Genomic DNA, 72089 nt, shown 5'->3' with positions numbered 1-72089 from the left:
TATATAACACCTCCCCTTGACTTAAAAAACGGCACACAACACAAAGTACTTGTCACGAACCGGCTCATAGCCCGTAACAAAAAGGGAGACAACGTGGAGATCAAGGAATAACAAAACATATTTATTAACTGAAGTAAACAATAAACAAGTAACAATGGTGTGTGTAGTGTAAGTGAGTGGTTGCATGCATGTATTAATGAGGGGTGTTGAAAGGTGCCAAAGCAAACAAACAAAACAGCCACAAAAAAATGCCACAACCAAAATCCAACAGCGTGTCTGCAGGGAGAGAGTCTCCTCAATGAATGGGGGAAGGTGTATTTATCCCCAGGGCACACCCGAGCCCAGGTGTGTCCCATTCCCCTGATGACCCGTCCAGCTCCGCCCACGGAAATCCTATTAAGGAAAACAAGAGTAAAGAGAAAGACTTCAGCACATTGGGAGGGTCGTCACAGTACTGTACACACACATCCACGTGCACATACAGAGTTTTTGTAAGGGGGCTGTATATCCTGTTGTCACAGAGGTCCTCAGAGTACAGTAGGACACAGCAGAGTCAGATAGCTGCAACCTCTTAATCGTCAAGGGGACTGATTGTGTCTTGGTATTTAGACTTACGTTGAATCCTTTCTTGAACCAGGCAGCATTTTCTCCAGATCCAAAAGAATAACATCTCAACATATGTGTAGGGAAGTCATTTGCTTCTTGTTTGTACCAATATAGATATGCATTAGTAGCAGTGGTTTTATATTGACAACTCAGTGTTACCAGTCCTCCTTCTATAACAATCACACCTCCTGGTTGCTGTTGAACATGGTCTCCTGTACACTCTGGAAGACAAACAAAGATAAAGTGAGTGATAACGAAATATTTAAAAATGAGATAGATGATGATTATATAAACCAATGAGAGAAAAGGTTCCGTCATACCAAAGCAGAATACATCAAGAACCAGCCAGATGATCAGACAAGAGTACCATGGTTATACAGAACACACTGAGAGTGACTGTGAGTTACAGTAAGAGGTAGAGATCCTCTCTCTCTCTTCCATGTCCATCTCAGCCTGTGTATCACCATCAACTGACATAAATCACGAAGGAGCCTGTTCAGAGACAGGGAAGATTGTAAAGAAATGTATGAGTCAATATTACCTCATCAGTATTAGATATAAGCACTCTTTGCAGTACATTAGCCAAAGTGAAAAGCTTATGTCTAGCTCACATAAAATTAAAAGCCTAGAGCAATTTTCAATTACATGAATGTTCCATGAAGTGAGTATGATAAACTTATTTTCTTGGTTTGTTGTGAAAACGTACACATATTATAATTAATGTATAAACACTTGTGTAGCCTACAGAGTATCTTATTCAGGTTTACTTCTGTACACAAAGTATATTGAAATACATATTGTGCTTTTGTCCCAACTTTTCAGTGGTACTGTATGTTTCTATGGAAACATGTGAAACCTATAGTTTCTGTAAGGGGGCTGTATATCATGTTGTCTCAGTGGGCCTCAGAGCACAGTAGTACACAGCAGAGTCAGACAGATGCACCCTCTGGATCGTCAAGGGGACTGACTTTGCTGTGACATTCAGACGGGCATTAAATCTGTCCTTGAACTCAGTAGCGGTTTCCCCAACTCCAAACGTATCCCTTCTCAGCATTAACATGGGCTTGCCATTTGCTAGTTGTTTGTACCAGAACAGATATGGTGATTGAGAAGTTGTATCAAATAGACAAGTGAGTGTTGTTGGTTGTTCTTCTACGACCATTACATCTTCTGTTGGCTGTGTTACATTCTCTTCTGCTCTGCACCCTGAAAAGAAAGATAAATAAATCTTCACAAAATGTAATAATAATGTATATAAAGAAAATGAACAAATGCACAGAAAGAGACAGGTGAACAGAGTGATGTTATACCAAAGCAGCATGCAGCCAGAACATGCAGGATCAGCCAATTTCTCATGACTAGTCAGTCAGTTTGAAGTGGAAAAGGTAAGGAGCAGAACAATGCTGATCTCTCTATCACAGAGCTTTGACACCCTCTGTCCTACTGTTGATGCTTCATGTTGTTCTGTATTACATGCAGTAGTAGACCATGGGGCGGTGTCTGTCTGTATGGCATCCTCTGATTCAGGGGTGTGTGTGCTTTGTTAGGTTGCCCCCTTCAGGTTGACTTTCATGCTTCACAACCAAGCAGTGTGAATTGTGAGGAGTGGAAACTATAAGCAATAACATTGTTACACTGTCATATTCCCAAGTGCTTTTCCAACCGCTATAAAACTATCTAAGTGGAATTGAAGACTGTTGATTGAAGAGTTAGGAATACATCTTTCTCACAGTGCATTATATAGGAGACAGCGAAACACTAGATTGCACACAGACCAGGTGTGACCACAATTCTGTGATCTTAACTTCCTCGGGATCGGTGCTGTCATACTACACCACCAAGCCAGTGTGAATTGTGAGGAGGGCCAACAATAAATAATAATATTGCACAGGTGTGACCACAATTCTCTGATCTCAATGTCTGCCTAAGTGCTTTTCCAACCAATATCAAAATACCTGTCTAAGTGGCATTGAAGACAACTGAAGAGTGAATAATATATCTTTCTCACAGCTCATTGAATATGAAGACAGAGAATCACTAGACCACCTGGTGATTGCAAAGGTGTGACCACATTTCTCTGATCTAAACCTCTGCCATTATGATATCAAATTGTGTTTGATGTTTAATTATGTTCCCCACCGCAACAAAGCATTTTTGGTGTGCATGTTTTTGTACAGCATCTTATAGACTTTGTATCACTGGGTATAATCCCTGAGAGCACAGTAGTAGAGAGCTGTGTCTGCCAGGGTTAGGCTTGTTATGACCAGTTCAGTTGATGTCGAGGATGTTGTGGATTTATATCTCTTATCAGGGATATGTTCTTCAGAGCTCCATGATCCAGCACCTTTATACAGTAGAAACTGAGGAGCCTGGTTAGAATAATGCCGGTACCAGTAAAGGTAAATATAATTGCTTCTTGTTTTATATGTACAGCTCAGAGTCACTGATGATCCCTCAGTGGGGGTGTACTCCTCCTTGTCAGGAGTCACACTATCTCCAGATACCATTCCTGCATAGAAAAAAATAGATAATGAAGTTGATTAAAACACATGCTTTTTCCACTTTTTCACAATAACTTTACTTCATCAAAAGTTGTTTTACTACCAATACCATAATTGAATAATCTGATTATGAGGATGCAAGGAGTTCAAATGTTTAGGTATTGTTTACCTGTACTCATAATCAGAATGATCAATACACTGATTGATTTCTCCATCTTCAGACTGATGTTTCTCATTCACTCTCGTCTGAAATGTTCTTCTGTGTGTCACTGTGTGAGGTGTACAGCCCTGCTAACATCACACCCACCACAGAACTACGGCTTGCATATTTTCTTCACTAGTGCCAAAGATGCACTAGTTTTTGTAGGTGGGCTGTATATCCTGTTGTCACAGTGGGCCTCAGAGCACAGTGGTACACAGCAGTCAGACAACTGCAACCTCTGGATGGTCAAGGGGACTGATTTGGTGATGGAATTTAGATGGGCATCAAATCTACCCTTGATTTTATCATATCCCTGGTCCAATGACATCCTTCCACAAAACATATTCAGGGTAATAATTTCTGGATTGAATGTACCAGAAGAGAGATGGAGCTGATAAACTGGTGTTATATTCACAGTTGAGAGACACGTCTTCTCCTTCCTTCATAAGCAGTCACTTCTCTTTTTGACTGAGTTACACCGTCTGCTCCTCTGCACTCTGGAAACAAAGAAGAATAACTTTGTGAAAAATGTCAGGATTCCAGTAACATCAGGGTATTGAGAAAAAGATCATGAGAGCCATATCCTACCACAGATAAGTGCAGCAAGAATAACAGAGGCCCACAGCCAATGTCCCATAATTATCATAGGATAAAACGAGCAAGTCAAACTGATATTACAATATAGAAACTGGTGTGCTCTCTTGGTTTCTGTCTTTGTAGCAGCACAGGCGTGACCATGCAGCACAGCATAGACGGAATGTTCAAATACTGTAAACAAGTCATTTTAGAGTAGATAGCAAAACTTACTTGGTAATGTGGCCTCCTTGTGCTGGCTTTTCCATTATCCTGTTCACGATACTGAGTATAGTTTTTTAAAATTAGTAACACTTCTAAATTCATATAAGTAACAACTCTAAAAATAAAACAATGGTATATTTTCTAATCCGTGAGATAATGTAATGAAATTTTAATGTCTCTTACCATTTATATTTAACTAGGCAAGTCAAATAAGAACAATTTAATTTACAATGGCAGCCTATGAACACTGGGTTAACTGCCTTGCTCAGGGGCAGAATGACAGATTTTTACCTTGGCAGCTCGGGGATTCAATCCAGCAACCTTTTGGTTACTGGCCCAACGCTCTAACCACTAACCTGCCACCCCGTAAATCTACGTCTACATTTACAACCTCGTCTCAGAGAATTTCGTATTATCCTGTAAGTAAATTCTAACCATTCCATTTAGTATTGTATGTTACAATTTTGTATGCTATGTACTAATTTGTGGATGTCAATCATCCATTTTGAAGATATGCTAATAATTACATTTCATATATTATGCTACGAATTTGAAAACGTAAAATATGCCAAGAATTTGCAAAATATACAATATGTTATGAATTTGTAAATGTATGTTATGTTAAGAAATCCAATTTGTTGTGGCAGTTGTTAGCTACAGTAGGTGACTAGGTGACTAACACCAACGTTAGCTAGCTGACTAACATTAGCTAGATTAGGGGTTAGGGTTAGGAGTTAGGTTAAAGGGTTAAGGTTAGGATTAGGGGAAGGGTTAGCTAAAAGGTTAAGGATTTGCTTAACCTCTCTGGGCTAGTTGGGACGTGACCGTCCCACTCTATTCAACAACCAGTGGAACAGCGTGGCGCGAAATACAAAAACCTCAAAAATGCATATGACTATTTTACACCATTTTAAAGATAAGACTCTCGTTAATCTAACCACATTGTCCGATTTAAAAAAGGCTTTACAGCGAAAGCAAAACATTAGATTATGTTAGGAGAGTACATAGCCAAAAATAATCACACAGCCATTTTCCAAGCTAGCATATAATGTCACAAAAGCCCAAAACACATCTAAATTGTCACGTCCTGACCAGGATAAGGGTTATTTGTTATTGTAGTTTGGTCAGGACGTGGCAGAGGGTATTTGTTTTATGTGGTTCGGGGTGGTGTTTTTGGAGAAGGGTATTTGATTTATGTATTCCGGGGTTTTTGGGCACTGTTCCTTGTTTATGTATTTCTATGTTTAGTATAGTTGGTTGTATTTCTATGTTTAGGTTAATGGGGGGTTGGACTCTCAATTGGAGGCAGGTGCTTTCTCGTTGCCTCTGATTGAGAGTCCTATATATGGGTAATTGTTTGGTTTACTGTTGGTGGGAGATTGTCTCTTGTTTTGCGTGTGTGAGCCTTACAAGACTGTTTGGTTGTTTGTGAGTTCTTCGTCGTTTTGTTATTTTGTGTTCTCTTTATTTAAAATAAAATACAAGATGAGCATCCACATTCCTGCTGCGTTTTGGTCCTCCATTCCCAACGACAACCGTGACATAAATGAAGCACTAACCTTTGATGATCTTCATCAGATGACACTCCTAGGACATTATGTTATACAATACATGCATGTTTTGTTCAATCAAGTTCATATTTATATCAAAAAACAGCTTTTTACATTGGCGTGTGATGTTCAGAAAATGTATTCCCACCAAAAACTTCCGGTGAATTTACTAAATTACTCATCATAATCATTGACAAAATACATAACAATTATTTTAAGAATTATAGATACAGAACTCCTTTATGCAATCGCTATGTCAGATTTTAAAATAGCTTTTCGGCGAAAGCACATTTTGCAATATTCTGCGTACATAGCTCAGCCATCACGGCGAGCTATTTCGACACCCGCCAAGTTCAGGCCATACTAAACTCAGAATTAGTATTAGAAAAATTGTATTATCTTCACTGATCTTCGTCAGAATGCACTCCCAGGACTGCTACTTCAAATCAAATCAAAACAAATGTATTTATATAGCCCTTCTTACAACAGCTGATATCTCAAAGTGCTGTACAGAAACCCAGCCTAAAACCCCAAACAGCAAGCAATGCAGGTGTAGAAGCACGGTGGCTAGGAAAAACTCCCTAGAAAGGCCAAAACCTAGGAAGAAACCTAGAGAGGAACCAGGCTATGAGGGGTGGCCAGTCCTCTTCTGGCTGTGCCGGGTGGAGATTATAACAGCACATGGCCTAGATGTTCAAATGTTCATAAATGACCAGCATTGTCAAATAATAATAATAATCATAGTAGTTGTCGAGAGTGCAACAAGTCAGTAAGACAAGAGTAAGTGTCAGTTGGCTTTTCATAGCCGATCTTTGAGAGTATCTCTACCGCTCCAGCTGTCTCTAGAGAGTTGAAAACAGCAGGTCTGGGACAGGTAGCACGTCCGGTGAATAGGTCAGGGTTCCAGCAGGTCTGGGACAACAGGTCTGGGACAGGTAGCACGTCCGGTGAACAGGTCAGGGTTCCATAGCTGCAGGCAGAACAGTTGGAACTGGAGCAGCAGCACGGCCAGGTGAACTGGGGACAGCAAGGAGTCATCAAGCCAGGTAGTCCTGAGGCATGGTCCTAGGGCTCAGGTCCTCCAAGAGAGAGAAAGAAAGAAAGAAAGAAAGAAATAAAGAAAGAAAGAAAGAAAGAAAGAAAGAAAGAAAGAAAGAAAGAAAGAAAGAAAGAAAGAAAGAAAGAGAAAGAGAGAATTAGAGAGAGCATATTTAAATTCACACAGGACACCGGAAAAGACAAGAGAAATACTCCAGATGTGACAGACTGACCCTAGCCGCCCGACACATAAACTACTGCAGCATAAATACTGGAGGCTGAGACAGGAGGGGTCTCATTACATTACTTCCACAAGAAATGTTGTTTTTGTTCCAAATAATCCATAGTTATGTCCAAATACCTCCGTTTTGTTCGTGCGTTCAGGTCACTATCCAAAGGGTAACGCGCGAGCGAATTTCGAGACAAAAAAAATCTAAATGTTCCATTACCGTACTTAGAAGCATGTCAAACGCTGTTTAAAATCAATAGTGTATTCATTCAAAGAGGAAAAGAAAAAACAGCATGGTCGCGTGAACGCACATATCCAATCTCTTTGTCACCAGGCAGACCACTGAGAAACTGAGCTGCTATACTCTGCCCAGAGACAGGAGATGCCTCAATCCACTTTCTGAAGGCTTTAGAGAGCCAATGGAAGCCTTAAAGTGCAACGTGACCCCACAGATACTGTAGTTTCGATAGAGAATCAAAAGAAGAACTACAAATTCTCAGACAGGCCACTTCCTGCTTGGAATTTTCTCAGGTTTTTGCCTGCCATATGAGTTCTGTTATACTCACCGACACTGTCTAAGTGGAATTGAAGACTGTTGATTGAAGAGTAAAGAATACATCTTTCTCACAGTGCATTATATAGCAAGACAGAGACACACTCGATTGCACACAGACCAGGTGTGACCACAATTCTGTGATGTTAATACATCAAGACGTTCCGCTAGCGGAACACCTGCTCCAATATCCAATGATTGGCGTGGCGCGAAATACAAACTCCTCGAAAATCCGAAAACTTCCATTTTTCAAACATATGACTATTTTACACTATTTTAAAGACAGACTCTCCTTTATCTAACCACACTGTCCGATTTCAAAAAGGATTTACAGCGAAAGCAAAACATTAGATTATGTCAGCAGAGTACCCAGCCAGAAATAATCAGACACCCATTTTTCCAGCTAGCATATAATGTCACAAAAAACAAAACCACAGCTAAATGCAGCACTAACCGTTGATGATCTTCATCAGATGACACTCCTAGGACATTATGCTAAACAATACATGCATGTTTTGTTCAATCAAGTTCATATTTATATCAAAAAACAGCTTTTTACATTAGCATGTGACATTCAGAACTAGCATTCGCCCCCGAACACTTCCGGTGAATTTGCTAAATTACTCACGATAAACGTTCACAAAAAACATAACAATGATTTTAAGAATTATAGATACAGAACTCCTTTATGCAATCGCGGTGTCCGATTTTAAAATAGCTTTTCGGTGAAAGCACATTTTGCAATATTCTGAGTAGATAGCCCGGCCATCATGGCTAGCTATTTTGACACCCAGCAAGTTTGGTACTCACCAAACTCAGATTTACTATAAGAAAAATTGGATTACCTTTGCTGTTCTTCGTCAGAATGCACTCCCAGGACTTCTACTTCATCACCCAATGTTGTTTTGGTTCCAAATAATCCATAGTTATATCCAAATAGCGGCATTTTGTTCATGCGTTCAAGACACTATCCGAAGGGTAACGAAGGGTGACGCGCCCGGCGCGTATCGTGACAAAAAAATTCAAAATATTCCATTACCGTACTTCGAAGCATGTCAAACGCTGTTTAACCTCTATGGGCTAGGTGGGACGCTTGCGTCCCAGCTACTCAACAGCCAGTTGAATCCTGTGGCGCGTTATTCAAATCCTTAGATATGCTATTACTTCAATTTTTCAAAAATATAACTATTTTACACCATTTTAAAGATAAGACTCTCGTTAATCTAACCACACTGTCCGATTTCAAAAAGTCTTTACAACGAAAGCAAAACATTAGATTATGTCAGCAGACTACCCAGCCAGAAATAATCAGACACCCATTTTTCAAGCTAGCATATAATGTCACATAAACCCAAACCACAGCTAAATGTAGCACTAACCTTTGATGATCTTCATCAGATGACAACCCTAGGACATTATGTTACACAATACATGCATGTTCTGTTCAATCAAGTTCATATTTATATCAAAAACCAGCTTTTTACATTAGCATGTGACTAGCATGTGACTAGCATTCCCACCGAACACTGCCGGTGAATTTACTAAATTACTCACGATAAACGTTCACAAAAAGCAGAACAATTATTTTAAGAATTATAGATACAGAACTCCTCTATGCACTCGATATGTCCGATTTTAAAATAGCTTTTCGGTGAAAGCACATTTTGCAATATTCTCAGTAGATAGCCCGGCATCACAGGGCTAGCTATTTAGAAAGCCAGCAGGTTTAGCACTCATCAAAGTCAGATTTACTATAAGAAAAATGTTCTTACCTTTGTTGTCTTCGTCAGAATGCACTCCCAGGACTTCTACTTCAATAACAAATGTTGGTTTGGTCCAAAATAATCCATCGTTATATCCAAACAGCGGCGTTTTGTTCGTGCGTTCTAGACACTGTCCTAAAGGCTAAAAAAGGGTGACGAGCATGGCGCAATTCGTGACAAAAGAATTCTAAATGTTCCATTACCGTACTTCGAAGCATGTCAACCGCTGTTTAAAATCAATTTTTATGCAATTTTTCTCATAAAAAAGCGATAATATTCCGACCGGGAATCTGCGTTTAGATAAACAGACAAAGGAAAACAAAGCATTCGGTCGAAGCGGGCACGCGCCTAAGCCCATAGTACTCTGAGTGGCCACTTGCCAAAAGCGATAAAGTGTTTCAGCCAGAGCCTGCCTCGATATCGTTCAACGTTTTCCCGGGCTCTGAGACCCTATGGAAGACGTAGGAAGTGTCACGTTATTGCACAGATCCTGAGTCTTCAATAAAAAGAGCCAAGATGAAACACTACTTCTCAGACAGGCCACTTCCTGCTTGAAATCTTCTCAGGTTTTGGCCTGCCATAGGAGTTCTGTTATACTCACAGACACCATTCAAACAGTTTTAGAAACTTTAGGGTGGTTTCTATCCAAAGCCAATTATTATATGCATATTCTAGTTACTGGGCAGGTGTAGTAACCAGATTAAATCGGGTACGTTTTTTTATCCAGCCGTGCAAATACTGCCCCCTATCCCCAACAGGTTAAAATCAATTTTTATGCGATTTTTCTCATAAAAAAGCGATAATATTCCGACTGGGAGTCGTTGTTTTCGTTCAAAGACTGAAAATGTAAACATGGAGTCGTCTCGTGCACGCGCACCCCCGTCTCATTGTTCTCAGATCGACCACTTACCAAATGCGCTACTGTTTTTCAGCCAGAGACTGCAAAGTCATCATTCAACGTTCTTGCGCCTTCTGAGAGCCTATGGGAGCGTTAGAAAATGTCACGTTACAGCAGAGATCCCCTGTTTTGGATAGAGATGATCAAGAAGGCCAAGAAATGGTCAGAGAGGGCGCTTCCTGTTTGGAATCTTCTCAGGTTTTGGCCTGCCAAATGAGTTCTGTTATACTCACAGACACCATTCAAACAGTTTTAGAACTTTGGAGTGTTTTCTATCCAACGCTAATAATTATATGCATATTCTAGTTTCTGGGCAGGAGTAATAATCAGATTCAATCGGGTACGTTTTTTATCCGGCCGTGAAAATACTGCCCCCTATCCATAACAAGTTAATGAGCTGTTGTATCTACAGGAGAGTTTAACACTACTACCCTCCATAATATCCACTACATCTCTGTCTGGAGTAATTATGTCTTCAACACTTGTACCTGTAAAAAAGAAAACATGGATTACTGAGTCAATGTAGACAGTGTACAGTATATCCACACTTGGTGTTTCAAAGTGTATTACCACTTCATATTGATAATACCATATTGTAATGAATACTGAACAGTGTACATTCTGTCTGTCAACTATTTTACACCATTTGAAAGATAAACATCTCCTTAATCCAACCACATTGTCCGATTTCAAAGAGGCTTTATAAAAGCATAAAGTTAGATTATGTTAGGAGAGTACATAGACAAAAAATTACACACAGCCATTTTCAATGCAAGGACAGGCGTCACCAAAAGCAGAAAACCAGCTAGAATTATGCACTAACCTTTGACAATCTTCATCAGATGATACTCCTAGGACATTATGTTAGACAATACATGCATTTTTTGTTCTATCAAGTTCATATTTATATCCAAAAACAGCATTTTACATCGGGGCGTGACGTTCAGAAAATACATCTCCCCAAAACTTCCGGTGAATTTACAAAAATACTAATTATAAACGTTGATAAAATATTAAACTGTTATTCAAAGAATTATAGATTAACATCTCCTGAATGCAACCGCATTGACAGATTTCAAAATAACTTTACTGAGAAAGCACACTTAGCAATAATCTGAGTACTGCGCTCAGAAAAATACACTAGGCAATACAGATAGCCGCCATTTTGGAGTCATCTAAATGCATAAATAACATTAGAAATATTCACTTACCTTTAATAATCTTCATCAGAAGGCACTTACAGGCATCCCAGGTCCACAACAAATGTTGTTTTGTTCGATAAAGTTCATAATTTATGTCCAAATAACTCCATGTTGTTAGCGCATTCAGTAAGCTACTCAAAATGTAGGATGCGCGAACGAATTTATTTACGTTCGTTCAAACATGTCAAACGTTGTATAGCATCAATCTTTAGGGCCATTTTAACGTGAAACTTCAGTAATATTTCAACCGGACCATTCCTGTGTCTTGAAAAACGTTTTGGAACACAGGTCCCTTCTCACATGAATGCGCGCCAATGAAGTGATGTCATTCCCTGGGTTACCAAATTTCCAGCCTTCTCATTCGGTCTCTGTTCATCATAGATGCCTCATACAACTTTCTAAAGACTGTTGACATCTAGTGGAAGCCTTAGGAAGTGCAAAATGAATCCTTCGTCACTGTGTGTTCCATTGGCAATGACTTGAAAAAAGTACAGCCACAAGATTTTCATTTCCTGCTTGTATTTTTCTCAGGTTTTTGCCTGCCATATGAGTTCTGTTATACTTACAGACACCATTCAAACAGTTCTATCCAAATCTACTAATAATATGCATATTCTAGTTTCTGGGTCAGAGTAGTAACCTGTTCAAATTGGGTGCGTTTTTCATCCGGCTGTGAAAATACTGCCCCCTAGCCCCAAAAGGTTTTAATGAGAGGGAATTCTTACCAACAAGTGCACAAAAACAGGACTGATTAGAGCAGCATCATAGCGACTGGGTGTTAGACAGAGACTTCTCTAATGATCTTCTCTTGGAACATTCACTCTCTGGTTGAATCAGTTCCACTCATTACATGGTATGAATAACACTATTCTCCTCCTCTTGACATAATATAATGGGTTCATGTTGACGCCACTTGATGGAACTACTGTCAAATAAAACCTGGAACTACAGAGTAGAAATACTCTCTCAGACGATGTTAGGTTTTTGTACAGTGTTTCTGGGTTTCCTGTCACTGTGGGCCTCAGAGCACAGTAGTACAGAGCAGAGTCTGTCACTTCAGCAGAGGAGATCTCCAGATCCACACGGGTCTTCTCTTTGTTCAGTTTACCAGAGAAGCGAGAGTCAAGAGAGTCATCTCTATATTCAGTCCCAGTGGAGTGCGGGATGAGCAGAAGATATTGGGGAGCTGATCCTGGAGACTGTTTATACCATAGTAGATTGTACGCTGAGGAGTAGTTGCAGGAAAGAAGAATATTACTACCCACTTCTGCATACACTTCATGTTGGTTTGGCTCGATAGTCTGCTCATAACTGCCTCCTGCAAATGGGAAGAGATGGATATTGAGTCATTTTTTTATATATTTTTTTATTTATCGTTGTAATTTTCTAAGCAGAAAACATGACACTACTTTGAAAGCCATAACTTACCTATTACTGAGAACATAATAAGTGACCAGATGAACAACATGGCTGGGGTTGGAAGTCAAACTGACTAATAGCACAACAGAACCTGAATACTCCAAACCAACTTCATCTGCAAGTTTTACAATTGAAAATTTCTGCTTAGTTTACCTACAAGCTCCACCCCAAAGTACAGTTGCTATAAAGATGCTCAATGTCTCCTCTTCTCTTCTTCTCTCCACTTCTCTCCTGCCCTCTCCTCTCATTTGTCCTCTCTTCAGTGATACTGCATCTCTCATTCCCTCCACTGGGTAGTGTAGGAGGTAGATTCCCTCCATTTTATTGTATGAATCCCATATGAAAGGATTTTGTACAGTGAATCTGGGATTCCTGTCACTGTGGCCGTCAGGGCGTAGTTCTATAGTACAGAGCAGAGTCTGTCACTTCAGCAGAGGAGATCTCCAGATCCACACATGTTCTCTCTTCATTCAGATTAACAGACAGTCGAGGGTCTTCAGGCTTTAACTCTAAATACAGAGGGGTCAGAGGTGTAGTGAAGAGGACGAATTGCGGTGATGATCTGGGATATTGATGATACCATGGAAGATAGTCTACTGAGCCAGAGTAGTTACAAGACAGTGTAACACTGTTTCCCTCCATGCCATGTTCTGTCTCTGAAGTTGGTTTTATGTCACTTTCATAACTGCCACCTGTAATGAAGTTAGGATCAAATTAACATTTTCAGTTCATGGGAAATTATTACATACTATGTGTCATATTCAATACAAGTGAAAAGATAATCAGTCATTTACATTTTTTGGAGGAAGTGCTATTTTCAAATGACACTTGACAGTTACCTTGAATAAACTAAAAGTATGTAATGTAAGATTAATACTCACCAACAAGTGCAGAGAGGAGAAACACTGGGTAGAGAAACAAGGTGATGGGTGTAACAGTGTTCCAAGTTTAACCCAGCATCTAACATAGGACTTTATTGCAGTCAGGTTTTTGTGGTGTTTCTGGGTTTCCTGTCACTGTGGGCCTCAGAGCACAGTAGTACAGAGCAGAGTCTGTCACTTCAGCAGAGGAGATCTCCAGATCCACATGGGTTCTCTCTTCATTCAGATTAACAGACAGTCTGTCACGTCCTGACCATAGTAAGAGGTTATTTTCTATGGTAGAGTAGGTCAGGGCGTGACAGGGGATGTTTTGTGTTTTTCTATGTTTTCTATTTCTTGTTGTTCTAGTTGTTCTATTTCTATGTTGTTGTTTTTTGGGTTGATCTACAATTGGAGGCAGCTGGTCCTCGTTGCCTCTAATTGGAGATCATATTTAAGTAGGGGTTTTTCTTCCTGGGTTTTGTGGTTGATTATATTTTGAGTAGTGTTTGTTTCTCTCTGCGTTTGTTGTTTTGTAAATTCAGTTATTTATGTTTTGCAAAGTTTCACGCATTTAATAAAATGTGGAACTACACCCACGCTGCACTTTGGTCCGATCATTTCGACAGCCGTGACACAGTCTAAAGTCTTGTGGATCACCTCTCACTTAATATGGATTATTGGTAGCTGTGACCAGGTAAAGGAATTAGAGACCTGATCCAGAGTACTGTCTGTACCACAGCAGAGTATCTGCCTTCACTGTATAGTTACAGGAGAGCTTAAGCAGTCACTTCTCTCTTCGACTGAGTGACACTGTCTGCTGCTCTGCATTCTGGAAACAAAGAAGAATGCCTTGGGACTTCAAGGTTCAACACTGTCAGAAGTCTTAAAGTAAATGATGTTGTCACATGGTTGTTCAGTGATGATAGTAATTTGCCTGATGATCATAATACATTTCCTAATGTATTTGATGAGGTGTTACTACTCTATCTCGGTCAAATAGTATTATATTATTTATGTATTCAAATAGCTACAGTTTTCTTAACTTGTATAATTCAGAAGTGTCAGATAGAACCAAGATTGACATTTCTGAGACTTAAGGTTCTATCTGTAATTGCAACACCCTAAACAAACTGACTTACAAATGTCTCAGGATTTTGATACTCTGCACTTTAGGTATCTTTAAGGTGATAACATTAATGGATGTGAAAGAACAATTAATTGCAAAACAGTTCTGAGATCTCGAATGTGAAAACTTTGATGCTCAATTACTTTGCTTTGCTCAGATAAAATCTTAAAGTCCCATGGTCACAAAATGTCAGGATTCGAGTAACATCAGGGTATTGAGAAAAAGATAGTGAGAGCCATATCCTACTGAAGATAAGTGCAGCAAGAACAACAGAGGTCCACAGCCAATGTCCCATAATTACCATAGTATACAAAGAACAAGACACACTGATGTGTGTTACAATATAGAAACCGGTGTGCTAGCTTGATTCCTGTCTTAGTGGCAGCACAGGCCTAGACCATGCAGCACAGCACAGAGGGTGATGTGCAAATACTGTAAACAAGTCATTTTAGAGTAGAAAGCAACACTAACTTGGTAATGTGGCCTCCTTGTGGTTGATGCTGGTTTTTCCATTATTCTGTACACAATACTGAGTATTGCTTTTTCTAAATTCATCTAAGTAACACTACAAGGCCAACTCTAAAAATAAAACAATGGTCTATTTTCTAATCTATGACATATTGTAATGGCATTTTAATGTCTCTTATGTCTACATCTACAACCTGGTGTCAGAGCATTTCGTATTATCCTGTAAGTAAATCCGAACCAGTCCATTTAGTATGATATGTTACATTTCAAATGCTATGTACTAATTTGTGGATGTCAATTTGAAAACATACAATATCTTATTAATTTGCAAATTGTACAATATGTTATGAATTTGCAAAATGTATGATATGTTATGAATTCCAATGTGTTGTGGCTGATGTTAGCTACAGTAGGTGACTAGGTGGCTGACACCAATGTTAGCTAGCTGGCTAATGTTAGCTAGATTAGGGTTTAGGAGTTAGGCTAAAGGGTTAAGGTTAGGATTAGGGGAGTGGTTAGCTGAAAGGTTTAAGGATTTGCCTTAAGTAACTTTCTGTCTTAAGTAAACATAACAAACATAACATTTCATGCTAATTTGAGTGTCCCGGATTTACATTTATTGTGTTACTATACTGTACAAGTGCATTGTCATTGTGTAGCTCAGTATGTTTTTGTAAAGGGGTTGTATATCCTGTTGTCACAGTGGGCTTCAGAGCACAGTAGTACACAGCAGAGTCAGACAGCTGTAAACCTCTGGATCGTCAAGGGGACTGATTTGGAGTTGGCATCTAGATCAGCATGAAATCTCTCCTTGAACTCAGTAGCATTGTCCCCAGTTTCAAAATTGATCCGCATAAGCATATACTTTGGGTAGTAGTTTGCTCCCTGTTTGTACCAGAATAGATATGGACTTGCATCATCTGTTTCATAAAGACAGGCAAGTGTAATTTGTCCTCCTTCGGTAGCCGTCTCAACTCCTTTTGGCTGTAACACTCTGTCTCCTCTGCATTCTGGAGAGAAATTATATACGTTGAAAAAAGAATGTGTGTTTGATGATTTATACCCATTAAATTATTGGGAGCATATAGAGTGAGCAACTTCCTCGATTTTTCAGGACAACATAAAGGGATAATTAAAGCAATGGCAGTAAGCAAATCCCCAAAATGTATCATACCCCAACAAAATGCAGAAAGAATCAGAATATTCTTCAGCCAAGATTCCATGTCTACTGTGAGATGGGTAGGTAAGGAGAGAGCAAACACACTTGTATGTGCCAAAGGCTTTTGAAACCACTTCTTTAACTCTGCCTTAGGAAGCATTGAGGAGGAGCTTCAACTAGGCTCTCTGAGAGTCTTACATCACACTATCAAATAGTTTTTGTAATGAGGCTGTATCTCCTGTTGTCACAGTGGGCCTCAGAGCACAGTAGTACACAGCAGAGTCAGACAGCTGCACCCTCTGGATCTTCAAGGGGACTGACTTGGAGTCTGCATCGAGATGGGCATCAAATCTATCCTTGAACTCAGTGGCATTTTTACTTCCAAAAGGAAAACGGCCCAACATGAACTTTGGGAAGCCATTTAATTCATGCTTGTACCAGAACAGGTTCAGATTTCTAGTATCATCTGCATCAAATTGACAGTCCAGTGTGACCTGTTCTCCCTCAGTAGCAATAACATCTCCTGATGGCTGAATGACTGTGTCTTCTCCTCTACATTCTGGAAAATAATGTAATACACATTTGTATTAGGGAGAAAATAATCAAGCAACATGATTGAGTGAATTAGAAAGTGTGAACCTAATACTGGTAGTATTGTACTGAAAAATATGTTTGGGAAAAAAGAAAGGCAGTAAACAAATTAGGAAAATAATATTATAATACCATAACAACATGCAGCAAGAATCAGTAAATTACTCAGCCAGGGTCCCATGTCTGCTACTGTGAGATCAATGGGAGAAGAGTAAAACCACTCTGATGTAGCTAGGCCATGATGACACCATGAAGTCCTTCTCTCCTCCTCTTTTTGCACATTGTCAAACATTGAGAATCCTGTGACAAACAGTCTACAAAATTCAGCCTGGAATGAAACCTCCACTGGATCTCATCAGTATTGCTCCCTTCTGAATAAATATCTCTTCTCAGGACATACTGAGGAGAGTCCCTAGTTAACTGGATGTACCAGAAGATATCAGGAGATGTACTACTGGGAGTGTAGTTACAGCTGTGTTACCAGTCCTTCTTCAAGGGCAGTAACATGTCCACTCTGCTGGTCAACAGCCTCTTCACCTTTACAATCTGAAAAATATATATTTGGGGGTTTTATAATACATAATATGCTAAGGTTCATAGAATGAGAGTGTAGAAAGGAGAAGCACTATACTGTATCAAAATAGCATGCATCCAGGATAAGTAAAGTATTCCTATGCAAATGTGCCATTATGAATCATGTGTAGAGGAAGAATAGACTGTTATAGACTTTATGTTCCATCCACTGTAGGAGCTCTGCAGTAGAGGAGAAGCTTATTGAATATTCAATTATTTAGTAAAACAGCAAGAGGGATTCCTTGTTAAATTTGAAATATTTGGAACCATGAAATATCTCGTTTACATAATGTTGTCTTCTTATACAAGTCATTTGAAAATTATAATTAATACATTTTCTGTTCAGGCCAAATTGAGCTCATCTGAAAAATATAATAAAATCTTATATCCACTGAGGATTTGCAACAAAATCAGAAAGAATGGCACAGTCCACAGTACCCTATTGATCAGTCCAATATAGACCTGGGCTATGCTGCCCAATGCCACAAGAAGTTATCCTTAATATGCAATAATACCCTCGACAGTCTAAGCCCTTGTCACGTCCTGACCAGTAAAGGGGTTATTTGTTCTTATAGTTTGGTCAGGACGTGGCAGGGGGTATTTGTTTTATGTGGTTCAGGGTGTGTTTGTGTATGTGTTCATGTAGAGGTGGTATTTGGTTTATATGGTTCGGGGTGGTTGTGTATGTAGAGGGGTATTTGATTTATTAGTCCAGGGTTTTGGTTATTGTTCTATGTTAGTTTATTTCTATGTTCAGTCTAGTCGTTTCTATTTCTATGTTTAGCTAATTGGTGTTGGGGCCTTCAGTTGGAGGCAGCTGTCTATCATTGCCTCTGATTGAAGGTCCTATAAATAGGAATGTGTTTGTCATGGAATTTTGTGGGAGATTGTTCTTAGCATAGCTGTGTGTTGCCTGCAAGACTGGTGGTCGTCCGTTTATTGTTTTTGTGTTTTGTTATGGTGAATAAAAATGAGCATTCACATACCTGCTGCGCCTTGGTCGAATTCATACGACGGCCGTGACAGCCCTGTCTTATCTGAGGGAGGGGGGTTGTACTAAGCTACACGGAATTGTTTTAAGAAGGTCATACAAAGCAATATTTAGCTATTTGATTTTGAATTTTAAGATACCTTGAAGTATTAAACAAATATAAGACAAAAACATTTTGATAAGAGGTTTTCTTTGGTCTTGCTGCAAATAGCCCATACAAAAGCATTGCATAACACTACATGGAACAAAATATACAGGAGTCTGTCAAATAAATCAAAAGGAAGCTTGTTCTGAACTGTCTGTCCTATATCTGAGACATATAAGAAAGATCAGGATTCATGTTTTTTTTTAATGTATTTTTTTGGCTCTAAAAAGTGTCCATATATACTGTACTTCTATTTATTTTCAACTGGTACCGTGGGACCTTCAGACGAGGCTTGAGGCCTGTGGGCATCCTAGACCAAAACAACCGACATATACGTTTTCGTGAGTTTCACATTTGTTCATGAGTCTCACCTTTCCACAAGGGGTTATATTAGTGTGTAGCCCAAAATGTTCTGACGCTACAGACAGAAGTTGGCAGATAGGCTGTACCAACTTCAGACAAGTCCCAAGACGCTTGTGTGGGCCATAGAGAAAAATGGACAACACCAGTGTGTTCTTCAGAGTCTCATCTGTCCATTGAGGGCTCATACTAGTTTGTAGGCCGTTCGGACGCTACAGATGATTTCGTGAGAAGACCGATTATTGGGATGTCTCATGGTCTGACAAACATCGTTCTAGCTCTGTCACCTTTCACTGCAGACACATCCAATGCACCACAGATGCATCCAATGCAAAAAGATAGATATCACTAGCTTAAACTGACAGATTTTCATGGGGATTTTTTAATTTTTCTCATTAGATTTTCGTGGGGGCGCAGACATCAAATATAGAGTTTTTTAAAACATTATTCAAGTCAACTGATGATTGGTTTTATGATTGAAACCAATGACTGACCCTACAACTGACCCTACAAACGCTAGAAACCCCCCTAGTCACGCTCTGACCTATACACCATAGAGAACCCAGAGGGCTAACCCAGATGGTTAGGGCTTGACAACTTAAGTCATTTTTGGGGGCTCTCGGTACTATATAATTTCTATTTTTGACAACTTTTACTTCACTACATTCCTAAAGAAATTAATGTACTTTTAAATCCATACATTTTCCCTGACACCAAAAAGTACTTGTTACATTTTGAAGGCTTAACAGGACAGGAAAACGATCCAATTCACACACATCCGTGATCATCCCTACTGCCTCGGATCTGGCGGACTCACAAATGCTTTGTTTGTACATTATGTATGTGTGTTGGAGTGTGCCCCTGGCTATCTGTAAATGTAAAATAATAATAATAATAATTGTGCCGTCTGCTTTTCTTAATATAAGGAATCTGAAATTATTAATACTTTTTTTAAACTTTTGATACTGAAAGTAAATATAAAACCAAATACTTTAGACTTTTACTCAAGTAGTATTTTACTGGGGGATTTTCACTTGAGTCTTTTCTATTAAGGTCTTTACTTTCTATTAAGGTCTTTACTATCTTACTTTTACACAAGAATGACAATTGGGTATTTTTTCCACCACTGTCACCATGTGCCATGCAGTCTCTCGATTTGGTCCATAAAATATACACTACCATTCAAAAGTTTGGGGTCACTTAGAAATGTCCTTGTTTTTAAAAGAAAATACTTTTTTTTGTCCATTAAAATAACATCAAATTGATCGGAAATACAATGTAGACATTCTTAGTGTTGTAAATGACTATTGTAGCTGGAAACGGCAGATTTTTTATGACATATCTACATAGGTGTACAGAGGCCCATTGTCAGCAGCAATCACTCCTGTGTTCCAATCGCAAACTGGCTCTAACCAGAATAGAAAGAGGAGTGGGAGGCACCGGTGCACAACTGAGCAAGAGGACAAGTACATTAGAGTGCCTGGTTTGAGAAACAGACGCATCACAAGTCCTTACCTGGCAGCTTCATTAAATAGTACCCACAAAACACCAGTCTCAACGTTAACAGTGAAGAGGCGACTCCAGGATGCTGGCCTTCTAGGCAGAGTTCCTCTGTCCAGTGTCTGTGTTCTTTTTCCCATCTTAATCTTTTCTTTTTATTGGCCAGTCTGAGATATGGCTTTTTCTTTGCAACTCTGCCTGGAGTTAATCAAGTAGAAAATGGTCTGCCTCATAATCCTGCTTCTTCTAATGTGTTTCATTATTTGTGCCAACTGAAGCTAGGGTTAGGGTTAATACCAGGGTTATGTTCAATTCAGTAGGTAGACAAGAATCCCGGTTTCAACTGACTAATTTCCTTATATGAACTGTAACTCAGTAAAAGCTTTGGAATTGTTGAATGTTGCATTTATATTTTTGTCCAGTGTATAAATTAATTGCAAATTGTGAATACAAGAAGCACAAACAGAATATGCAATTGTGACAAGAAAGGGTTAACACCTAATGAATGTATATTCTGTTTGGTGGGGAAATTCTACAACACAGACACCTGTAGTGTTGGCATGGCGCATGCGTCATTTAAAGGAACCGGAGCAATTTGATGATTATTTATTGACACCTATTGACTCTCACTAGTAACTTACCCTTGAAAATACAAGAATTGTCAAGTTTTCACATTGTTGGGCAGAATGTTGAACACAAGATGGAACTATTGTGTCATTTTTAGATATACATTTGCTTTTGAGTGTTCAGAGATAAAAATACTATAGTTCTTCTGACTGGCATGGAAGTGAATAGAGTCTTCATAGCTGTAAGGATACTTAGGAGTATGAAACTAGGGTATTTGACGCAGTGGTACACCATTCATGTTATACTTCATTATGAAGAAAATAGTTTGAAATGAATATCTGATCTTGACATGAAGTTAGTGTTATGGTTAGTATAGAGGTGTTTAGATTGTAGGACATTCATTCTACTGCCTGTTGATAACTTTCTCCCTGTAATCAGATGTTATAGGTTTTTGTACAGTGTCTCTGAGTTTCCTGTCACAGTGGGCTTCAGAGCACAGTAGTACACAGCAGAGTCAGACAGCTGCAACCTCTGGATCGTCAAGGGGACTGATTTTGATGCTGATTTAAATGTAGTTAAATTGAGATGGGCATCGAATCTCCTCTGGAATTCAATGGCATTATCTGATCCGAAAGTCGCTCTCCTCAGCATATACTTTGGGAAGTCATTAGCTCCCTGCTTGTACCAGAACAGGTATGGACTTGTATCTAGAGTATCAAATTGACAGTCCAGTGTGACCTGTTCTCCATCAGTAGCAATCACATCTCCTGGTGGCTGAGTGACTGAGTCTTCTCCTCTGCATTCTGGAAAATAATGTAATACACAATTGTATTAGGAGGAAAATAATCAAGCAACATGATTGAGGAAATAAAAAGTTTGAACTTAACACTGGCTGTATTGTAGTGAGAAATATATGTTTGATAAAAGAAAGGAATGAGAGCAAAGGCAGAAAACAAATCATTAAAATAATATTATAATACCATAACAAAATGCAGCAAGAATCAGTAAATTACTCAGCCAGGGTTCCATGTCTGCTACTGTGAGATCAGTTGGAGAAAGAGTAATACCACTCTGATGTAACTAGGCAATGATGAGATTATGAAATCCTTGTCTCCTCCTCTTTCTGTGTATCGTCAGTTTTTGTACAGTGTCTGAATCTCTTGTTGTCACATTGGGCGTCAGAGCACAGTAGTACACAGCAGAGTCAGACAGCTGCAACCTCTGGATCGTCAAGGGGACAGAGCTAGATGTGAAATTCAGCCTGGAATCCAACCTCTCTTTGAACGTATCACTATTGCTCGCAGTAACATGTCCACTGCTGGTCAACAGGCTCTTCACCTTTGCAATCTGAAAAAGTAGTTATATTAGTTTACTTATAATTTTTGTATAAAAAATGAATAGGCTAAGATTCAGACAAAGTCAATAGGAACTGTATGTCATGCCCTCCAGTTGTCGCCCATCTTCCCCACTTATCCTCTGGGTATTTATACCTGTGTTTTCTGTCAGTCTGTGCCAGTTTGTCTTGTTTGTCAAGCTTACCAGCGTTGTCCTGTCAGCTCCTGTCTTTTCCCAGCCTCTCTTTTTCTTGTCCTCCTGGTTTTTGACCCTTGCCTTTCCTGACCCTGTACCCGCCAGCCTGACCACTCTGCCTGCCCCTGCCCCTGAGCCTGCCTGCCGTCCTGTACCTTGCTCCTACTCTGGATTATTGACCCCTGCCTGCCTTGACCTGTCGTTTGCCTGCCCCTGTTGTTACAATAAACATTGTTACTTCACACGGTCTGCACTTAGGTCTCAACTTGATCCCTGATACTATACCGTACCAAAATAGCATAGAACCAGGATAAGTAAAGTATTGCTAAGCCAATCTACCATTATGATTAATGTATACAGTAAGAATATACTGACCACGTTTACTCCACACACAAAGCTCTCCCTCGCCCTCCATTAGGCAAATCTGACCACAATTATATCCTCCTGATTCCTGCTTACAAGCAAAAACTAAAACAGGAAGTACTCAGTGACTCAGTCAATAAAAAAGTCGTCAGATGAAGCAGATGCTAAGCTGCAGGACTGTTCTTCCGATGGCATTGAGGAGCACACCACATCACTCACTGGCTTCATCAATAAAGACGTCGTTGACGTCTTCCCCACAGTGACCGTACGTACATACCCAAAGCAGAAGCCATGGATTACAGGCAACATCCACACTGAGCTAAAGGGTAGAGCTGCCACTTTCAAGGAGCGGGACTAACCCGGAAGCTTATAAGAAATCCCGCAATGCCCTCTGATGAATTGCCAAACAGGCAAAGCATCAATACAGGACTAAGATTGAATCGTACTATACCGGCTCCGACGCTCGTTGGATGTGGCAGGACTTGCAAACTTTTACAGACTACAAAGGGAAGCACAGCCGCGAGTTGCCCAGTGACACGAGCCTGCCAGACAAGCTAAATTACTTCTATGCTCACTTCGAGGCAAGTTACACTGAAACATGCATGAGAGCATCAGCTGTTCCGGATGACTGTGTGATCACACTCTCCGTAGCTGATGTGAGAAAGACCTTTTTAAACAGGTCAACATTCACAAGGCGGCAGGTTCAGACGGATTACCAGGACGTGTACTCCGAGCATGCGCTGACCAAATGGCAAGTGTCTTCACGGACATTATGAACCTGTCCCTGACTGAGTCTGTAATAACAACATGTTTCAAGTAGACCACCATAGTCCCTGTGCCCAAGAACACAAAGGATATCTGCCTATGCAGAAGACATATTTCAGTTGAATACATTCAGTTGGACAACTGACTAGGAATCCCCCTTTCCCTTTCCCTTTCCCTTAAATGACTACCGAACCATATCAATCAATCAATCAATCAAATTTATTTATAAAGCCCTTTTTACATCAGCCGATATCTCAAAGTGCTGTACAGAAACCCAGCCTAAAACCCCCCAAAACAGCAAGCAATGCAGGTGTAGAAGCACGGTGGCTAGGAAAAACTCCCTAGAAAGGCCAGAACCTAGGAAGAAACCTAGAGAGGAACCAGGCTATGAGGGGTGGTTAGTCCTCTTCTGGCTGTGCCGGGTGGAGATTATAACAGCACATGGCCAAGATGTTCAAATGTTCATAGATGACCAGCAGGGTCAGATAATAATAATCACAGTGGTTATAGAGGGATGCAACAGGTCAGCACCTCAGGAGTAAATGTCAGTTGGCTTTTCATAGCTATCTAGAGGGCTCCGAACACCTGTGTGTAAACCCAACTGGGGAGTTCATGTAGTTTGTCAACTGGAGGCACATTCAGCTTGTGGATATGTGTAAAACTGCTCTAAAAACGTTAAAAACACAGCGTCGGAATTGTAGTTGACATGGAGCCAAATGTGGGACGAATGTAACCGCTGAAAACACCACATAACAGAGTAGGGTTTTCGATAACTAATATCCCTTTACCACATCCTCAGAGACACTAAATACATGGGTAGAAAATGGGAAAGATAAGCACATTAATGAATATATGATAGGCCTATATGTAATAAATATCTACGAGTACGTACACACTGAGCGTTATTTTGACAATACAATCCTTGATATTTAAATACATGAGGCAGATTAAGTCACCATGTGAGTGTTACATTGACCATAGGTTTTCACAGCTGAATGCCGACCTAACATGTTTTCATTGCACGATGGAGGCTTTGAGTCTGAGCAGTTATTTACTGCCATAACACAAAAAAAATGGTTGATGTTTTTCAAAAAGGTTCTATCACAGGATGGATAGCTACAGCAAACATTATAACATTCATGTTTATATCAGTCATTGCAGTATCAACAACCAACACTGGCAAAGATCCAGATTGTAACGTTTGCTGATTACATTGTGCGAGGAGTATAACGTTAGCTTGCCAGTTAGCCCACCAGAATATGTACGTTAGGTATGCTTAATCCAATAAAGACTTTAGCTCAGCTAAATAAACATATTTGACTATATAGGTAGCTAAAAAGCGTTTTTGGCAATGCTCGCCAACTAGTTTTACAACTACGCTAACGTTACACATTATACCAATGTTAGCTAACGTTGTTTACTTACCGGGTTTGTGAATCCTCCGTTTGACAGATGAAAAGCAAATTTGTGAAAATCCCAAATCGGAGGGCAAACAGGACAGACCCCTGCCTACTGTGCCCGAACCGAAATAACCTTAGCTAGCTAACGCGTTAGCAGATAACTTGTAGCCTGTGTGACTGCATTTTAGCTAGCTAACGTTGACTTAAATCGGTGTAGTTAATGTTCGCTACAAGTCAACATAGCTAACCATAGCACACACATCTGTAGCCATGGTGCTTTGAAATGATGGTCATGTCTCACATCAACAGCATTATCGCAGAAACTCTAGACCCACTCCAATTTGCATAATGCCCCAACAGATCCACAGATGATACAATCTCTATTGCACTCAACACTGCCCTTTCCCACCTGGACGAAAGAAACACCAATGTGAGAATGCTATTCATTGATTACAGCTCAGCGTTCAACACCATAGTGCCCTCAAAGCTAGTCACTAAGCTAAGGACCCTGGGACAAAACACCTCCCTCTGCAACTGGATCCTGGACTTTCTGAAGGGCCGTCCCCAGGTAGTTCGGGTAGGTAACAACACACCCGCCATGCTGATCCTCAACACGGGGGCCCCTCAGGGGTGTATGCTCAGTCCCCTCTTGTACTCCCTGTTCACTCATGACTGCATGGCCAGGCAAGACTCCTACACCATCATCAAATTTGCCGATGACACAACAGTGGTAGGCCTGATTACCGACAACGATGAGAAAGCCTACAGGGAGGAGGTCAGGGACCTGGCCATGTGGTGCCAGGACACCAACCTCTCCCACAACAAAATCAAGACAAAGGAGATGATTGTGGACTACAGGAAAAGGAGGACCGAGCACGCCCCCATTTTCATTGACGGCCTCCAACCGCAAGGCACTACAGAGGGTAATACGTACGGCTCAGTACATAGCTGGGGCCAACCTTGCTGCCATCCAGGACGTCTATACCAGGTGGTGTCAGAGAAAGGCCCTAAAAATTTTCATAATTAGTCATGGACTTATTTTCCTACCTCATGATGCCATCTATTTTGTGAAGTGCACCAGTCCATCCTGCAGCAAAGCATCCCCACAACATGATGCTGACACCCCCGTGCTTTACGGTTGGGATTGTGTTCTTCGGCTTGCAAGCCTCCCCCTTTTTTCCTCCTAACATAGCGATGGTCATTATGGCCAAACTGTTCTACACTGCTAAAAAAAATAAAGGGAACACTTAACCTCTATGGGCTAGGTGGGACGCTATTTGCACGGCCGGATAAAAAATGTACCCAATTTAATCTGGTTACTACTCCTTCCCAGTAACTAGAATATGCATATAATTGTTTGATTTGGATAGAAAACACTCTAAAGTTTCTAAAACTGTTTGAATGGTGTCTGTGAGTATAACAGAACTCATTTGGCAGGCCAAAACCTGAGAAGATTCCAAACAGGAAGCGCCCTGTCTGACAATTTGTTGTCCTTCTGTTGCATCTCTATCGAAAATACAGCATCTGTGCTGTAACGTGACATTTTCTAAGGCTTCCATTGGCTCTCTAAAGCCGCCAGAAAGTGGAATGGGGTGTCTGCTGTCTCTGGGCAAAGAACAGCAGGAGAGTTTGTAAGTGGTCATCCTGGGGACAGTGAGACTGAGATGCGCGTGCACGAGACTACTCCATTTTTTTCTTTCAGCCTTTGAATGAATACAACGTTGCCCGGTTGGAATATTATCGCTATTTTAAGAGAAAAATAGCATAAAATTGTTTTTAAACAGCGTTTGGCATGCTTCTAAGTACGGTAATGGAATATTTTGAAATTATTTGTCACGAAAAGCGCTCGCGTGTTACCCTTCGGATAGGGACCTGAACGCACTAACAAAAAAAGGTATTTGGATATAACTATGGATTATTTGGAACCAAAACAACATTTGTTGTTGAAGTAGAAGTAATGGGAGTGCATTATGACAAAGAACAGCAAAGGTAATCCAATTTTTCTAATAGTAATTCTGAGTTTAGTGAGCCCCAATCTTGGTGGGTGTCAAAATAGCTTGCCGTGATGGCTGAGCTCAGGGGCGAAAATCTGATATCAACTTTGGAGGGGACAATTACATGAAATTTTCTCAAGAGCAATTCCTGAGGGGGACACCAAAAGTAGTGCTGTAACACATAGCCTACATTGTAATATGGTAAATGTATATTGAGGAACCAAAGAAATAAGGTGTTTGCCGTACTCCTAACTACCGGTACCCAAAACTACACAACAGCAATACCATTGCCTTTAACAAATCTTAGTTCAGTCACCAGTTTAAGTTGAGAGTGGGGGTATCCATGGCATTTTCCAATTATGTTCCTATTTTACAAGTCAAAAAAATTTAGAACCTTTCATAATGTTGCCAAACAAAGACTCAACAAACTTACCTGAGACTCCCTGTCTCTGCCAGTCTGTCCCTGCATATCTGTCCCCAACTCTGCTGTCTGTGTGCCATCTGTTGCCTGCTCTGCCTAATGACATCATTGTGAAACATTTCCATTAGAATTTCATTTCTTTCTTATGAACATTTTATCAACTAGTCTTTGAGATATTAGGCTACTAGGGTTCTTACTATGCGTTTTGGTGTACTGAAAAATACTCTGTCTTTTATTTTTCTGCCATTTTTCTACCTGGCTGGCTGGCTACACACACACACACAGTGTGTAGGTTATTTACAGTAGGAGATGGGCTTCTATCATCTTATGTTTTATCATTCTATTTGGGCTTCGATCTAAAAGGTAGCTAGCAAATGTGAAACGGATTAAAATGACAAGAGTTGACAGCTGTATGAGTTCACCATTTACACAACATATGCTGCAACCTTTTGTAATTTTAATAGTTTGTTTCATATTGGCTGGCTTCCAACAATAGCTGAATTTGCAAAGCTAGCGAGCACCAATTCCGTTTCAGTGGTGTTTGCTATAATCTTTGCTATCCGGGTTAAATAAAGGTGAAATTAAATAAATAAAGTTCACTTGCGACAATTTAGCTTTTGCAACGAGACCATTAAATATATTTAAGATAATGGTAGAAGAGAGTGTAGTTCTGTTCAGTTTGGATTTCAGTTTATCGCTAACCTTATCACAGGGACTTTGAAGCACTAACTTACATCATCTGCATGCTGATTCCATCTTTGACGACGCCACATAAATGGAATAGGTACTAGCTAGCTTAATAGTTAATATTTGCGCGCTAGCTCTGCATATTCAGCTAGTGTGTGTGCGCGATTGACTGGATTAACCTCACGCCAGTTACGTGCATTGAGTGCCTTTCAGACAGTAGATACGACCTCTCTGTTACCTAGCAAGCTAAGGAACTGGCAGTGGATCAAACCATTGTGAGGCAAAGAGTGGGGGGGTTGCACTCTTTTGAAACTTAACCTGTTTAGGATAGGGGACAGTATTGACACGGCTGGATAAAAAACATACCCGATTTAATCTGGTTACCACTCCTACCCAGTAACTAGAATATGCATATACTTATTACATATGGATAGAAAACACCCTAAATTTTCTAAAACTGTTTGAATGGTGTCTGTGAGTATAACAGAACTCAAATGGCAGGTCAGAACCTGAGAGATTCCTTTACAGGAAGTGGCCTGTCTGACCATTTCTTGAACTTCTTTTCCATCTCTATCATTTACTAAGGATCTCTGCTCTAACGTGACACTTCCCACGTCGTCCATAGGCGCTCAGAGCCCGGGAAAAAACAGAATGTCGTCATTCCAGCCCCAGGCTGAAACACATTATCGCCTTTCTCAAGTGGCCGATCAAGGGACACTGGGCTTATGCGCGTGACCCCGACCGCCCCCGCCTTTGGGATTTTTTCCTCTGTTTGCCGAAAAGGAGATTCCCTGTCGGAATATTATCGCTTTTCTACGAGAAAAATGTCGTAAAAATTGATTTTAAACAGCGGTTGACATGCTTCGAAGTACGGTAATGGAATACTTAGAATTTTATTGTCACGAATTGCGCCATGCGCGCGACACTTCTTTACTATTTCGGATAGTGTCTGGAACGCATCGAACAAAACGCCGCTATTCGGATATAACGATGGATTATTTGGACCAAACCAACATTTGTTATTGAAGTAGCAGTCCTGGGTGTGCATTCTGACGAAGACAACAAAAGGTAATCAAACTTTTATAATAGTAAATATGATTATGGTGAGTGCTAAACTTGCCGGGTGTCTAAATAGCGAGCCCGTGATGCCTGGGCTATGTACTTAGAATATTGCAAAATGTGCTTTCACCAAAAAGCTATTTTAAAATCGGACATATCGAGTGCATAGAGGAGGTCTGTATCTATAATTCTTAAAATAATTGTTATGCTTTTTGTGAACGTTTATCGTGAGTAATTTAGTAAAATGTTAGCGAATTCCCCGGAAGTTTGCGGGTGTAGTTCTGAACGTCACATGCTAATGTAAAAAGCTGTTTTTTGATATAAATATGAACTTGATTGAACAAAACATGCATGTATTCTATAACATAATGTCCTAGGGTTGTCATCTGATGAAGATCATCAAAGGTGAGTGCTGCATTTAGCTGTCTTCTGGGTTTTGGTGACATTATATGCTGGCTTGAAAAATGGGTGTCTGATTATTTCTGGCTTGGTACTCTGCTGACATAATCTAATGTTTTGCTTTCGTTGTAAAGCCTTTTTGAAATCGGACAGTGTGGTTAGATTAACGAGAGTCTTGTCTTTAAATGGCTGTAAAATAGTCATATGTTTGAGAAATTGAAGTAATAGGATTTTTAAGGTTTTGAAAATCGCGCCACAGGCTGGCAGTGGCTGTTACGTAGGTGGGACAAATTCGTCCCGCCTAGCCTAGAGAGGTTAAAAACGCGCTATTAAGTGTCTATAATCAGCACAATTGCTTTCATTGCGTATTATTAATATTATTTAAATTACATAGTTATGTTTCAGTGATATATTGGGGGGGACAAATCATATTTTTCCCAGGATGGGGGGGTCGTGTCCCCCCCGGGATTTCCGCCCCTGGCTGAGCTATGTACTCAGAATATTGCAAAATGTGCTTTCGCCAAAAAGCTATTTTAAAATCTGACATAGCATTTGCATAAAGGAGTTCTGTATCTATAATTCTTAAAATAATTGTTATGTACTCTACTTATACTCTACTTACACTTTGATGACCGCATTTAAATGTTGAGGAAGTTCTGAGAAGAAAGCCACTAAATCCTCACATGAATAATGAATTATTATACTAATTATTACTAATTACTAATTATACTAACTATATTATACGAATATTATACATGTGCCAACTTTAATTACTTTTCTTATCTAGTCATCCAGATCAACAAAGGTCTTCTCTTCATTCAGTCTACCAGTGTGTCGTGGAGTTGTGATGGATGTATTCTGTACATACATCCTGGCTGCTTTACAGGATCAAAAGAAGACATTCTGGTCTGGATCCGGGGTATTGACGGTACCGTTGGAGATTATTAACGTTGCCCTTGTAGTTGCAGGAGAGAGTGATGTCTGTTCCTTGGAGAGCATTGACTTCAGGCTTCACTGGAGTTTTTGTTTCCTGCTCCATTCTATCAGCTGCAACAACATAAGTATTTTCATTGTGTTAATGTTAATCCCAAATGAAGTTGAATGGTCAATGGAAATATCTGGATTAGATACCCCTATCATGTAAAGACATGTTACGAGTAAGAATATAAACTTTTAAGTATTACTGCCAATTTGTTCTGAAAATGTTATTTGGTTTAATATGAGAATTCAGCACAGTAATATGAGTGACATCCTGATACAGACTAGATAAACCAACTGAGAGATAAGACAGTGAGAGAGCTGAGTAGTTCCTCTACAGAGACATCCTCATGGTTGCAGGTATACCCAGCCTATACCAGTGTTTGACAACTCAATATGTAATTGTTCTTCTGTGGTTTGTGGTTAGGGGTTTTCAGTTCCTATTGGCCTCCTCCTTAGATTATTGTAGACTTAATTTCTATATGGAAATGTCTAGGGAATGCTATTGTTTGTTTGTTATTTGTATTTATTTTTTGTTGTTGTAATAGATCCACAATAATATGTAATGCTATACCATATGTACAATCTGCAAATAAACCTTTCAATACGAATTGTATAATATTTTATCACACTTGATGAGGATAAAGTTAATTCTGAGCAAAAAGCCTTCATCCCACATCTGCGTGTCAGACTGGCTTCTTTTTGTATACAGAAACCGAGCCTAAAACCCCAGAGAGCGAGCAATGCAGATGTAGAGGCACGGTTGCAAGGAAAAACTCCCTAGAAAGGCAGGAACCTAGGAAGACATCTAAAAAGGAACCTGGCTCTGAACAGCTCAGGGTTCTATAGCCACAGGCAGAACGGCAGCAACTTTGTCAGCAGCACAACAAGGTATCAAGTCCAGTGAACAGGTTTGGGTTCCATAGTCGCAGACAGGACAGCATAAACTGGGTTAGCAGCATGACCAGGTGGACTAGGGACGAGGACAGCCAGGAGTCATCAGACCATGTAGTCCTGAGGCATGGTCCTAGGGCTCAGGTCCTCCGGGAGGGGGGAGAGAGATGGGAGAAATGGAGGGAGCATATCTAAGATCACACAGGGCACCAGATAAGACAGGAGAATTACACTGGATATAACAAACTGACCCTAGCCCCCTGACACTACAGGAGAATGAGACTGGGGGGGTCAGGGGAAAGTTACCCCTGGACAGGGACAACTGGGAAGGATAAAACCCCACCCACTTTTACAAAGCACAGTCCCCACACCACCAAGGGATATCAACAGGCCACTAACTTACTAACCTGAGACAAGGCCAAGTATAGCCCACGAAGATCTCCTCACCGCATGAGCCAGAAGACAGGAAGCATGGAAGAGAGAGAGCAAGCCAGTGACTGAGCCTCCATAATAGGGTCAGAGGCAGAGAATCCCAGTGGAGCTAGGGGAGCCGGCTGGGCAAAGCAAGGGTAGTTCGTCACTCCAGTGCCTTGCTGTTCGCCTTCTCACCTCTGGGCCAGACTACACTCAATCATAGGACCTACTGAAGAAATTAGGGTTCAGTAAAGACTTATAGGTTGAGACCAAGTCTGAGTCTCTCACATTTGTTTTGTTTTTTCACCTTCATTTATCCAGGTAGGCCAGATGAGAACAAGTTCTCATTTACAACTGCGACCTGGCCAAGATAAAGCAAAGCAGTGCGACAAAAACAACAACACAGAGTTACACATAAACAAACGTACAGTCAATAACACAATAGAAAATTCTATGTACAGTGTGCAAATGTAGAAGAGTAGGGAGGTAAGGCAATAAATAGGCCATAGAGGTTTAGCATTAACACTGGAATGATAGATATGCAGATGATGATGTGCAAGTAGAGATACTGGGGTGCAAAAGAGCAAGAAGATAAATAACAATATGGGGATGAGGTAGTTGTTTGTGCTATTTACAGATTGGCACATGGATTGGCAGACCATTCCATACAAATTGATCTCTTTAGGAGAAAGCCCTGCCTCAAGCTGTTTGCTTGGAAATTCTAGAAACAATAAGGAGTCCTGCATCTTATGAATGTAGCATACGTGTAGGTATTTACGGAAGAAGCAAATCGGCGAGATAGGTAGGAGCAAGTCCATGTAATGCTTTGTGGGTTAGCAATAAAACCTTGAAATCAGCCCTAGCCTTAACAGGAAGCCACTGTAGGGAGGCTAGCATTGAGGTAATATGATACTTTTTGGGGGTTCTAGTCAAGATTATAGTGCCTTATCCGGGTAGCCATAGAGGAGAGCATTGCAGTAGTCTATTGTTGAAGTGACGAAAGCGTAGAATAACTTTTCTGCATCAAATTTGGATAAAAAGTTTCCGATTTGTGCAATGTTTTGAAAATGAAAAAAGGCTGCTCTTGAAATATTTTTTCTGTGTGTTGAAGGAGAGCTCAAGGTACAGAGTAACGCAGAGGTCCTTCACAATTTTATTTGAGAAGACTGTACAGCCATCGAGATTCATTTTCAGATCTGACAGCAGATCTCTTTGTTTCCTGGGATCTAGAACTAGCATCTGATGATCTTCATCAGATGACAACCCTAGGACATTATGTTATACAATACATGCATGTTTTGTTCAATCAAGTTCATATTTATATCAAAAACCAGCTTTTTACATTTGCATGTGACGTTCAGAACTAGTATAACCCCGCAAACCTCCGGTGAATTTACTAAATTACTCACGATAAACGTTCACAAAAAACATAACAATTATTTTAAGAATTATACATACAGAACTCCTTTGTGCAATCGAGGTGTCCGATTTTAAAATAGCTTTTCGGTGAAAGCACATTTTGCAATATTCTCAGTAGATAGCCCAGCCATCACGGCTAGCTATTTAGACACCCACCAAGTTTAGCCCTGACCAAAGTCAGATTTACTATTACAAAAGTTTGATTACCTTTGATGTTCTTCGTTAGAATGCACTCCCAGGACTGCTACTTCAATAACAAATGTTGGTTTGGTCCAAAATAATCCATCGTTATATCCAAATAGCGGCGTTTTGTTCGTGCGTTCCAAGACACTATCCGAAGTGTAAATAAGGGTCACGAGCATGGCGCAATTCGTGACAAAAAAATTCTAAATATTCCATTACCGTACTTTGAAGCATGTCAACAGCTGTTTAAAATCCATTTTTATGCCATTTTTCTCGTAAAAAAGCGACAATATTCCGACCGGGAATCTGCGTTTAGGTAAACAGAGGAAAGAAAACAAAGCATTCGGTCGACGCGGGCACGCGCCTGAGTCTCACAGTACTGTAACCAGCCACTACCGAAACGCGCTACTTTTTTTCAACAAGAGCCTGCAAAGCCACGATTCAGCTTTTTGCCGCCTTCTGAGAGCCTATGGGAGCCGTAAGAAGTGTCACGTTATAGCAGAGATCCTCAGTCTTCAATAAACAGAGGCAAGAAGAACGACACCTTGTCAGACAGGCCACTTCCTGCATGAAATCTTCTCAGGTTTTTGCCTGCCATATGAGTTCTGTTATACTCACAGACACCATTCAAACAGTTTTAGAAACTTTAGGGTGTTTTCTATCCAAAGCCAATAATTATATGCATATTCTAGTTACTGGGCAGGAGTAGCGATTAAGCTAGCTAAGCCATTGCTAGCATTTTGTGCGTGTTCATAATGTGTTCATTGTGTTAGACAGAGACTTCTCTGTTAAATGATCTTCTCTTGGAACATTCACTCAGTTCCTCTCATGACATGTTATTTGTGAAACTAAGCTCCTCCTCTTGACACAATAGAATGGGTGCATGTTGACTCCACTTGATGGCAATATTGTCAAATGAAACCTGTAACTATAGTGTAGAAGTACTCTCTCAGGCGATGTTAGGTTTTTGTACAGTGTCTCTGGGTTTCCTGTCACTGTGGGCGTCAGAGCACAGTAGTACAGAGCAGAGTCTGTCACTTCAGCAGAGGAAATCTCCAGATCCACACGGGTCTTCTCTTTGTTCAGTTTACCAGAGAAGTGAGAGTCAAGAGAATCAGCTCTCTGTCCAGTCCCAGCGGAGTGTAGGATGAGCAGAAGGTATTGGGGAGCTGATCCTGGAGACTGTTTATACCATAGTAGACTGTACGCTGAGGAGTAGTTGCAGGAAAGAAGAACATTACTTCCCACTTCTGCATACACTTCTTGTTGGTTTGGCTCGATAGTTTGCTCATAACTGCCTCCTGCAAATGGGAAGAGATGTATATTGAGTAATTATTTTATTAAAATTAAATTGTATTGTTGTAATTTTCTAAACAGAAAACATGACACTACTTTGAAATCCATAACTTACCTATTACTGAGAACATAATAATTGACCAGATGAACAACATGGCTGGGGTTGGAAGTCAAACTGACTAATAGCACAACATAACCTGACTTCATCTGCAATGTTTTCTGTTGATCATTCCTGCTTAGTTTCGCTACAAGCTCCACCCCAAAGTACAGTTGCTCTAAAGATACTCAATCTCTCCTTTCCTCTCATTTGTCCTCTCTTCAGTTATACTGCATCTCTCGTTCCCTCCACTGGGGGGAATCGGGGGTGGGTGGGGAGTGGAATAGATTCCCTCCGTTATTGTATGAATCACATATGAAGGTTTTTGTGCAGTGTTTCTGGGTTTCCTGTCACAGTGGCCGTCAGGGCACAGTAGTAGAGAGCAGAGTCTGTCACTTCAGCAGAGGAGATCTCCAGATCCACAAGTTTGGCTTTTTTGTTATGATTAAGAGTGAACTGTGGTGTTTTTGCAGGCACATGTTCCATTTCCAGTAACTGTGGTGCTGATTTGGGATGTTGTTGATACCATAGAAGAGAATTAACAGAAGAGGTGTAGTTACAAGAGAGAGTAACTCTGTCCCTTTCTGAAGCCACTTCTACATCAGTGTAGGGTGATAATACCTGTTCAGAACAGACACCTGTAAAACATAATTATATATTATCTAAAACTTTTTTTAAAAGCAAATGATAGATTAAATGAAATTCAAATGTTATCAGGTTCAGCTCTAAATACAGAGGGCTTTGAGGTGACTGTAGTGTAGAGGAGGAATTGGGGTGCTGATCTGGCATATTGACAATACCATTGAAGATAGTCTACTTGTAATGATTATCTTTAGGAGAAGTAGAGGAGTCAGGCGCAGGACACAGGGATCAATGTAAACAAACGTGTTTACTTGAAAAATCAATATATCTTCTCCTAGGAAAATACATATTGCGGAGAAACACCTCCGACCACACAAAACAGGAAACAATCACCGACAAGACAAACAGGAAATGCAGAGGTTTAAATAATGAACATAATTAGGGGAAATCAAAAACAGGTGTACACAATAAAGACAAAACCAAACGAACAGTGAAACATCAATCGGTGGCAACTAGTAAGCGGGTGACGTCGACCGTCGAACGCCGCCCGAACAAGGAGAGGGGCCGACTTCGGCGGGAGTCGTGACACTACTAAGCCAGAGTAGTTGCAAGACAGAGTAACACTGCTTCCCTCCATGCCATGTTATGTCTCTGTTGGTCTTATGTCATTCTCATAACTGCCTCCTGTATAAAGTTAAGTTTAGATAAACATTTTCACTTCATTGGTTATTATTACATACTCTGTGTCATATTCAATACAAGTGAAAAGATAATCAGTCATTTACATTTCTTCTAGGAAGTGCTATTTACAAATAACACTTGACAGTTACCTTAAAAAAAATAAAAGTATGTAATGTCAGACTAATACTCACCAACAAGTGCAGAGAGGAGAAACACTGGGTAGAGAAACATGGTAATAGGTGTAACAGTGTGTTATCAGGAGGCAGAACTGAAGTTCCAGTCAGATAGAGGAGAATCATCTCTCCACCTCTCATCTTAACTTCTCCTATTCAGTAAATTGACCCACATTACATCAACATTATAATCTGTGATGAACATATATGGCTTAATTGATGGATCATCATGAACATGGTCTCTGATTATTTGTATGCAGATGCTTACCTATTACATGGTGTTTAATAGTAGGACTTTATTACAGTACGGTTTTTGTAGTGTTTCTGGGTTTCCTGTCACTGTGGGCTCCAGGGTACAGTAGTACAGAGCAGAGTCTGTCACTTCAGCAGAGGAGATCTCCAGATCCACACGTTCAGCCACTTTGTCAACATTAACTGACAGTTGAGGATAAGGTGGATCAGAAGTAACTATTGTCTCAGCAGATGTGGGATATTGGTGATACCATAAGACACTGCCTCCACCAGATAATGTGTAGTTACAGGAAAGCTTGACACTGCCACCATGTATCACATCCTCCTCAAGACTGTTGGAGAAAATTCCATCCACACAACTATCGCCTGCAGAAAACTGACTTGAAATAAAAGTTATATTTTTTCTGGTCAAAGCTTGTGTGTTGTTTTTCCAAGCTTGTAATTAAGTAATTACACATGATCATTACTGTTAAATGTATTTAACTTACCCACAAATGTTAAAAATAACAAGGTGAACCAGCACAGCATGGTTAATGTTAGAGAGACAAGCTTACAATGCACTGAGGAAAGACCTTCATGTCATTTTGAGTGTCTCCTTTTCATTCTCATACTAGCTCCTCCTCTAAACACAACACAACTCATTTTAAGAGGATCTTCTGAAGTGAATGAATAACAGGAAGAAAAATGCATTTTCATATGATTTGGTTTAACCATCGTCAGACTGATGTTGGCATGCATTCAGTTTCCTCTGAAGTGTTCCTCTGTGTGTCACTTTGTGTCACATTAGCTGACAGACCTGACAATGTCACATCCACTACAGAGGTTAAATATTGTATTTTTCTTTACGCTAGTGCTGCTACTGATAGGCTGCTGTACTAATCACTCCTGAATGGAGAGAGAACATGAACAGGTGTATCCACAATCACTCTGTTAGCCTATAAACATGTTCAGTGTATCTGAAATATAATTCTGATCTGGAAACAGTTTCCGCCAGGATAGAAGGATCCATCAAGAAAAAGAAAAATGTAAGCAATGTGCGTGCTTTCCCAAAAGAACAGTCGTAGAGAGCTGTGTTTAGTACTGTAGACAGAAACAGAACAATACATTTCTAATGAAAATACTGTACATAACATTCTGTCTCACTGTAACATATCATCTAATGGTAGCAGCATCATTTTCTATTCTAGTAATGCTTCTCATGTTAAAAGTGATGCTCTGTATATATATACATTTACCTGAGACCACAAGAAGAACTAGACATTTCTGCATGACAGTCTTACACTGAAGATCAAACCTCAGCTACTGTTCGCTGTATTCTGATACTGTAGCAAGAGCAAGAGCATAAACACATGTAAGATTGTATGAATCTGGTGCTCTCTTGATTCCTGTCTTTGTGGCAGCACAGGCCTAGACCATGCAACACAGCACAGAGGGGATGCTAAAATAGACAAGTCATCCCAGAGTAGAAAGCAACACTCACTTGGTAATGTGTCCCCATTGTGGTTGATGCTGCCTTTTTCATTACTCTGTACACAATACTGAGTATTGGTTTTGTCTCCTACCGATGAATTCTATGAAAGAAATGCATATTTTGTAATCCATGAGATATTGAAATATCTTTTTAATGTCTCTTAAATCTACATTTAGTACTGAATTGGAAGAGGGAGCTTTATTGGCATCAACAATTGCTTACTATAAAATCATCATCATTATCATCATCATTATCATCATCATCAGTGTGATTATCATCATCTGCCACGGTAGTCTTGGTAGTATCAGGGAGGTAGAGAGAAGGATATAATTTCAAAGTGGTGATGTATACTGTCCAGAAAGGTGTATTGTCATTGAGTAGCTCTATATGTTTTTGTAAGGGGGCTGTATATCCTGTTGCCACAGTGGACTCTTAACCTGTTTAGGATAAGTATTTTCTATTAGCTTTGGATAGAAAACACTCCAAAGTTTCTAAAACTGTTTGAATGGTGTCTGTGAGTATAACAGAACTCATTTGGCAGGCCAAAACGTGAGAAGATTCTGTACAGGAAGTACCCTGTCTGACCATTTCTTGAACTTCTTTGCCATCTCTATCCATTACAAATGATCTCTGCTCTAACGTGACACTTCCCACGTCTTCCATAGGCTCTCAGAGCCCGGGAAAAACCTGAATGTCGTCATTCCAGCCCCAGGCTGAAACACATTATCGCCTTTCTCAAGTGGCCGATCAAGGGACTGTGGGCTTAGGCGCATGCACTGGCCGCCCCCGTCTTTGTGTTTTTTCCTCTGTTGACCGAAAAGGAGATTCCCGGTCGGAATATTATCGCTTTTTTACGAGATAAATTGCATAAAAATTGATTTTAACCTGTTAGGGCTAGGGGGCAGCATTGACACGGCTGGATAAAAAACATACCCGATTTAATCTGGTTACCACTCCTACTCAGTAACTAGAATATGCATATACTTATTACATATGGATAGAAAACACCCTAAATTTTCTAAAACTGTTTGAATGGTGTCTGTGAGTATAACAGAACTCAAATGGCAGGTCAAAACCTGAGAGATTCCTTTACAGGAAGTGGCCTGTCTGACCATTTGTTGAACTTCTTTTCCATCTCTATCATTTACTAAGGATCTCTGCTCTAACGTGACACTTCCCACGTCGTCCATAGGCGCTCAGAGCCCGGGAAAAAACAGAATGTCGTCATTCCAGCACCAGGCTGAAACACATTATCGCCTTTCTCAAGTGGCCCATCAAGAGACACTAGCTTATGCGCGTGACCCCGACCGCCCCCGCCTTTGGGATTTTTTCCTCTGTTTGCCGAAAAGGAGATTCCCTGTCGGAATATTATCGCTTTTCTACGAGAAAAATGTCGTAAAAATTGATTTTAAACAGCGGTTGACATGCTTCGAAGTACGGTCATGGAATACTTAGAATTTTATTGTCACGAATTGCGCCATGCGCGTGACACTTCTTTACTATTTCGGATAGTTTCTGGAACGCACAAACAAAACGCCGCTATTCGGATATAACGATGGATTATTTTGGACCAAACCAACATTTGTTATTGAAGTAGCTGTCCTGGGTGTGTATTCTGAAGAAGACAACAAAAGGTAATGACATTTTTATAATAGTAAATATGATTATGGTGAGTGCTAAACTTGCCGGGTGTCTAAATAGCGAGCCCGTGATGCCTGGGCTATGTACTTAGAATATTGCAAAATGTGCTTTCACCAAAAAGCTATTTTAAAATCGGACATATCGAGTGCATAGAGGAGGTCTGTATCTATAATTCTTAAAATAATTGTTATGCTTTTTGTGAACGTTTATCGTGAGTAATTTAGTAAAATGTTAGCGAATTCCCCGGAAGTTTGCGGGGGTATGCTAGTTCTGAACGTCACATGCTAATGTAAAAAGCTGGTTTTTGATATAAATATGAACTTGATTGAACAAAACATGCATGTATTGTATAACATAATGTCCTAGGGTTGTCATCTGATGAAGATCATCAAAGGTGAGTGCTGCATTTAGCTGTCTTCTGGGTTTTGGTGACATTATATGCTGGCTTGAAAAATGGGTGTCTGATTATTTCTGGCTTGGTACTCTGCTGACATAATCTAATGTTTTGCTTTCGTTGTAAAGCCTTTTTGAAATCGGACAGTGTGGTTAGATTAACGAGAGTCTTATCTTTAAATGGCTGTAAAATAGTCATATGTTTGAGAAATTGAAGTAATAGGATTTTTAAGGTTTTGAAAATCGCGCCACAGGATAGCCGTGGCTGTTACGTAGGTGGGACGAATTCGTCCCGCCTAGCCTAGAGAGGTTAAACAGCGGTTGACATGCTTCGAAGTACGGTAATGGAATATTTAGATTTTTTTTGTCACGAAATGCGCCATGCGCACGACCCTGATTTACCATTTCGGATAGTTTCTGGAATGCACGAACAAAACGCCGCTATTCGGATATAACGATGGATTATTTTGGACCAAACCAACATTTGTTATTGAAGTAGCAGTCCTGGGAGTGCATTCTGACGAAGACAACAAAAGGTAATCAAACTTTTGTAATAGTAAATCTGATTTTGGTGAAGGCTAAACTTGCCGGGTGTCTAAATAGCTAGCCCGTGATGGCTGGGCTATGTACTTAGAATATTGCAAAATGTGCTTTCACCAAAAGCTATTTTAAAATCGGACATATCGAGTGCATAGAGGAGTTCTGTATCTATAATTCTTAAAATAATTGTTATGCTTTTTGTGAACGTTTATCGTGAGTAATTTAGTAAATTGTTAGTAAATTCCCCGGAAGTTTGCGGGGGGTATGCTAGTTCTGAACGTCACATGCTAATGTAAAAAGCTGTTTTTTGATATAAATATGAACTTGATTGAACAAAACATGCATGTATTGTATAACATAATTTCCTAGGTGTGTCATCTGATGAAGATCATCAAAGGTTAGTGCTACATTTAGCTGTCTTCTGGGTTTTTGTGACATTATATGCTAGCTTGAAAAATGGGTGTCTGATTATTTCTGGCTGGGTACTCTGCTGACATAATCTAATGTTTTGCTTTCGCTGTAAAGCCTTTTTGAAATCGGACAGTGTGGTTAGATTAACGAGAGTCTTGTCTTTAAAATGCTGTGAAATAGTCATATGTTTGAAAAATGGAAGTTTTCGGATTTTAGAGGAATTTGTATTTCACGCCACGCCCATCATTGGATATTGGAGCAGGTGTTCCGCTAGCGGAACGTCTCGATGTAAGAGGTTAAAGACGTTATGTTCCATCCACTGTAGCTGTGAAGTCTCATAATTGTGGGGCTCTGCAGTAGGGGAGGAGCTTATGGTATTTTCAATTGTTTAGTTGAACTGCAAAAGGGATTCCTTTTTAAATGTGATATATTTGGTACAATGAAGTGGCTCCTTTAAATAATGTTATCTTCTTCTCCAAGTCCTTTGAAAATTCAAATTTGTCAGTTGTTATGGGCGTTGGAGAAATATATTTTATGTTCAGGCCAAATTGAACTCATATGACAAACAAAATCATTTATCCAGTAAAGGTTTGTAACAAAATCAGAAAGGAAGGCACAGATGACAGTAGCCTATGATCCAGTCCAATATAGACCTGGGCTATGCTGCCCAATGCCACAAATAGTTATCCTTACTATGCATTTAAAACAGTAATCAAGTGAACTGACGATTGGTTTTATGACTGATACCAATGATTAACATGGGATGCATCCATGATCATCATTCCTGTCATCTCAGTGCACATTAACGTTAATGATGGTTGTTAAAACAACCTGCTTCCGTCAGCCGATTCTAGCCTTCCCTTCTGGTTAGTTCTAGTCGGGCAGCTTAGTCTCCCATTCATAGGACCCACTCTTTTGTCAGTGTCTAATTGGTCAAATACTTATCACCACATCTCGTTCAGCCTATCAGTGGCCTTGATTTCCGGGACTTCAGTTTCAGTTAATCTATGACCCCAGCACGATGTGTGGTCAGAAACGTGCTTTTCCAATCCTGATGAGCACTTCCACAGTTTTCCATCCTGCTGAACTTTTCCTCCTGTGGACTGAATCCCTCTATGTCTGATGTTTAATTGTGTGTGCATCTTAACACATAGGACACAATTCTCAGTTATCTGAACCATGAGTGGTCAGATGTATGTGTGAATGTGGACATGTGGACATGTGTGAATGTGGACATCTTCTTCCATTAAACTCCTCTTAACCTGGACATCCGCCTTATCTTTGTTCTGACCAGACATTCTACAGTGGTTGCTACCGGCCTTAAGCCCACACCTAAGGTTTCTTATTATATTCATGGTCCTTTGATTCTCTACAACCTGACACCTATTTTTCAATGGTCAATGGCATCACCATGTATCCTATTACACATGGGTTGTTGTCTTTCTATTTGGTCCATAAAATAAACCTCTTACTCCTGCATGGAGTTAATCAAGTAGAAAACTGCCAGCCTCATAATCCTGCTTCTCCTAATGTGTTTCATTATTTGTGCCAACTGAAGCTAGGGTTAGGGTTAATACCAGGGTTATGGTCAATTCAGTAGGTAGACAAGAAGCTAGGGTTAGAATTGGGCTAGAGCCGACCTTAACGTTGACCAACCCTTGGCACTGTTTTTATACTATTATAGTTATTAAATGCACTCTGACAGTTAATTACATTTCAAGTGTTGATTTTATTAAAGTGTCTGTGTTGTTGTATGTGTCTGATGCACTGCTTCAGCCTTTAAAGTAAATGCCTCAAGGGAACATATTAAATTGTTTATTAGCCCTGTATTATTTATTGTTATACACAATTTAGTAATAAATACAGTTGACTCTGCCTGCATGCACTTTGGAAAACCACAGTCTGTTCATGTAAAATCAACGGCTTGATTTGTTTGATCTGAGCAATTCTTCTTAGCTAGCTACATAGCCGTCTTTGTATCAAAGATAATTGTGTAGTTTAGAGTAACTGAGTAATTATCGAGGCTAGCTATCTTCGTCCTCCTAACGTAGTCAACACTGCTAGCTGCTAGCTAGCTAGTCATCACTGTTAGCTAGCCAACTTCCACCGACTAACAGCACCGCAGAAACTATTACATTACAACGCAACGACTTGATTAGTGTGGTGTTAGTGTTAGTTAGCCAGCTACATAGTTGTCTGTGCTGTCTCTGTATCTAAGATAATTGTGTAGCTTGAGTTTGAGTATTATCGAGGTGTGCTAGCCAGCCGCGACGCGGCGCCAGACTTACTCAACACACCTAGTCATCATTAACCCACTGCCAGATAGCCATCCGTTACCGACTAGCAGCGCTGTAGTTACTAATACTTCACAACGGAACGATTTGACTAGTGCAGTGTTACCTAGCGAGCTACCTAGTTGTCTTTGTCATAGCTTGATAATTGTTAATTGATAATTGTTAGCTAGCCAGCCATCGAGGTTAGCTAGCCAGCTATTTCCGTCCCCCGCGACGCCATTTTTCCTAACCTAGCCAACTATTACCGACGAGCAGCATTGTTGAAACTAAATACACTACAAGGAACGTCTTGATTAGTGTTATGTTAGCTAGCTAGCTACAAAGTTGCTTTGTATCATGACAAGGTGTAGTACTGAAACTACCGAGGTTACCTAGCCAGCTACACGTTCAAAGTCAACAACGCAGCCACTGCTAGCTAGCCTACTCCACCAGCCAGCAGTACTGTATCATTTTAGTCAATAACATTTTTGCAACGTAAGCTTAACTTCCTGAACATTCGAGACGTGTAGTCCACTTGTCACTCCAATCTCATTTGCATTAGCGTAGCCTCTTCTGTAGCTTGTCTACTATGTGTCCGCCTATCCCTGTTCTCTCTCCTCTGCACAGGCCATACAAACGCTCCACACCGCGTGGCCGCTGCCGCTCTAACCTGGTGGTCCCAGCGCGCACGACCCACGTGGAGTTCCAGGTCTCCGGCAGCCTCTGGAACTGCCGGTCTGCGGCCAACAAGGCTGAGTTCATCTCAGCCTATGCTACCCTCCAGTCCCTAGACTTCCTGGCGCTGACGGAAACATGGATCACCACAGATAACACTGCTACTCCTACTGCTCTCTCCTCGTCTGACTACGTGTTCTCGCATACCCCTAGAGCATCGAGCCAGCGGGGTGGTGGCACTGGAATCCTCATCTCTCCCAAGTGGACATTCTCTCTTTCTCCCCTGACCCATCTGTCTATCTCCTCATTTGAATTCCATGCTGTCACAGTTACCAGCCCTTTCAAGCTTAACATCCTTATCATTTATCGCCCTCCAGGTTCCCTTGGAGAGTTCATCAATGAGCTTGACGCCTTGATAAGTTCCTTTCCTGAGGATGGCTCACCTCTCACAGTTCTGGGTGACTTTAACCTCCCCACGTCTACCTTCGACTCATTCCTCTCTGCCTCCTTCTTTCCACTCCTCTCCTCTTTCGACCTCACCCTCTCACCTTCCCCCCCTACTCACAAGGCAGGCAATACGCTTGACCTCATCTTTACTAGATGCTGTTCTTCCACTAATCTCATTGCAACTCCCCTCCGAGTCTCCGACCACTACCTTGTATCCTTTTCCCTCTCGCTCTCATCCAACACTTCTCACTCTCCCCCTACTCGGATGGTATTGCGCCGTCCCAACCTTCGCTCTCTCTCTCCCGCTACTCTCTCCTCTTCCATCCTATCATCTCTTCCCTCTGCTCAAACCTTCTCCAACCTATCTCCTGATTCTGCCTCCTCAACCCTCCTCTCCTCCCTCTCTGCATCCTTTGATTTCCTCTGTCCCCTATCCTCCAGGCCGGCTCGGTCCTCCCCTCCTGCTCCGTGGCTCGACGACTCACTGCGAGCTCACAGAACAGGGCTCCGGGCAGCCGAGCGGAAATGGAGGAAAACTCGCCTCCCTGCGGACCTGGCATCCTTTCACTCCCTCCTCTCTACATTTTCCTCTTCTGTCTCTGCTGCTAAAGCCACTTTCTACCACTCTAAACTCCAAGCATCTGCCTCTAACCCTAGGAAGCTCTTTGCTACCTTCTCCTCCCTCCTTAATCCTCCTCCCCCTCCCCCCTCCTCCCTCTCTGCGGATGACTTCGTCAACCATTTTGAAAAGAAGGTTGACGACATCCGATCCTCGTTGCTAAGTCAAACGACACTGCTGGTCCTGCTCACACTGCCCTACCCTGTGCTTTGACCTCTTTCTCCCCCTCTCTCCAGATGAACTCTCGCGTCTTGTGACGGCCGGCCGCCCAACAACCTGCCCACTTGACCCTATCCCCTCCTCTCTTCTCCAGACCATTTCCGGAGACCTTCTCCCCTACCTCACCTCGCTCATCAACGCATCCTTGACCGCTGGCTACGTCCCTTCCGTCTTCAAGAGAGCGAGAGTTGCACCCCCTTCTGAAAAAACCTACACTCGATCCCTCCGATGTCAACAACTACAGGCCAGTATCCCTTCTTTCCTTTCTCTCCAAAACTCTTGAACGCGCCGTGCTTGGCCAGCTCTCTTGCTATCTCTCTCAGAATGACCTTCTTGATCCTAATCAGTCAGGTTTCAAGACTGGGCATTCAACTGAGACTGCTCTTCTCTGTGTCACGGAGGCTCTCCGCACTGCTAAAGCTAACTCTCTCTCCTCTGCTCTCATCCTTCTAGACCTATCTGCTGCCTTTGATACCGTGAACCATCAGATCCTCCTCTCCACCCTCTCCGAGCTGGGCATCTCCGGCACCGCGCACGCTTGGATTGCGTCCTACCTGACAGGTCGCTCCTACCAGGTGGCGTGGCGAGAATCTGTCTCCGCACCACGTGCTCTCACCACTGGTGTCCCCCAGGGCTCTGTTCTTGGCCCACTCCTATTCTCGCTATACACCAAGTCACTTGGCTCTGTCATATCCTCACATGGTCTCTCATATCATTGCTATGCAGACGACACACAATTAATCTTCTCCTTTCCCCCTTCTGACAACCAGGTGGCGAATCGCATCTCTGCATGTCTGGCAGACATATCAGTGTGGATGACGGATCACCACCTCAAGCTGAACTCTCGGCAAGACGGAGCTGCTCTTCCTCCCGGGGAAGGACTGCCCGTTCCATGATCTCGCCATCACGGTTGACAACTCCCTTGTGTCCTCCTCCCAGAGTGCTAAGAGCCTTGGCGTGACCCTGGACAACACCCTGTCGTTCTCCACCAACATCAAGGCGGTGACCCGATCCTGTAGGTTCATGCTCTACAACATTCGCAGAGTACGACCCTGCCTCACACAGGAAGCGGCGCAGGTCCTAATCCAGGCACTTGTCATCTCCCGTCTGGATTACTGCAACTCGCTGTTGGCTGGGCTCCCTGCCTGTGCCATTAAACCCCTACAACTCATCCAGAACGCCGCAGCCCGTCTGGTGTTCAACCTTCCCAAGTTCTCTCACGTCACCCCGCTCCTCCGCTCTCTCCACTGGCTTCCAGTCGAAGCTCGCATCCGCTACAAGACCATGGTGCTTGCCTACGGAGCTGTGAGGGGAACGGCACCTCCGTACCTTCAGGCTCTGATCAGGCCCTACACCCAAACAAGGGCACTCCGTTCATCCACCTCTGGCCTGCTCGCCTCCCTACCTCTGAGGAAGCACAGTTCCCGCTCAGCCCAGTCAAAACTGTTCGCTGCTCTGGCACCCCAATGGTGGAACAAGCTCCCTCACGACGCCAGGACAGCGGAGTCAATCACCACCTTCCGGAGACACCTGAAACCCCACCTCTTCAAGGAATACCTGGGATAGGATAAAGTAATCCTTCTAACCCCCCCCCTTAAAAGATTTAGATGCACTATCGTAAAGTGGTTGTTCCACTGGATATTATAGGTGAATGCACCAATTTGTAAGTCGCTCTGGATAAGAGCGTCTGCTAAATGACTAAAATGTAAAATGTAAATGTAAAATAAATGCAAATTGTTATTACAAGAAGCACAAACAGAACATGCAATTGTGACAAGCAAGGGTTTTAAAATATAGTGAGGTTTATATCTCACTACAGTCCTAGAGGCATGGAGGATGAAGAGGAGGAATTGGGGAGCTGATCCTGGATCCTGTTTATACCACAGTACACTGTATGCTGAGGAGTAGTTTCAGGATAGCTGAACATTACCACCCTCCTCTTCATATACTTCATGTTGGTTTGGCTGGATAGTCTGCTGAAAACTGTCTGTCACGTCCTGACCAGCAAAAGGGGTTATTTGTTATTGTAGTTTGGTCAGGACATGGCAGGGGGTGTTTGTTTAGAGTGTCTCGGGGTTTGTTGGTCTATGTGCTTATGTAAGAGGGGTGTTTGTTTAGAGTGTTCCAGGGTTTTTGGTCTATGTTCTACGTTAGCGTATTTCTATGTTCATGTCTAGTCTTTCTATTTCTATGTTTGGGGTTTGTTGATTGACCTTCAATTGGAGGCAGCTGTTCCTCGTTGCCTCTGATTGAAGGTCCTATGTATAGGGGTGTTTGTGCTATGGGGGTTTGTGGGTAGTTGTCTCCTGTTTTGTGTCTGTGCACCTGATAGGACTGTTTAGTGTCGTTCGTTGTTTTGTATATGTGATTTGTTTGTTTTTCCTTCCTTTAATTTAATAAAGAAGGTGAGTATACACGTTCCCGCTGCACCTTGGTCCAATCCTTACGTCAACCGTTACACTGTCACCTGCTAATGTGAAGAGGTGTTGGATAAATCACAAGGTAGATGTATTTTAAATGATTAAAGATCTTGGAATTTACTCAAAAATCCAATAATACTGATAAACTATACATTAGTCTAAAAATGTACTTAATAGAATGACAGGAATACAGTAATTTACTAACCTGTCGCTACACAAAGTCAAATAAAAATTGTTTTTACCTACAGTAGTAAGCCACACCCCTGCCCTAAAATATGAATAAGAGGAGTTTATCATGAGCTGTCAGGTTTTTTTGACAGGGTTTCTGGGTTTCCTGCCACTGTGCGCTGCAAGGCGCAATAGTACAGAGCAGAGTCTGTTACAACAGCAGAGGAAATCTCCAGATCCACACGGGTTCTCTCATCGTTCAGTTTAGCAGTCATTCTTGGGTATGGAGGAGTAGCTTCCACTACACGTGGAGTTGCAGCGACTGTAGTGTAGAGGAGGAATTGGGGTGCTGATCCAGGGTACTGTCTGTACCACTGGAGATTATTAGCCTTTACTGTATAGTTACAGGAGCTCTTAACTCTGCTACCCTCTAAATAATACTCCTCAGGACTGGTTTGAGTAATATCATCCTCTAAAGTATCACCTACAAGGGCTGAAATCAGTAGAATATAACAGGAGCATCATGGTCTATGTTATAGAACAGACATAAATGTGTTATTTAGAAAACAGCAAAGCCAAAACATTGCTATGACTTTGAAATGATAACTAGGCGTATACAATGTTGCTCCTCCTCTTTACGTAGGTTTTTAAACACTCCCACCAGGTTTCCTGTCAAAAAGAAAAATCTTCAGATGTATCATCTCCTGTAGGTCATGTCATGTACGTATAGAATGTGTCAGGTTAGGTTTTTGTACAGCGTTTGTTGGTTTCCTTTCACTGTGGGCGTCAGTGCACAGTAGTACATAGCAGAGTCTTTCTCTTTAGCAGAGGAGATCTCCAGATCCACACGGTTCTTCTCATCATTTAGTTTGACTGACAGTCGAGGATCCAGACTTGGAGCCCGTGATGGAGACCCAGCACCATGCAGGATAAGCAGTATATACTGAGGAGGTGATCCAGGGTCCTGGAGATACCATTGAAGAGAGACTGCAGATGAGTAGGTGCATGAAAGTGTAATATTGCTACCTGCTGGAGCATACACCTCCTCTCTGATTGGCTCAATGGTCTGACCATTACTGTCACCTGCAAGAGATGCAAAATATGTTATTCTTCTATTATTACTCTTTTATAGATCTATTTTCACTGCATTAACACTTTAGACTCAAAATTACACCGATAAAAATGTTTATGATTAAAGTAGTTTACTTACATGCAAGTACTAGAAGCAAAATTAATGTGGGGATTGACATTTCTGGATGAAACTGAAAGTTAAAATCATAGCACACAGCACAGCAAGATTTGTGTATACTAAAGTAACATCCTCTTCCATCTAGTTTTGAATGGACCATCTCTTCTCAAAACTTTGAAGCCCCACCCCAAAATACAGAGAGTTGTCAGATGAGCAGAAGTAACAGCAGACTTCTTGCTGCTGCTTGATTCCACTGTCACATCCTCAAAATGCCAGGGCTGCATTGAAATATGATTACCTTAGTCTCCCTCTATTGGATATTAGATAAAACTGTGTTATTTATATCCATATATTTTCTTGATTTTAGGCCAGGCTCTGATCAGGCCCTACACCCAAACAAGGGCACTCCGTTCATCCACCTCTGGCCTGCTCGCCTCCCTACCTCTGAGGAAGCACAGTTCCCGCTCAGCCCAGTCAAAACTGTTCGCTGCTCTGGCACCCCAATGGTGGAACAAGCTCCCTCATGACGCCAGGACAGCGGAGTCAATCACCACCTTCCGGAGACACCTGAAACCCCACCTCTTCAAGGAATACCTGGGATAGGATAAAGTAATCCTTCTAACCCCCCCTTAAAAGATTTAGATGCACTATTGTAAAGTGGTTGTTCCACTGGATATTATAAGGTGAATGCACCAATTTGTAAGTCGCTCTGGATAAGAGCGTCTGCTAAATGACTTAAATGTAAAATGTAAAATATTCATTTATTCAATGTCACAGTGTCCACAGAAGGTGGCGCCCCTCCCCGGTCGGGCGGTGCTCGGCGGTCGTCGTCGCCGGCCTACTAGCTGCCACCGATCTATGTTTCTGTGTCTTTTGGTTTTGTCTGTCTAGGTCCGCACCTGTTCCTTGTTAGTCATTTAGTGGGGGGTATTTAGTTTGTCTTTTTGTTTGGGAATTCGTGCGGGATTATTTAATGTCATGTGTGAGTGGCAGTTGGTATTTTGCGCTGCCTTTTACTACGCAGCGTACTTTGGATCATACATTGGGATTGCCAGGCTGCGCCCCGTGCATTTTGAATTTTGGAGTTGTTCTCCTATCCTGTGTTTTGCGCACCCTGCCTTGTGGCTACCTTATTTATACAGTGTTTAAAAAAACATCTGTGTTAACGGACCTCAGTCTCCTGCACTTGACTCTGCCCCTTTCCTGCTACCAAGGATATTGTTGACATTCAACATGAGGCGTTCATTCATTCACAGCTTATGTTGTTTTCCTGTTTAAATCTACAATCTAAAGTATCAATCAGCAACATCATCAGATAGCCATTAAAAAATTGTATTTTATATTTTATTATTGTTCACTGAAAATCAAAAAATATATATTTTTCTGTGTATTTGTGTTTTGTCTATTCAAGGTAATGATGAAATTCAAAATGAGCTTGATAGCTTTTTACACTGTTTTTTTGTTCAGGTTTAGCTTTCACTACAGAGGGGTTTGAGGACACTCCAGTGAGGAGGAGGAAGATGGGAGGTGATCCAGGGTACTGTTGATACCACCGGAGAGTACTAGCAGAGGAGTAGTTACAGGACAGATTTATGACATCACCCTCCAACCCAAACATCCTATCTGTTGTTGGAGTGATGTCATTCCCATGACTGCCACCTGGAAAACATTTATGAAAACAGGAATTATTATCAGGAAATTCAAATCTTTATTTTGTGTATTAAAAATTGACAAAAGATCCTCCACTCTCAAGTAACTACATTGGATATGTGTTTGGATATGAAGAATAGTATCAAACTCACCCACTAGTGCAAATATTGAAATGTATCCTAGTAACATGCTGGTAAGTATTATTTGACACAGTGAAAACAGTGAACACAAGTATTGTTATGATAGAATGACTCCCCTGGTTTCTCACTGTCAGCTATAAAAGGCATTTCTTTTCCTTTACCTCAATTATATAACACCTCCCAGTGACTTAAAAAAACACAAAGTCCTGTACACACGCACCCACGTGCACAAACAGTGTTTTTGTAAGGGGGCTGTATATCCTGTTGTCACTGTGGGCTTCAGAGCACAGTAGTACACAGCGGAGTCAGACAGCTGCATCCTCTGGATCGTCAAGGGGACTGATTGTGTCTTGGCATTTAGACTTGCATTGAATCTCTCCTTGAACCCTGCAGCATTGTCTCCAGACCCAAAAGAAAAACGACTCAGCATATGTTTAGGGAAGTCATTTGCTTCTTGTTTGTACCAATATAGATATGCATTATCAGCACTGGTGTTATATTGACAACTCAGTGTTACCAGTCCTCCTTCTGTAGCAATCACACCTCCTGGTTGCTGTTGAACATGGTCTCCTGTACACTCTGGAAGACAAACAAAGATAAAGTGAGTGATGATGAAAGTTGAAATTACATAGATGATGATTATATAAACCAATGAGAGAAAAGGTTCCATCATACCGAAGCAGAATACATCAAGAACCAGCCAGATGATCAGACAGAGTACCATGGTTATACAGAACACACTGAGAGTGACTGTGAGTTACAGTAAGAGGTAGAGATCCTCTCTCTCTCTTCCATGTCCATCTCAGCCTGTGTATCACCATCAACTGACAGACATGAAGGAGGAGCCTGTTCAGAGAGAGGTAAGATTGTATAGAAATGTATGAGTCAAAATAACCTCGTCAATATTACATTAGCACTCTCTGCAGTACATTAGACAAAGTGTAAAGCCTACACGTCTAACTCATATGATATGATTAGCCTAATGGAATTTACAATGACTTAAATGTTCCATGAAGTAAGTATGATTCATTTATAAAAAAATAACAATAATAAAGTTTAAAAACATACAGATATTCTATTATAATTCATGTACAAACACTCATGTAACCTACGGAGTTTGTAATTCAGGTCCACTACTGTACATAAAGTATATTAAAATACGTGAACCAAAAACGTGAACCAAAAAGTTGTGAGTTTGAATCACATCAGGGACAAATATAGCATTTGAACTAATAACACATTTTCAATTATTTACACGATTTTTGGTACTTTGCAACAACTTAGCTAACCCTTCACCAAACACTTACCTTAACCCAATAACCTAACTCCTAAACTTAACCCTTAACTTAACCCTAACCCCTAACCCTAACCTAGCTAGCCACCTAACTAGAATTCGTAAAATATCGAATGTTTTGAAAATTTGTAACATATATTACGTTTGCAAATTCATAACATATAGTACGTTTTGCAAATTCGTAATTTATACTACATATTGGATATCTCAGATTTACATACAGAATAATAAAAAGGTATCTTAGACCAGATTGTTATACAGTAGAAACTGAGGAGCCTGGTTAGAATAATGCCGGTACCAGTAAAGGTAAATATATTTTTTCTGCTTATATCAAATGAGCAGCTCAGTCACAGGTATTCCGTCTGTACTGATCACTTCATTCTTTACAGGAGTAATGTGATCCCCAGCAATCTGTCCTGTAAAGAGAATATAGAAACGAAATAAATTGACAGAAGTTAAAAAAAGGAACTTCCATCAACAATACAGGCTCACTTACAACATGTTGTAATGCTCACCTGTACACTCCAAAATTGTTTTGATCACGCGGACTGGGATATGTTCCAGGTAGCTTCTGAGAATATTATGGACATGTACACCGAGACGGTCACTGAGTTTATCGAGAAGTGTATAGGAGATGTTGTACCCACTGTAACTATTATAACCTACCCTAACCAGAAATTGTGGATAGATGGCAGCATTCGCACAAAACTGAAAGCACGAACCACTGCATTTAACCATTGCAAGGTGACGGGGAATATGTCAGAATACAAACAGTGTAGTCGTTCCCTCTACAAGGCAATCAAACAGGCAAACATCAATATCGAGACAAAGTGGAGTCGCAGTTCAACGGCTCAGACACGAGACGTATGTGGCAGGGTCTACGGACAATCATGGACTACAAAAGGAAAACCAGTCACATCGCGGACACAAACGTCTTGTTGCCAGACAAGCTAAACACGTTCTTTGCGCGCTTTGAGGATAACACAGTGCCACTGACTCGGCCAGCTACCAAGGACTGTGGGCTCTCCTTCTCGATGGCCGAATTGAGAAAGACATTTAAACGTGTTAACCCTGGCAAGGCTGCCGGCCCATATGGCATCCCTAGCCGCTTCCTCAGAGCATGCGCGGACCAGCTGGCTGGTGTGTTTACGGACATATTCAAACTCTCCCTATCGCAGTCTGCTGTCCCCACATGCTTCAAGATAGCCACCATTGTTCCTGTACCCAAGAATGCAAAGGTTACCAACCTAAATGACTATCGCCCCATAGCACTCACTTCTGTCATCATGAAGTGCTTTGAGAGATTAGTCAAGGATTATATCACCTCCACCTTACCTGTCACCATAGACCCACTTCCATTTGCTTACCGCCCCAATAGGTCCACAGATGACGCAATCACCATCACACTGCACAATGCCCTATCCCATCTGGACAAGAGGAATACCTATGTAAGAATGCTGTTCATTGACTATAGCTCAGCATTCAACACCATAGTACCCTCCAAGCTTGTCATTAAGCTTGAGGCCCTGGGTCTCAACCCCGCCCTGTGCAATTGGGAATTGGGTCCCGGACTTCCCCCAGGTGGTGAAGGTAGGAAACAACATTTCCACCCTGCTGATCCTCAACACTGGGGCCTCACAAGGGTGTGTGCTCGGGCCCCTACTGTTCTCCCTGTTCACCCATGACTGTGTGGCCATTCACTCCTCCAACCCAATCATCAAGTTTGCAGATGACACAACAGTAGTAGGGTTGATTACCAGCAATGACGAGACAGCCTACAGGGAGGAGGTGAGGGCCCTCGGAGTGTGGTGTCAGGAAAACAACCTCTCACTCAACGTCAACAAAACAAAGGAAATTATCATGGACTTCAGGAAACAGCAGAGGGAGCACCCCCCTATCCACATCGATGGGACAGCAGTAGAGAAGGTGGAAAGTTTTAAGTTCCTCGGCATACATATCACTGACAAACTGAAATGGTCCACCCACACAGACATCATGGGGAAGAAGGTGCAACAGCGCCTCTTCAACCTCAGGAACCTGAAGAAATTTGGCTTGTCACATTTAACCCTCACAAACTTTTACAGATGCACAATTGAGTGCATCCTGTCGGGCTGCATCCCCGCCTGGTACGGCAATTGCCCGCTCACAATCGCAGGGCTCTCCAGAGGGTGGTGTGGTCTGCACAACGCATCACCGGGGGCAAACTACCGGCCCTCCAGTACACCTACAGCACACAATGTCACAGGAAGGCCAACAACAACCATCCAGGCCACTGCCGGTTCACCCCACTATCATCCAGAAGGTGAGGTCAGTACAGGTGTATCAAAGCTGGGACAGAGAGACTGAAAAACAGCTTCTATCTCAAGGCCATCAGACTGTAAAACAGCCATCACTAGCACATATATGCTGCTGCTTACATACAGACTTGAAATCATTGGCCACTTTAATAAATGGAACACTAGTCACTTTAATATTGCCACTTTAATAATGTTTACCTATATTGCATTACTCATCTCATATGTATATACTGTGTTATATATTATATATTGCATCTTAGCCTATGCCGCTCATACATAGAGCACAGTAGTACAGAGCAGAGTCTGTCACTTCAGCAGAGGAATTCTCCAGATCCACACGGGTCTTCTCTTTGTTCAGTTTACCAGAGAAGTGAGAGTCAAGAGAATCAGCTCTCTGTCCAGTCCCAGTGGAGTGCAGGATGAAGAGGAGGAATTGGGGAGCTGATTCTGGATACTGTGTACATGGTATGCTGAGGATACACAGTACACGGTATGCTGAGGAGTAGTTGCAGGAAAGTTGAACATTGTAACCCTCCTCTCCATGCACTTCATGTTGGTTTGGCTCGATAGTCTGCTCATAGGTGCCACCTGCAAATGTGAAGAGATGAACATTGAGTAATTTTTTTATTGAAATAAACTTGTATTGTTGTAATTTTCAAAACAGACAACAAGACACTACTTTGAAATCCATAACTTACCTATTACTGAGAACATAATAATTGACCAGATGAACAACATCGCTGGGGTTGGAAGTCAAACTGACTAATAGTACAACAGAAGCTGAATACTCCAAACCAACTTCATCTGCAAGGTTTTCAGTTGATAATTTCTGCTTAGTTTACCTAAAAGTGTACCTACAAATTGCTTTAAAACCTGTTGGGGCTAGGGGGCAGTATTTGCACGGCCGGATAAAAAACATACCCGATTTAACCTCTATGGGCTAGGTGGGACGCTTGCTCAACAGCCAGTTGAATCCTGTGGCGCGTTATTCAAATCCTTAGATGTGCTATTACTTCAATTTTTCAAATATATGACTATTTTACACCATTTTAAAGATAAGACTCTCATTAATCTAACCACACTGTCCGATTTCAAAAAGGCTTTACAAAGAAAGCAAAACATTAGATTATGTCAGCAGAGTACCGAGCCAGAAATAATCAGACACCCATTTTTCAAGCTAGCATATAATGTCACATAAACCCAAACCACAGCTAAATGTAGCACTAACCTTTGATGATCTTCATCAGATGACAACCCTAGGACATTATGTTATACAATACATGCATGTTTTGTTCAATCAAGTTCATATTTATATCAAAAACCAGCTTATTACATTAGCATGTGACTAGCATGTGACTAGCATTCCCACCGAACACTGCCGGTGAATTTACTAAATTACTCACGATAAACGTTCACAAAAAGCATAACAATTATTTTAATAATTATAGATACAGAACTCCTCTATGCACTCGATATGTCCGATTTTAAAATAGCTTTTCGGTGAAAGCCCATTTTGCAATATTCTCAGTAGATAGCCCGGCATCACAGGGCTAGCTATTTAGACACCCAGCAGGTTTAGCACTCATCAAAGTCAGATTTACTATAAGAAAAATGTTCTTACCTTTGTTGTCTTCGTCAGAATGCACTCCCAGGACTTCTACTTCAATAACAAATGTTGGTTTGGTCCAAAATAATCCATCGTTATATCCAAACAGCGGCGTTTTGTTCGTGCGTTCTAGACACTATCCTAAAGGCTAAATAAGGGTGACGAGCATGGCGCAATTCGTGACAAAAGAATTCTAAATATTCCATTACCGTACTTCGAAGCATGTCAACCACTGTTTAAAATCAATTTTTATGCAATTTTTCTCATAAAGAAGCGATAATATTCCGACCGGGAATCTGCGTTTAGATAAACAGACAAAGGAAAACAAAGCATTCGGTCGAAGCGGGCACGCGCCTAAGCCCATAGTACTCTGAGTGGCCACTTGCCAAAAGCGATAAAGTGTTTCAGCCAGAGCCTGCCTCGATATCGTTCAACGTTTTCCCGGGCTCTGAGACCCTATGGAAGACGTAGGAAGTGTCACGTTATTGCACAGATCCTGAGTCTTCAATAAAAAGAGCCAAGATGAAACACTACTTCTCAGACAGGCCACTTCCTGCTTGAAATCTTCTCAGGTTTTGGCCTGCCATAGGAGTTCTGTTATACTCACATACACCATTCAAACAGTTTTAGAAACTTTAGGGTGTTTTCTATCCAAAGCCAATAATTATATGCATATTCTAGTTACTGGGCAGGAGTAGTAACCAGATTATATCGGGTACGTTTTTTATCCAGCCGTGTCAATACTGCCCCCTATCCCCAACAGGTTAATCTGGTTACTACTCTTGCCCAGAAACGAGAATATGCATATAATTAACAGAAAGCCAGTGTAGAGAGGCTAGCACTGGAGTAATATGAGATTCTAGCAGCCGTGTTCAGCACTAACTGAAGTTAATTTAGTGCTTTATCTGGGTAGCCGGAAAGTAGAGCATTGCAGTAGTCTAACCTAGAAGTGACAAAAGCATGGATTCATTTTTCAGCATCATTTTTGGACAGACAGTTTCAGATTTTTGCAATGTTACGTAGATGGAAAAAAGCTGTCCTTAAAACAGTCTTGATATGTTCGTCAAAAGAGAGATCAGGGTCCAGAGTAAAGCCGAGGTCCTTCACAGTTTTATTTGAGACGACTGTACAACCATCAAGATTAATTGTCAGATTCAACAGAAGATCACTTTGTTTCTTTGGACCTAGAACAAGCATCTCTGTTTTGTCCGAGTTTAAAAGTAGTACATTTGCAGCCATCCACTTCCTTATGTCTGAAACACAGTGAGGGCAATTTTGGGGCTTCACATGTTTCATAGAAATGTACAGCTGTGTGTCATCCGCATAGCAGTGAAAGTTAGCATTATGTTTCCGAATGACATCAAAAAGAGGTAAAATATATAGTGAAAACAATAGTGATCCTAAAACAGAACCTTGAGGAACACCAAAATTTACAGTTGATTTGGACAAACATTCCACAGAGACAAACTGATATCTTTCCGACAGATAAGATCTAAACCAGGCCAGAACTTGTCCGTGTAGATCAATTTGGGTTTCCAATCTCTCCAAAAGAATGTGGTGATTGATGGTATCAAAAGCAGTACTAAAGCCTAGGAGCACGAGGACAGATGCAGAGCCTCGGTCTGACGCCATTAAAAAGTAATTTACCACCTTCACAAGTGCAGTCTCAGTGCAATGATGGGGTCTAAAACCAGACTGAAGCGTTTCGTATACATTGTTTGTCTTCAGGAAGGCAGTGAGTTGCTGCGCAACAGCTTTTTCAAAATTGTTTGAGAGGAATGGGAGATTCGATATAGGCCGATAGTTTTTTATATTTTCTGGGTCAAGGTTTGGCTTTTCAAGAGAGGCTTTATTACTGCCACTTTTAGTGAGTTTGGTACACATCCGGTGGATAGAGAGCCATTTATTATGTTCAACATAGGAGGGCCAAGCACAGGAAGCAGCTCTTTCAGTAGTTTAGTTGGAATAGGGTCCAGTATGCAGCTTGACGGTTTAGAGGCCATGATTATTTTCATCATTGTGTCAAGAGATCTAGTACTAAAACACTTCAGTGTCTCCCTTGATCCTAGGTCCTGGCAGAGTTGTGCAGACTCAGGACAACTGAGCTTTGGAGGAATATGCAGATTTAAAGAGGAGTCCGTAATTTGCTTTCTAATGATCATGATCTTTTCCTCAAAAAAGTTCATGAATTTATCACTGCTGAAGTGAAAGCCATCCTCTCTTGGGGAATGCTGCTTTTTAGTTAGCTTTGCGACAGTATAAAAAATAAATTTAGGATTGTTCTTATTTTCCTCAATTAAGTTGGAAAAATAGGATGATCGAGCAGCAGTGAGGGCTCTTCGATACTGCACGGTACTGTCTTTCCAAGCTAGTCGGAAGACTTCCAGTTTGTGGTGGCGCCGTTTCCGTTCCAATTTTCGGGCCAGTACAAAAAAATGCATGAAATGTATGCATTCACTACTGTAAGTCGCTCTGCTAAATGACGTAAATGTAAAAATGGAAGGGCATCTAGGAATATTTGGGTTGTTCGAGAATTTAGGGAACTCAGTGAGGAATGCTGTATATGGCCCAGTAGGCCTGTAAACAGTAGCTATAAAAAGTGATCGAGTAGGCTGCATAGATTTCATGACTAGAAGCAAAAAAGACGAAAACCTTTTTTTTTTGTAAATTGAAATTTGCTATCATAAATGTTAGCAACACCTCCTCCTTTGCGGGGTGCGCGGGGGATATGGTCACTAGTGTAACCAGGAGGAGAGGCCTAATTTAACACAGTAATTTCATCAGGCTTAAGCCATGTTTCAGTCAGGCCAATCACATCAAGATTATTTTATTTTTTTATTTATTTTATTTCACCTTCATTTAACCTCTCTTGGGCAGGTAGGACGCTACCGTCCCACCCACGGGACACACTATTCAACAGCCAGTGAAAAATCAGAGCGCCAAATTCAAAACAACAAAATGTCATAATTCAAAGTTCTCAAACATACGACTATTTTACACCATTTTAAAGGTACACTTCTCCTTAATGTAACCACATTGTGTAACCACATTGTTTATGCTTTCGCTTTACGGCGAAAGCATAAAGTTAGATTATGTTAGGACAGGTACAACACAAGAAAAACCACACAGCCATTTTCCAAGTAGGAGAGGGGTCACATTTTCCAAGCAGGAGAGGGGTAACAAATTTGTCAGAGCTAATGGTGGGAGGCTTCGGCATCTCAGACCCCGTAACGGGAGGAGTAGAGACCAAAGAAAGAAAGAAAGAAAGAAAGAAAGAAAGAAAGAAAGAAAGAAAGAAAGAAAGAAAGAAAGAAAGAAAGAAAGAAAGAAAGAAAGAAAGAAAGAAAGAAAGAAAGAAGAGAGCATACTTAAGTTCACACAGAACACCGGATAAGACAGGAGAAATACTCCAGATATAACAGACTGACCCTGGCCCCCCGACACATAAACTACTGCAGCATAAATACTGGAGGCTGAGACAGGAGGGGTCAGGAGACACTCTGGCCCCATCCGATGATACCCCCGGACAAGGCCAAACAGGCAGGATATAACGCCACCCACTTTTCCAAACCACAGCCCCCACACCACTAGAGGGATATCTTCAACCACCAACTTACCATCCTGAGACAAGGCCGAGAGTAGCCCACAAAGATCTCCGCCACGGCACAACCCAAGGGGGGGCGCCAACCCAGACAGGAAGACCAAGAGTGGGTCTAGGGTTTCCGGCACGATGGTCTTGATGTAAGCCATGACCAGCCTTTCGAAGTACTTCATGGCTACCGACGTGAGTGCTACAGGGCGGTAATCATTTAGGAAGGTTACCTGCTGCCTGATAATGAACTGTAGTTGAACATCTCAAGATGGCGCTGGAAGAAATGGCTGTCGTTTTACTGGCACCTAACCAATTGTGCTATTATGTATTTTTTTCACGTTATTTTTAACTTGTTTTGTACACAATGTTTCTGCCACCGTATCTTACGACAAAAAAGAGCTTCTGGATATCAGGACAGCGACCTGTCCCTCAACGTAATCAAGACAAAGGAGATTGTGGACTACAGGAAACGGAGGACAGTGCACGCCCCCATTCTCATTGAAAGGGCTGAGGTGGAGCAGGTTAACCTCTATAGGGGAGGTGGGACGAAATCATCCCACACTATTCAACAGCCAGTGAAAAATCAGAGCGCCAAATTTAAAACCACAAAATGTCATAATTCAAAGTTCTCAAACATAGGACTATTTTACACCATTTTATAGATACACTTCTCCTGAATCGAACCCCGTTGTCCGATTTCCAAAAGGCTTTACAATGAAAGCAAAACATTAGATTATGTTAGGAGAGTACATAGACACAAATAATCACACAGCCATTTTCCAAGCAAGCATATATGTCACATAAACCCAAACCACAGCTAAATGCAGCACTAACCTTTGATGATCTTCATAAGATGACACTCCTAGGACATTATGTTATACAATACATGCATGTTTTGTTCAATCAAGTTCATATTTATATCAAAAAACAGCTTTTTACATTAGCATGTGATGTTCAGAACTAGCATACCCACCGAAAACTTCCGGTGAATTTACTAAATTACTCATGATAAACGTTGACAAAATACATAACAATTATTTTAAGAATTATAGATACAGAACTCCTTTATGCAATCGCTATGTCTGATTTTAAAATAGCTTTTCGGCGAAAGCACATTTTGCAATATTCTGAGTACATAGCTCGGCCATCACGGCTAGCTATTTTGACATCCGCCAACTTCGGGGTCACCTAAACTCAGAATTACTATTAGAAAAATTGGATTACCTTTGCAGTTCTTCGTCAGAATGCACTCCCAGGACTTCTACTTCAACAACAAATGTTGTTTTGGTTCCAAATAATCCATAGTTATATCCAAATACCTCCGTTTTGTTCGTGCGTTCAGGTGCATTTCGTGACAAAACATTTCAAAATATTCCATTACCGTACTTAGAAGCATGTCAAACGCTGTTTAAAATCAATTTTTATGCAATTTTTCTTGTAAATTAGCGATAATATTCCAACCGGGCATCGTTGTATTCATTCGAAGACTGAAAGAAAAAATGGAGAATTCTCGTGAACGCGCATCTCCAGTCTCACTGTCCCCAGGCTGACCACTTACAAACTCTGCTCCTATACTTTGCCCAGAGACAGCAGACACCCCATTCCACTTTCTGGCTGCTTTAGAGAGCCAATGGAAGCCTTAGAAAGTGTCCCGTTACAGCACAGATGCTGTAATTTTGATAGAGATGCAACAGAAGGACAACAAATTGTCAGACAAGGCACTTCCTGCATGGAATCTTCTCAGGTTTTGGCCTGCCATTTGAGTTCTGTCATACTCACAGACACCATTCAAACAGTTTTAGAAACTTTAGAGTGTTTTCTATCCAAATATACTAATTATATGCATATTCTAGTTTCTGGGCAAGGAGTAGTAACCGTTTTATATCCGGCCATGAAAATACTGCCCCCTATCCCAAAGAAGTTAAGAGCTTCAAGTTCCTTGGTGTCCACATCACCAACAAACTAGAATGGTCCAAACACACCAAGACAGTCAGGAAGAGGGCACGACAAAACCTATTCCCCCTCAGGAGACTGAAAAGATTTTGCATGGGTCCTCAGATCCTCAAAAGGTTTTACAGCTGCAACATCGAGATCATCCTGCCTGGTTGCATCACTGCCTGGTACGGCAACTGCTTGGACCTCCAACCGCAAGGCACTACGTAGGGTTGTGCCTACGGCCCAGAACATCACAAGGGGCTAAGTTGTCTGCCATCCAGGACCTCTACACCAGGCAGTGTTAGATAAAAATAGACTGTTCTCTCTGCTACCGCATGGCAAGCAATACCGGAGTGCCAAGTCTAGGACCAAATGGCTTCTCAACAGCTTTTACCCCCAAGCCATAAGACTCGTGAACAGGTAATCAAATGGCTACCGGACTATTTTACGCTGCTGCTACGCTACTCTCTGTTTATCATCTATGCATAGTCACTTTAACTATTCATTCATATACATAATACCTCAATTAGCCCAACTAACCAGTGCCCACGCACATTGGCTACCCAGACTATTTGCATTGTGTCCCTCCCCCCCACCCGCCAACCCCCTCTTTTACGCTTCTGCTACTCTCTGTTTATTATCTATGCATTGTCACTTGAAATATACCTACATGTACATATTATCTCAATTAGCCTGACTAACCGGTGCCCTCACACATTGACTCTGAACCGGTACCACCTGTTATTTTCACTGTCATTTTACAGATTTAAAAATATATATTTCTTTACTTATCTATTGTTTACCTAATACCTATTTTTTTTCTTAAGAATTGCACTGTTGGTTAGGGCCTGTAAGTAAGCATTTCACTGTGCGGTCTACACCTGTTGTATTCGGCGCAGGTGACAAATAAACTTTGATTTGATTTGGTCAGCAAATGACCAACAAGCTCATCTAAAACAAGGCATTTAATAGTGTACTAGTTTTTGTACATCCTCTCAGAGACTCTGTTTCACCCTCATTTGGAGGTTGTAGTCCTCCTTGTTAGGAGTCGCACTATCTCCAGATACCATTGCTGCAGAGGAAAAAATATAATAAAAGTGATTGAAGCTTATTTTTTACAACTTTTTAGAAATGAACTTAATTATTGACATTTGAATGACAAGGGGACTGATTTTGATGCTGAATTAAATTCAGTTAAATTGAGATGGGCATCTCCCCTGGAATTCAATGGCATTATCCAGAAGTAACCCGCTTCAGCAAATACTTTGGGAAGTCATTAGCTCCCTGCTTGTATCAGAACATGTCTGGATTTCTGTCCACAGTATCAAATTGACAGTCCAATGTGACCTATTCTCCCTCAGTAGCGATCACATCTCCTGGTGGCTGAGTGACTGAGTCTTCTCCTCTGCATTCTGGAAAATAATGTAATACACATTTCCATTACGGGAGAAAATAATCAAGCAACATGATTGAGGGAAAGAATATGCATAAAATTAATACTAGTATTATACAGAAATTGATATTTAAAAAATTAAGGGATTGGAGCAAAGGCAGTAAGAAAATAAATGAATTAATAGTTTTCATACCACAACAAAATGCAGCAAGGATCAGAAGTTTCTTCAGCCAAAATGTCTTCTGTGATATGGGTAGGTAAGGAGAGAGCAAACACAGTCATAAGCTTGTGGAACCACTTCTACCTCTACAGGATCGGTGGGTCCCCCACAGGACGGTTGAGCTAACGTAGGCTAATGCTATTAGTATGAGGTTGTAAGTAACAAGAACATTTCCCAGTACATTGACATATCTGATATAGGCAGAAAGCTGCTGCCATCTAGTGGCCAAAATCTAAATTCAGCCTGGGCTGGAATAATACATTATGGCCTTTCACTTGCATTTCAAAGATGATTGTACAAAAGAATGTATTATCATTTACCAGATCTAATGTGTTTTTTCTCCTACATGAATTTCACATTTCCACAAACTTCAAAGTGTTTCCTTTCAAATGGTATCAAGAAAATGCATACCCTTGCTTCAGGTCCTGAGCAACAGGCAGTTAGATTTGGGTATGTCATTTTAGATGAAAATTGAAAAAAACGGTTAGATCCTTAAGATTAACTCTGCTTTAGGAAGCATTGATGAAGAGCTTTCACCAGGTTCTCTAAGAGTCTTATATAACACTATCAAATTGTTTTTGTAAGGGGGTTGTACTGTATATCCTGTTGTCACAGTGGGCTTCAGAGCACAGCAGTACACAGCAGAGTCAGACAGATGTACCCTCTGGATCATCAAGGGGACTGATTTGGTGATGGAATTGAGATCGGCATCAAATCTCCACTTGAATCTATCATCAATACCCCCTGGTCCAATTACATCCTTCTGCAATACATATTCAGGGTAATCATTTGTGGATTTAATGTACCAGAAGATGGATCTGATTAACTGGTGTTATATTTATAGCTGAGAGACACATCTTCTCCTTCATAAGCAGTCCCTTCTCTCTTCAACTGAGTAGCACTGTCTGCTGCTCTGCATTCTGGAAACAAAGAAGAATGCCATGGGACTTTAAGGTTCTATATGACATTTTTGTGGAAAATGTGTTAGTCACATCATATCTAATTGATCTTTAGATGGTTCTTCATGGTCTGTGTAGTCAGATCTTTGAAAAGTTAATTTTAAGTGAAAAAAAATAAAACTAGGATGTTCTATCTGCATAAACCCATTTCAACTTGGTGCTATAAGGTTCTATCTGCAATCCAATCACAAGCCTGAGCAAATAAAGACGGACCAATCAGAACACGTCTTTGCCATCTCTCTCTAGGTATGGTCTAAGCTGATCTAGCCAGCAATAATGGCATGCAAGCAAAATAACAACACTGTCAGAAGTCTTAAAGTAAATGATGTTGTCACATGGTTGTTCAGTGATGATAGTAATTTGCCTGATGATCATAATACATTTCCTAATGTATTTGATGAGGTGTTACTACTCTATCTTGGTCAAATAGTATTATATTATTTATGTATTCAAATAGCTACAGTTTTCTTAACTGAACATGTCTAATTCAGAAGTGTCAGATAGAACCAAGATTGACATTTCAGAGATGTAAGGTTCTATTTGTAATTGCAACACCCTAAACAAACTGACTTACAAATGTCTCAGGATTTTGATACTCTGCACTTTAGGTATCTTTAAGGTGATAACGTTAATGGATGTGAAAGAATAAGTAATTCTAAACAGTTCTGAGATCTCGAATGTGAAAACTTTGATGCTCAATTACTTTGCCTTGCGCAGAAAGAATCTTAAAGTCCCATGGTCACAAGATGTCAGGATTCCAGTAACATCAGGGTATTGAGAAAAAGATAGTGAGAGCCGTATCCTACCAAAGATAAGTGCAGCAAGAACAACAGAGGTCCACAGCCAATGTCCCATAATTATCATAGGATACAAAGAGCAAGACAAATTTATGTTACAATATAGAAATGGGTGTGCTCGCTTGATTCCTGTCTTAGTGGCAGCACAGGCCTAGACCATGCAGCACAGAACAGAGGGGATGAGCAAATACTGTAAACAAGTCATTTTAAAGTAGAAAGCAACAATAGCTTGGTAATGTGGCCAACTTGTGGTTGATGCTGGCTTTTCCATTACTCTGTACCCAATACAGGATATAATGTAACTTTTTCTAAATTCATCTAAGTAACACTACTAGGCCAACTCTAAAAATAAAACAATGGTCTATTTTCTAATCCATGAGATATTGTAATGGCATTTTAATGTCTCTTACATCTACCTTTACAGCTGGTCTCAGAGCATTTCGTATTATACTGAAAGTAAATCCAAACCACTCCATTTCGTATGATTTGTTACATTTCAAATGCTATGTACTAATTTGTGGATGACAATTTGAAAACATACAATATGTTATTCATTTGCAAAATGTACAATATGTTATGAATTTAATAAATGTATGATATGTTACGAATTCCAATGTGTTGTGGCTGATGTTAGCTACAGTAGGTGACTAGGTGGCTGACACCAACGTTAGCTAGCTGGCTAATGTTAGCTAGATTAGGGGTTAGGAGTTAGGCTAAAGGGTTAAGGTTAGGATTAGGGGAATGGTTAGCTGAAAGGGTTAAGAATTTGCCTTAAGTAACTTTATGTCTTATGTAACCATAACAAACATAACATTTCATGGTAATTTGAGTGTCCCGGATTTCCATTTACTATGTTACGTCTAGTCTATGGGACTAAGATGACATTTAGAGCTGAATTGGAAGAGGTAACTTTATTGGCATAAAACATGACTTACTCTACAATCATCATCATCATCACTATGATTATCATCATCTGCTACCACTAGTCTTGGTAGTATCAGGGAGGTAGTGAGAAAGTTACTGGGTTAATTTCAAAGTGGTGTTGTATACTGTACAGACAGGTGTATTGGCATTGTGTACTGTAGCTCAGTATGTTTTTGTAAAGGGGTTGTATCTTCTGTTGTCACAGTGGGCCTCAGAGCACAGTAGTACACAGCAGAGTCAGACAGCAGCACCTGCTGGATCGTCAAGGGGACTGATTTGGAGTTGGCATCTAGATCAGCATGAAATCTCTCCTTGAACTCAGTAGCATTGTCCCCAGTTCCAAATTTGAACCGCATAAGCATATATTTGGGGAAATCGTTTGCTCGCTGTTTGTACCAGAATAGATATGGACTTGGATCGTCTGTTTCATAATGACAGACAAGTGTTATTTGTCCTCCTTCGGTAGCCGTCTCAACTCCTTTTGGCTGTAACACTCTGTCTCCTCTGCATTCTGAAGAGAAATGATATACGTTGAAAAAAGAACAGATGTTTGATGATTTATACCCATTAAATTATTGGGAGCATATAGAGTGAGCAACATTCTATATTTTTCATGACAACATAAAGGGATAATTAAAGAAATATCAGTAAGCAAATAAAAAAAAGGTATCATACCCCAACAAAATGCAGAAAGAATCAGAATATTCTTCACCCAAGATTCCATGTCTACTGTGAGATGTGTAGGTAAGGAGAGAGCAAACACACTTGTATGTGTCAAAAGCTTTTGAAACCACTTCTTTAACTCTGCCTTAGGAAGCATTGGGGAGGAGCTACCACTAGGCTCTCTGAGAGTCTTATATCACACTATCAAATAGTTTTTGTATTGAGGCTGTATATCCTGTTGACACAGTGGGCCTCAGAGCACAGTAGTACACAGCAGAGTCAGACAGCTGCAACCTCTGGATCGTCAAGGGGACTGACTTGGAGTCTGCATCGAGATGGGCATCAAATCTATCCTTGAACTCAGTGGCATTTTTACTTCCAAAACGAAAACGGCCCAACATGAACTTTGGGAAGCCATTTAATTCATGCTTGTACCAGAACAGGTTGAGATCATTAGTATTAACTGCATCAAATTGACAGTCCAGTGTGACCTGTTCTCCCTCAGTAGTAGTCACATCTCCTGGTGGCTGAGTGACTGAGTCTTCTCCTCTGCATTCTGGAAAATAATGTAATACACATTTATATTAGGGAGGAAATAATCAAGCAGCATGATTGAGTGAATAAAAAAGTTTGAATTTAATACTGCAAAGGCAGTAAACAAATTTGTAAAATTATATTATAATACCATAACAACATGCAGCAAGAATCAGTAAATTACTCAGCCAGGGACCCATGTCTGCTACTGTGAGATCAATGGGAGAAGAGTAAAACCACTCTGATGTAGCTAGGCCATGATGACACCATGAAGTCCTTCTCTCCTCCTCTTTTTGCACATTGTCAAACATTGAGAATCATGTGACATACACTACAAAATTCAGCCTGAAATCAAACCTCCTCTGGAACTCATCGCTATTGCTCCCTTCTGAATAGCGATCTGTTCTCAGGACATACTGAGGAGAGTTCCTAGTTAACTGGATGTACCAGAGTATATCAGGAGATGTACTACTGGTAGCGTAGTTACAGTTTAGTGTTACCAGTCCTCCTTCAAGGGCAGTAACATGTCCACTCTGCTGGTCAACAGCCTCTTCACCTTTGCATTCTGAAAAAATATATTTTGAGGTTTTATAATACATAATATGCTAAGGTTCATAGAATGAGAGTGTAGAAAGGAGAAGTACTATACCGTACCAAAATAACATGGATAAGGATTAGTAAAGTATTCCTAAGCCAATGTGCCATTATGATTAATGTATAGAGGAAGAATAGATTGTTATAGACTTTATGTTCCATCCACTGTAGGGGCTCTGCAGGAGAGGAGCTTATTGTATATTCAATTATTTAGTAAAACAGCAAGAGGGATTTCCAAGTTAAATTTGATATATTTGGAACCATGACATATCTCATTTACATAATGTTGTCTTCTTAAACAAGTCATTTGAAAATTATAATTTGGCAGTTGTTATAGAGTTTGAAGTAATATATTTAATATATACTAATATACTAATATATAGTAATATAGTCTCAACGTCGACAGTGAAGAGGCAACTCTGGGATGCTGGCCTTCTACTACTATTTAATGAAGCTGCCAGGTAAGGACTTGTGATGTGTCTGTTTCTCAAACCAGGCACTCTAATGTACTTGTCCTCTTGCTCAGTTGGGCACCGGGGCCTCCCACTCCTCTTTATATTCTGGTTAGAGCCAGTTTGCACTGTTCTCTGAAGGGAGTAGTACACAGTGTTGTACCAGATCTTCAGTTTCTTGGAAATTTCTCGCGTGGAAAAGCGTTCATTTCTAAGAACAGATTGATGAGTTTCACAAGAAAGTCTTTGTTTCTGGCCATTTTGAGCCTGTAATCGAACCCACAAATGCTGATGCTCCAGATACTCAACTAGTCTAAAAAAGGCCAGTTTTATTGCTTCTCTAATCAGAACAACAGTTTTCAGCTGTGCTAACATAATTGCAAAAGGGTTTTCTAATGATCCATTAGCCTTTTAAAATGATAAACTTGGATTAGCTAACACAACGTGCCATTGGAACATAGCAGTGATGGTTGCTGATAACGGGCCTCTGTACGGCTATGTAGATATTCCATAAGAAATCTGTCGTTTCCAGCTACAATAGTCATTTACAACATTAACAATGTCTACACTGTATTTCTGAATCAATTTGATGTTATTTTAATGGACAAAAAATGTGCTTTTCTTTCAAAAACAACAACATTTCTAAGTGACCCCAAACTTTTGAACGGTAGTGTACCTCTCACTCCTGCCTGGAGTTAATCAAGTAGAAAACTGCCAGCCTCATCCTGCTTCTTCTAATGTGTTTCATTATTTGTTCCAACTGAAGCTAGGGTTAGGGTTAATTCTAGGGTTATGGTCAATTCAGTAGGTAGACAAGAATCCCGGTTTCAAATGACTGATTTCCTTACATGAACTGTAACTCAGTAAAAGCTTTGAAATTGTTGAATGTTGCATTTATCATTTTGTTCAGTGTGTAAAATAATTGCAAATTGTGAATACAAGAAACACAAACATAATACGCAAATGTGACAAGAAAGGGTTAAAACATAATGAATGCATATTCTGTTTGGTGGGGGAAATTATTCTACAACACACCTGTAGTGTTACATGGTCCATGCATCAATAAAAAGAATAGGAGCAAATTGATGATTCTTTACTGACACCTATGGACTCTCACTTGTAACTTACCCTTGAAAATACAAGAATTTTCAAGTTTTCACCTTGTTGGGCAGAATGTTGAACACAAGATGGAACTATTGTGTCATTATTAGATATAAATTTGCTTTTGAGTGTTCAGAGAGAAAAGACTGTAGTTCTTCTGACTGGCATTGAAGTGACTAGAGTCTTCATAGCTGTAAGGATACTTAGGAGTATGAAACTAGGGTATTTGATGCAGAGTTAAACCATTCATGTTATACTTCATTATGAAGAAAATAGTTTGAAATTAATTACTGATCTTGACATGAAGTTAGGGTTAGGGTTAGGGTTAGAATAGAGATGTTTAGAGTTTAGGACATATTCATTCTACTGCCTGTTGATAACTTTCTCCATGTAATCAGATGTTATAGGTTTTTGTACAGTATCTCTGGGTTTCCTGTCACTTTGGTTCTCAGAGCACAGTAGTACATAGCAGAGTCTGTCACTTCAGCAGAGGAGATCTCCAGATCCATACGTTTGGCATTTTTGCCATGATTTAGAGTGAACCCTGGCGTAATATCTGCGTACTCCATAACCAGTAACTGTGGTGATGATTTGGGATATTGTCGATACCATAGAAGAGAATTAACAATAGAGGAGTAGTTACAAGAGAGAGTAACTCTGTCCCTTTCTGAAGCCACTTCTACATCAGTGTAGGGTGTTAATACCTGTTCAGAACTGAGATCTGTAAAACATAAAACGTATGTTATATTTAATACTTTAAACACACATGGAGAAATGAATTAATTCCAAATGCAGTGTAAAGATAAAAACAATTCAAAGTAAAAAAACATGCATCCTCAATTATTGCATTATCATTATAATCTTTGATTTGAAAAATAAATACACCTTAACATAATCAAAACAGTTTAAATGAAAATATTAATACTTACCAAGTATCAAGTCAAAGAAGAGTAATAGTGAACAGAACAACATTGTAGACGACAGGATGTGTAGAATAAGCACCAGCTGCTGATGAAAAGCACAGCATCAACTGGCTATGTTCTTCATGGTAGTATCATGTCCTGTGTGTGTAAATAGGACGCAGTGTTTTGATTATTGAAATTGTTTTTGTATTATTCTGTTTCATTTGTTCCCAGGTAGGAAGGGGAAGGCACATAGGGAGTGCTTAGGCAAGAGGCCTGCGGGCATACATAACCCGTAGTATTTACTGTCTACACACACTAGGTAAGACCTGGGCGGACCACCCCCTGTATTTTGGTTAGCGCACCAGGTGGTGCTAAGTTAGGTAAGTAGTGGGTAGGCAGGTAAGGTAGGAGAGGGGGCTTTGACATTTACTTTCTTTGCTTTAGTTCCGTTCAGCCCCTTTTCCCCAAACTTACCGTGTGAAGGAATAAATTCCTAGTAAACGATAAATTCTCTGCCTTTGTCATCCTTACTCGCACCTACAGTCCCATACTTCTTTCACTCCATGGAGAGTTGAGTTGTAGCAGGGTGTTGCGTTCCCTCTTCCTAGAGGCGTACGTAACATGTTTTATCTTGAGGATTAATAATCTAATCAAATCAATAGACAGTATAGAATACAGTATATACATAGAGATGAGTAATGCAAGATATGTAAACATTATTAAAGTGGAATTATTCATAATCTAATCCTGAGTTTTATACTCTAGCTCCTCCTACTGATGATGTTGAAACCACTATATTTTATATGTACATTTAATAGAAGTTTACAAATTCTTTATGCAATAACATTTTCACTAGATGTAGTTGTGGTCAAACAAAATACATTAGATGCATGTAAATCTCTAACTAACTCACAGGTCAGTTCTGCTGAGTCAGTGAGTTAAGTGTCACTGTGGACGTCACAGCACAGTAGTACAGAGCAGAGTCTCTCACTTCAGTAGAGGAGATCTCAAGATCCACACGTCTTCTCTTTGTTCGGTTTAACAGGGAGGTGAGGGTAGGGAGGTTTATCTCTCACTACAGTCCTAGAGGCATGGAGGATGAAGAGGAGTAAATGAGGAGCTGATACTGGATACTGTTTATACCACAGTACACTGTATGCTGAGGAGTAGTTGCAGGAAAGCTGAACATTACCACCCTCCTCTCCATACACTTCATGTTGGTTTGGCTGGATGGTCTGCTGAAAACTGTCACCTGCTAATGTGAGGAGGTGATCGATAAATCACAAGGTAGACGTATTTGAAATGAGGAAAGATCTTGGTATTTACTTTAAAATCCGATGATACATTAGCCGAAGACATATAGTTAAAAGAATGAGAGGAATACAGTAATTTACTAACCTGTCAGAGCAGAAAGTAAAATAACTGTGTAGAGAACCATCATATTGTAGCTGAGGTTTTTTTGCTGGAGTGAAGTCCAATACAGTATTTTAACCTGTTAGGGCTAGGGGGCAGTATTGACACAGCCGGATAAAAAAACGTACCCGATTTAATCTGGTTACTACTCCTGCCCAGTAACTAGAATATGCATATAATTATTGGCTTTGGATAGAAAACACCCTAAAGTTTCTAAAACTGTTTGAATGGTGTCTGTGAGTATAACAGAACTCATATGGCAGGCCAAAACCTGAGAAGATTTCAAGCAGGAAGTGGCCTGTCTGAGAAGTAGTGTTTCATCTTGGCTCTTTATATTGAAGACTCAGGATCTGTGCAATAACGTGACACTTCCTACGGCTTCCATAGGGTCTCAGAGCCCGGGAAAAAGCTGAATGATATCGAGGCAGGCTCTGGCTGAAACACTTTATCGCTTTTGGCAAGTGG

At 40.7% G+C, this 72089-nt stretch overlaps 1 long non-coding RNA gene and 6 gene segments (V, D, J or C); all 7 read right to left on the bottom strand.

Annotated features, from left to right (window-relative positions):
• Window positions 1–11968: 11968 nt before the first annotated feature.
• LOC106569048 (T cell receptor alpha variable 38-2/delta variable 8-like) lies at window positions 11969–13070 on the bottom strand. The segment is given in 2 exon segments: window positions 11969–12658; window positions 12769–13070. Coding segments are annotated over 2 exon segments (525 nt in total).
• Window positions 13071–16569: 3499 nt separating this feature from the next.
• On the bottom strand, window positions 16570–17147 carry LOC106569051 (T cell receptor alpha variable 38-1-like). The segment is given in 2 exon segments: window positions 16570–16934; window positions 17099–17147. Coding segments are annotated over 2 exon segments (414 nt in total).
• A 17147-nt stretch (window positions 17148–34294) lies between these two features.
• Window positions 34295–35252, bottom strand: LOC123726670 (T cell receptor alpha variable 38-2/delta variable 8-like). The segment is given in 2 exon segments: window positions 34295–34909; window positions 35020–35252. Coding segments are annotated over 2 exon segments (525 nt in total).
• Window positions 35253–48267: 13015 nt separating this feature from the next.
• On the bottom strand, window positions 48268–49324 carry LOC123726669 (T cell receptor alpha variable 21-like). The segment is given in 2 exon segments: window positions 48268–49049; window positions 49177–49324. Coding segments are annotated over 2 exon segments (486 nt in total).
• A 1885-nt stretch (window positions 49325–51209) lies between these two features.
• LOC123726668 (uncharacterized) lies at window positions 51210–53013 on the bottom strand. The gene is made up of 3 exons (XR_006758761.1): window positions 51621–53013; window positions 51463–51524; window positions 51210–51344 (listed from the first exon to the last, which is right to left on the bottom strand). It is a non-coding gene; the product is annotated as an uncharacterized lncRNA (long non-coding RNA).
• A 1779-nt stretch (window positions 53014–54792) lies between these two features.
• On the bottom strand, window positions 54793–55250 carry LOC123726575 (T cell receptor alpha variable 3-like). The segment is given in 2 exon segments: window positions 54793–55124; window positions 55235–55250. Coding segments are annotated over 2 exon segments (348 nt in total).
• Window positions 55251–66816: 11566 nt separating this feature from the next.
• LOC106569052 (T cell receptor alpha variable 38-1-like) lies at window positions 66817–67427 on the bottom strand. The segment is given in 2 exon segments: window positions 66817–67181; window positions 67311–67427. Coding segments are annotated over 2 exon segments (414 nt in total).
• Between the last annotated feature and the right edge of the window lie 4662 nt (window positions 67428–72089).

This window comes from Salmo salar, chromosome ssa14, assembly GCF_905237065.1.
Source record: "Salmo salar chromosome ssa14, Ssal_v3.1, whole genome shotgun sequence".
NCBI lineage: Eukaryota > Metazoa > Chordata > Actinopteri > Salmoniformes > Salmonidae > Salmo > Salmo salar.
This window is presented reverse-complemented; position numbering and strand designations above follow the sequence as displayed.